Raw genomic sequence first — 72,089 nt, 5'->3', positions numbered from 1 at the left:
AAACAAGTGGGAACGTGAGTGTGGTGTCCCACACAACCATTGAGCAGAGGAAGTTTTCACAGCAGGAAAAGCTGAGATCTGTCATTCTGTGCTTCCAATTGGTTTGAATTTTATCAAAGGCCTTTTATCCCGATCTGCGCTGTGTATCAAGATTTCATAACCTTATCTGCATCTGGCCTCTCATTCTTAATTTCACCCCTATTTTTTCATCCTCTTTATATAATCCAGTCTCATCCTATATATAATTCAGCCTCATCCCACTCCCATTTGGCTTTCTCTTTACCCAATACAGCTGCATTACTCTCCACCTCTAACACTGTCACCACATAATACATCTTCACTCTGTCTCTGGTCTAATAGTCTTAAAATCATCAGCCAGAGCATTTTCTTCACTCTTTTCCTCAGGATACTTCCACAATTTCAACAAACTGTAATGAATCTGGGGCCATGTTCTCAACTAAAATAGAAAATTTGCAGAAAGCTCTGGTCTGACAGTTCTTGGTAATGACTCGTGCTAATGAGTCTGTATTTATCATTTGGTGTTTCTCTCTGCTCCAAAGATGGCACCAGGCATTCTGATTTTGTATTGTCAACCTCTTTTTTATTTTGTTTTAAATTTAACATTTCATGGCTGTATTTACTGAAGAGACTTTTTTCTGCTGTTCTGAGGAATTAATCATAAATCGTCTCTTGTGAATGTTCACTGCTGTGACTTTATTGACTTTATAGGCTGAAAGGCAGGAAATTCTCTGAATAGTTGACCTTATTTTATGATTTTAGCAGTGATTTGTGACACAGAGTTCTTGTCTCCTTCATTTCGGGCATCTTCTTACAGTAGCACTGCTAACAACATTTTCTCTTGCTAAACTGCAAGTCATGGCTTAGGTGTTTGCGCTGGCTTCATGCCAGCGGAGCTTACACTGAGGGCCAAAAAGTTGCAAAGAAGTAGATTTCCTGGAATCTTTAAAAAATTTAATTTACTGAAAGGATTATAATGCACTACCCAGTAAGGACTACATCCTCATCGGCTGATGTAAATCGTCATAGCTTCTCTCAATTGGTGCAGCTCTGGTGGTTACATCAGCAACTGCCCCAGCAGCACAAATGATAATTAACAGTCTGTATTTTATAAGGCACAGGGAGAGAAAGAAGTCAGACTCCCATCATCAGTCACTTTCCATGATAACCTATACTGACTGCTGCATCTCCATTCTCCTTTCTCTGCAGGCTGGTGTGAGTACCACCTCCTCGACTGATACTTAAGGAACTGAACTAAAAAATACAGATAAAGAAATAGGACAGTAACAAACTTTCATTTTTCTCTTGAAAATTTTGGGCAAAAAATTGTAATCCTCAGTTTTCATATAGTGTTACACTCACTGAACCAAAACAGTCATACTAGCACACCAGTTTTATGAAGACTTGATTCAGGAGAGGCCCTGGGTCAGCTTTGCTACGCTTACTGTGAGCATGCTTAACTCAGCTCTGAACAGTATTCACAACCCCAGTTTTTGTATCTAGGCTATCTGTACAGTGCAGAGAGTCTGATGTCTGAGAATGTGATTCACATAAATCCAGGCTGAAACACAGAAACTATTCAAGCTAGTCAAGAGCAAATACTGAGGAGAAAAGGGCATATTAAATTTGGTATCTCTTTGGAGCTTCAGGCTGGTGGAAGTTATTTGTCTCTGTTCAGGTTCATAAACATGAATCTTCTCCTGACTTTTGGCTTCTAAAACAGGAGGGGGATTTCTTCTTAGTTAGTTAGCTAGTGTACTTGACTAGGATGCAAAAAACCTTTATTCAAATGCCTCTTCTTCCTGGGGCAGCTTGAATTTTCATCTTCTGTATATGAGCCAGGTGTCTATAATGTTATTCTTTCAACCGAATGAATTCTACTTCCAAGTAAAAAAGATGGAATATCAGAGCAAGTGGTAAGACCTGCACCTCCTGTGTGAGTGCCATGACCACTGGCTGAAGAGTCATCTTCACTTTCCTTCTCTCTGCTGCAGTGAATATGTAGTTACCTCCTGCAGAAGTAAGAGATTCAACAACAGAGCTGAAAAGCTCCATCCCGGAAGATGCTGTAATTTAAGGTTTAGAGTCCTTTTCTATGATACATATTCGCATCCCCTCAGGCAGAGAAAGGATCTGAACCAAGGTACCTTATAAAGCAGGTGAGTTTTCAAACAATCAAGTCACAGAGCAAAAGATGTGTGCCCTCTGCTCCCTGACTTATTTTATGTAGAAAAAAACTGAGATGTGCGACATGAGACTTGAGAAGGGACATTTACAGTCCTCTATTTTAGTAAACATTTTGATCGAAATATGAAATAGGAAGGGAGCTGTTCCATGTTTCTAGAATAGAGACAATGACACAAGCATTTAAGGAATTTCACAGGAAAAGCTTAGGCACACAAGGAATTCAGACACCTGCAAAACTGCATGGGCAGAATTTGAATCTTGGATATTTAAATGTAAAAGTCTGTAAAAATCAGTTCAGCATCTAAGTGCCCTTGTGAATGTGAGTCCAGGCAGCTAGATCAAGGTAGAGAGAGAGCTCTGGGGCAGGAAGGCAACTGAAAAATGCTTCAAGGTCCCTTCCAATTTACAATTCCAGACCAGCACTGTATGGCAATGCAGGGTTCATACTGTCCTCTTGTGAGGTTCAGTGGCACTCTGTCATCCAAACCACTATTGCAGGAAGCTGTAAACTGCAGCTGAGAGGCTAGCAAGAGTCATCACAAATAATGAGATTCAACTGTCAGTAGTCTGATTTTGAAGGAGCTTCTTTTCTTCTCCCAGAAGCTTGTGTATAGATAATTTTTTGTTTGTTTTGTTCATTTTGTGCTCCTAATTATGTGGGTACTACTTGGGCTCTTGTGGAAGGTACTTTCTCTTCTTGGTATATGGCACTGTTGCTATATGACCCGGCACAGTGTCAAACTGAGGCCTCATGTTTTGGGCAGAGGAGTGGAAGGACCAGCTCTTGTTTTCTAGTTCCAGCTTTACCATTAACTCATTCTGAGAGTGAATCAATTCATGCGTATGTCTCAATTTACCCATCTTTATAGTGGGAAGGAGACCAATGTCTGTGTCATGCATAGATACTGTTGCACTGGGCTTGAATATGAGCAGGCAGATGCAGCGTGGCCTCTTCAACAGGGCAGGCAGCTGTCTCTAGGGCAGCGTTTCTGGTTCAGAGGAGCTTGCCCCCCCACAAACTTTCTTTTCAAACAGAACCAAGACAAATTTAAAAGATGTCTGTCTGTTTGACAGAAGATTTGTAAAAGGCTCTTGCACAGTCCGAGGCGTCAAGGCAGACTGGACCCCTCTTTGGGTTTGGCAAAAGCTCTTCAAAGCTAGAACTGAACTGACACCACAGCTTCCATTTTCCCTTTTATCTTTTTAGACCATAAGTTATTCTACACAATGAACTACTAAAAGATGACATATAGGAGCAATTCACCTGAAGCCTAAGTCACTCTGCAGCATGCCCTGGGAAATGCAGAATTTCTACATGCCCAGCCTGCTGGGAAATAGCCGGATGGCAAAAGTTGTCTTTTCTGTATGAGAGTATCCATGATGGGGAGGAATGACAGCTCCTGAGCGTCACCACCAGCTCTCTGCCCTCACTGTGCATGGACCACAGAAAGGCAGCTGGCACCTTCCTTATTCAGTCTTCATCAGCTCTTCTCCTGTCTGCCCCATTTCCACATTTCTTAAAAAGACTCTGTTGGAGTAGCAGTGTATATAGATACTTATTGACAGCATGGACATTGGTATGGAGGACCAAACAGAAAGTCGCTCCTGTGGAGCCTAGTCATACCGCTGAGAGTCACATAAATGTCCAATTTCACCTCAAACAACCTGCCAAAGGCAGAAGTTAGTCACCCCTTTCCTGTGCCTGACAGATTTCACATGTTTTGGAAAACTTTCAGCGCCAATGTCTGACTGGCCCACATGAATAAATCCTGTAGTTAGTTTTCAGCTCTAAATTTCCAAGAATCGGCAAAACATAAATATTCACCTTCAGATGACTGTGACAGTGTCCAGCATTATACTGCTTTAAAACTTGTATATTGCCCAGCCTGCAGACCAGCTCTCAGCCTCCTGGCTTCAGCAGCATGGTATGTTTTCTCAGCAGACACATCTTCAGGATGAATACTTCGCCATAAAACTCCTCTGCTTGATACTTTCAAAGCAATTTAGGAGTGTTTAATATTAATAAACAGTGGGAGTTCCTACACAGTTTCAACCTTCATTGTGCTTACAATGATTCAAACCTCCAGCTAAGGCAGAATTTGCCTTGAGCTAGAATTGGGCTACTGTGTAATAAAATACAGTCATTAGATGAATAGAAGCTGAATAGTGAAGTGCCCTGAGCATGTCTGAAAGTTTTATCTCCTGACTTCTTCTGGAGTCTTTTGTTTTGTTTTGTTTTTTTAATAGGGAGGATATGACTTTGTGTGTGTATGCATCCATGGAGGGGCATTTACACTTCTTGAGGAGATGCCACAGTGGAAACATTCCTTATTTTACATGGGCCTGTTATATTTATAGCTGCATTTCCTGTAAGAAAACAGATGTTAGTACATCATTCACAGTCTTAATGTCAAATTTGCTCTGCAGTTGTGGTACACACAGAGAGGCAAGCAAAGCTAGAGTGCCTGAAAGCTGCACTGGGGAGTGAAGCCTTGAACCACAGCTGGGGAGAGTTTGCATTTGAGCTCAGACAACAAAAATCTGCTAGTGAGGCTTCTGTAGGCTCAGATTAAGGAAACATAGAGAAATCCAGAAAAAAAGTGCAAATAATGTAACTTCAGAGCAGCACCTCCAGGGTCTTAAAAAATGAGAGGTCTGGCATCACTTCATGCCCTCATATCCCCTTGATCTTTATGCCCTTCCTGGGCAATGTGCTCTAGGTGACCCTGCTTGAGCAAGGGGGGGTTGGACTAGATGATCTCCGGAGGTCCCTTCCAACCTCAACAACTCTGTGATTCTGTGACAGCCCTATCCCGTCCCTGCTGTCCCCTCAGCTGTTGCCCCTCTGTTGCTCCTGCAGTGCTTACTCCTGGATGGGAGGTGGAAGCGAAGGTTAGGAAGGAAATTACTGGTATTTTTCTCCTCTTCCTTTCTAGGCAGGATGTATGGCAAAGCAATGGCAATGACTAAGCAGTGGAATTGTGCTGTTGCACACAGCCAGGAGAGGAGCCGAGCCATCCGGCAGGGATCTTTCTGCAGAACAGTTTTGACTCTGGTTTAGAGGGGACAGAGCTGTTTTGGTCTCCTTCGTCCTCTCTTATCGCCTGCTCTTTCCCGAGATGTAAACAATGAAGTGATACAGCCTCGCAAAAGGTTCCCCTTCTATCCCCCAAGCACCACTAAAAATGTGTTCCTTAGTTACCCTGCAGGTTTTTGAGTTTTTTTCATTATTTCTTTCATTTCCCAAGTCTGCAATGCACATTCTAAGCACTACTTCTCCCTGGTCTACCTGGCTTTGAAAGATCTTCTTCGCAAACCCCGCTGACATTGAAGACCTTCATGCAAGAATAGCTAGGCTGATGTAGTTAGGATAACAAAGCCATGTATATCCACTGTGTTGGCTTGCTAGAGAGCTTGCATTAAGGTGGTTTACAAAACTAAAAAGTAAACTCCTCAAACCCTACTAGTAGAAGTGTTTCCAGTAAGAGTTTTTTCTTCAGCAGTTGGCGGACCCCTACCCCCTTACTACTGTGCAGCTTACACCTCCTCAACGCATACATGTCATCTCAGAACTGACCTTGTTGATGACTTGATCAACCTCCTCCAGAGAGCAACTCATCCCATCCTAAGTGACGCATCTGAGCTAAGTAGGACTAATGGCTCTTTTCTAAGTAGGAATAAGGACTCTCTCTCTTTCTCTCTCCCCCTCTCTAGGGAACCTAAAAGCTAATTTACTCCAGCTCTGTAACTTCTGGACCGATACATTTGAGTGAGATCAGTTCCACCCTAAGTTTTAACCTTGTATTCAGACCCACCCCTATGGTAGCAAGAAAAGTGTATAGATAGAGAATTAGTTATCCACCCTCTGCTTTAATTATACTTTTTGCCTTATCCTTGGCATGTAAAGTCCTCTGTCACATTCATGTGCCATTCATGTGAGAGTAAGCTAAGGCAGACTGACTATAGAAAAATCTGTATATGTAGGAAAAGAAGCGGAGTAGCCTCAGGCAAGACTACCTTATTTGACCCTTCTCCTTCCTTTATAGATGGTGTTGCCTGAAGCTCGTACTCAGAAGAATGAAAGGGCTGTAGCGTAGGCTAGAACTTGGCACAAGGCAGACAGGAGCTGAACAGGTTTCCTCCATGCATTCCTGCCAGTCCCCATTAATCCTGAGCCATAGTGCCCTATGTCATTCCAGTTCCTGGTCTTTCCTCTCAATTTTGCTATTTATACCTTCTGAGATGGACTGTCCTCTCATATATGCCAATTTTACACTAGTATAGATTCACTGATGCCAGTGGATTTGTTTCTGCTTTACATTCACCTATAGAAGAAGAGAGATTCAGCACAAGTTTCTAGGCACCAAATGGAGTATCCCTTGTCCCTTCGTTCTGGTAAATGCTCTTTGTATCCCTATTTTTCATCCATCTGTTCCAACGCACAGCAAACTGCTGTTATTCCAGTGCATTATTCCCACAAAGCACTTCACGGTACTCTTCAGCCCTGTCCTGAAATCACTGTTGGAGCTGCACCATGGACCACACATACCTGCAGCTTCCTCTGTGCTGGGTCTCTCTGGCATAAGGACTTCCAGCATCATCTTCCTGGGGACAGTGTCAGCAAGGAGATGTTTATCAGTAGCCCTTTTGCTCAACATCACCTCTTCACATTCAGCCTGGCTATTGTAGATTATCCTTAGGATTGTTAAGTTTTCCCCATATTACCACTGAAGAGAGCCAGTTAGGGATTTGGACCTCCCAGTGCTGTGCCTGGCCAAACAGAGGAAAAGGCCGGCCCTTGTCTCTCAGAGCTGAAGTCCAAGTGCTGCATTATATGTTCCTAATAAAGGAGTGATTATATGAATCACAGTAGCAAAATGTTCTTTCAGTGCATATGCCCCACTCCCTGTCTTAGGCATCCAAGAGTAGCTGCACATCATTCCAGAAGAGGCTTTCGGCTTAGACGCAGGTTAGTCTATAGCCCCCTGTGTTACAGAGGTGTAGCCAATGACCTAGCATTCAAGTGCATTCTTTAATTGCTTGTGGCTGTTTATTGGACAAAAATAAATTCCAGCTGGCCCATGTAACAAATGAAACTCAACTACAAAAATGTAATGATATTTATTCACACAGCTGCCAGCAAACTCACATGCACCATGAGTCATTCCAGATGTGGATAAAAACAAAGTCTGTCTGTGAAAGTAAGTTTCCTGATCCCAAGGAGACTTGATTTGGGAGAGGAGCTGCACATTGACTTCAGCTGTACTCAGAAGAACAGACAGGTTCCTCTTTCAAAAGGGGAGGGGGAGAGGAAAAGTCATTTATATTACTGAAAAGAAGAGAGGTAGGAAATAACAGCTAGTATATAGCTAGACATACTTATTTTAAAGAGAAGGATGCATTGGAAGACTTTGCTGCTGCTGCTGTTCTATTACAGTGTTCATGCCACTATGACCTACAAATGGAGCAGAGGTAAGATTTAAACATGAAAACCTGCTTTAGGGAAAACTTTGAGTCTGTAGAATTGGACTGAAGCTATATTTCATTATACTTTGATTTGTCCCTCCCAACTATGGAATTCTTTTTCTCTATTAAACATGAGGTTAGTTAAATAATTATATAGACAAACAGAAAAATATATGTGCATAAATGCATAAAAATAAAATCATAATACCAATATATAGGAACAAAATCCCAAGAACCAAAATTCTGTTCTTTTCTCACTTTTTCTTTTCTCACTCCTTCTTATAATTTTCCTGTGTTAATAAAAATCCAGGCCATGAAATCTCAAAGCAAAACTCTTTGCAGTCACAGGTGGCATGATTTTCAGCTCCACCGGGCAGATTTCTGTTAATCATAAATATGACAATACCTAGAGTGTGCGGGGTGCCTAGCAAACCTAAGACCCTACCCTGATGGACTTGCACATGCAACATAGAGAAAGCTACCACGTAATTATCAGGTTTCAGCTGCCAATATGACAATACGTGGTGGTGATATATTTGTATTCAAGTCGGTGGCAGCAACCTATGAAACAGTTTGGGACAACTGGATTGCATAGGAGATGCTTGCTTAAAAGCTAGTGATGATGTCCTTTCCCTTTTCTTTTTTTTTTTTCTCTCCTCTGGTATTTGGCACAGGTTCTGTAGCTGCTGGGTAGAGCTGCTGGAAATGGAGAAATGAAATATCTCCCAAAAGATTTCTTTGGGACTAATACTGAAATTCACAAATTTTCAAAGGAACTGGAGTCTATTAAATCACCCCCCCACACACACACACACACACAGAGAATCTCCCATTTCTTACTCATTATGGCTAGTTCCTCTCTAATTTGTGCTTTAGATTTGGGTTGGATTTTGTAGGGGGAAGTAATGACTGCATGGAGTAATGCTGTGGTTGTAACGATGTTTAACTGTTCTTTACAGTTAGTGGGGGATTGCTGCTGGGATACTGACCTGGGGATCAGAACGGCAGGCTCTTTCTCCAGTTTTTCCATCAGCTGCTTGGATGATACTGGACGAGTATACATACCTGCATGTACTTTAGTTTTCTGTGACTATATAATAGGGGTAGCAGCACTAATCACCTTTGTAAAACCCTTTAATTCTGTAGATAAGAGCTTGTCTTTCCAGTGCTAACACTTAAAAAAGGGAGGAAATCATAACTAGATCTGTATATCTGATAAAAATCCTACCTTTTGGGAGAATGAGGACATCTTATCTATAAAGTAGGAAAAACAGAAAGGGTTCTATTTTCATGAAATTATCACCACGCAATTAAGGATGTTCTTTGTTTTTGCTAAGTTACTCATTTTAATTAAACAACAACACAACCCTAAAAGAAATCCATGTAACTATTAAAGTCTAATTTTAATCACTGTGAACATTTAAAGGAAAACATCAGAACACTGTTCTTCCCTTTGGGATAGCAGATTATTTTAAAAATGGAAACTCTAGAGCTTGTCTTGGGGGACTTCAGAGGGAAAAGGAGATTCATTCTCTGTTGTGATAAGGAGTTCAGTTCCCACAAATATTATGCAGAGCGATCTGCTGAGGGGGAAGCAGAACTTCCTCTACACAGCTACTTGGACTCTTCAGCTGCTGTCTTAGATGCATGACTTCTCCAACAATAGCTACTTCAGAGTACCTCCACTTCCCTGAAATACCCACGTGCCAGCCCAACCAACCCCATCCTATTCTGCAGCATTTAGAGGGCAAAAGCACCATCCTCATTTATGAATTGCTTAGAAACCCAGTAGGAAATTTGAGTTCTGAGGCACGACACACCCTTCTGCATACTCAGAGCTCTTCCCTCCACCCTCAAGCAACAAGTGACTTGTGGCTGCATTAAAACTAGGTCAATTAAGTCTTATCCAGGTCCTGATCTGAGTTTGGCACTGGAATAGCAAAGACAGGTCAGCATCTGGTCTGATGGAAATGAAATATAAATCTCCATATCATCTCCATGTTAACTAGTAGTCCAGGCTGTTTACAAAAAAGTGGGACAAAAGGGCCCATTTTAATTACCAACAGTTGTTTAAACTGAATAAAGTCAGACCTGAAGAAAGATGAACATGCATGTGCTGAATAGTGAATGGGAACTCCAATGTGCCACCTCCTCTTGCTTTTATGAACATCAGTAAATGGAGAAAAAGCATTTCTAGCGGGAAAATGAAGCACTTCCTTTTTTATCCCTTCCTAAGACACAGCAATTTGTGTTAAAAATCACACAGACTCCTCAACCTGCTTAGATCCAGCTGTGGTCATCGATCCAAATGTCACAGGCAAAGCTTGGACCTTAGGAATAGACTTATTCAAAATAATACAGGAAAGATCCTGAGTGGTGATTAAATTATTTTGTTTACCATCTCTGTTTTCCTCAAGCCTCCTGTAGCCTTAACTGCACAGATTTATCCTCCTCGATTTTGTGAAACAGAAGTCTTGGGATAAAATATAATATTAGGTCTCTAATGAGTGGCATCTCCATGCGCCAGGTACAGGTGAGGTGATATTTATTCTGAAGGGCCCAAATAAGAATTCCAGACCTTTATAGATGTTTGTCCTGTAGAAAACAAGGGACAAATCCTATTCTTTAATAAAAAAATAAAAACAAACAACCACTGCTGTGGTAACCTGAACCAATGTCACTGCTTGCCATCCAGTTGCTTTCATCAAACTACTCTGACAAGAACTGGCTTAATGAAGAGAAAAGTTAGCTTCAGATCCGCATTCTAGGAATTGCTTGTTCCCTGTGCGGAAACACTAAGACAAGACTTGTTTAGCGCATTTCATCTCTGCTGGCTGTAGTTTATTTGCTTTATGAGCTTCTGGATTCCAATAAGTGGCACACAAACAGGAGCATGCTTGTTATGTGGCTGCTTGGAGAGTGAATATGCAATATGATTCCTTGTGGCTGCAGCTTCTTGGAGAGCGGAGAAGCAGATGCAACTGTATGTTCACCTGTCAGTGGGGGCTGGAGAAGGAAAGGTTGGAAGGCACAAAAGGAGAAGGTAAAACTCTTCTCACCCAGCTGTGAGAGAAGTAAGGGGGAAAAAGGTAATGTAGCCACTGTATTAGCACCGCCAAGGATTCACACTTTTGGGGAATGGCTGTGCTGGGCCTTCCAGTCCTCCAGTTTTATTGCAGTCACATCCAGACCTATCTTGTCCACATACCTTACTTTGTACCTATTCTGCAGTGCTCAGTGAAAGTCAGGTTGTCATTCCATGATGTCAAGGGAGTGTTTTATTCTCTTTAGAGCATCTCCGCAGAAGGAATTCCTTGGGCAGACAGGATGCTTATCCTCCTAGATTTCCCCACAGAAGTGTGAATCTTCAGTATTCGCTCTAGTGTTGCGGCAACAGAGCTTGTGAATTTGGTGGAGCAGCTGCTACATGAGCCACAAACTCTGCAGGTTGTTGCTGTTCATGGGCTCAGCTATAGAAAGCTGATAGCTCTTCAGTGCCATGGGAGGGAGGACTATGGATAAGAGAAAAAAATCAGACTGGCTGATGCTGGAAAACCAGCCAATCATTTTATGAGGAAGCAGTGTTTAATATTTTCTATCTCTCATCATTTGCTACATACCAGACTGCTGGTGTGGACGAAGGATGAGTTCCTTGAAGGTTAGGGTATGCACTGCATCCCCACACTTTTTTACATTATTTGCTTCTTTTGCACCTTATCACGTATTGCACTGTTGCACCCAGGCACTCCCTTCTTTAGCAACTTCTAGGATTCACTGCTGACAGTATTGCTTACTTAACACTTTTGTTTTGGATGGTGTGAGTGAAGGGAATATGGTTTGAACCCAGCATGTAATTACTCCACAAGTGGTCAAACTCATACACACGGCTGGCCTCTAGGATACCAAGTCACAGTTTTGGCTTATCAAGGACATGCTTTTCAAAGGTCTGACTCAAGAATAAAAACAAATTACACCAGCTGGACTGGTACAAGAACTTTTTAAAATGCAACATCTACTTAACTTCCATTTCCATAAAGTCATTGTTATCCAAGTCGTAAAATATGTATTGCACATAAAACTATGAAAGATATGAAATATTATGAAACAGAGCCAGCTCTGTCTATGTCTGGCTGTGTAAAGCATGTTTCTTCTTATGGAGAAAATACAAGGTTTTCCTGCTAACTGACTCCTACACAATCACTTGGAAAATTACCTCAGCTGCCCTAACTTCCCTGTTTGTTGAATCCATTCCACTGACATCACGGGAACTGCACTAGCAAAACATTTGATCTGCTGTGGAGGTTGTTCCCATCTTCCTTGAGTCTCTTCTGCACCAGTTCTTGAGAATGCATGTTTGTAGGCTGGAGTCTCCTGGTTTGCGGGTTCATTTGTATGGTGCAAGTTATTACTGTACTATATATTGCAACTGTACTTGTAAAGAGAAAAAAGCATTGCCTGAAATTGACTGGGATTGAAACTCAGGGGTATTACCCTCAGGATGGCCTGAAGAAGACAGCTTATATGCCTATGCTTTTATTTCCTGAATTCCTTTGTAAAGAGCTGTGTAAGAGGAGAATAAATGTACTTCATAGACCTAGACAATAAAGCCCTAAAAAGCAAATTGCCCAGCAACTGTAAGAAGTAGGAAGGAGGCTTTAGAAAAAAAAAAAAGAACAAAGCAAACAAAGATTTGTTTTCAGGCAGGTCTAGAAAAGAATTGAGAATTAATGAGCTAAGGAAGTAACTAGGATATCTGCATGACACAATGGAGTGCAGTGCCAAGATGATGCAGCCAGTGCCAAGGCAAGCTATCTGTGCAGTACAGCACAGAGCAGGACCCGGGCTCTAGCTGGAGTCCCAGCATGGTGACAGTCATGTAAGCATGGCATAAGTCCAAGGGAATAAGCGCTGCCTCTCAGCAGGGCTGAGTTGGCCTGGAGCTGCATGGATGTGGTCATACTGCTTCTGCTCTGCTACCTCTGTCCTATGCTTCAGTGCGTGGTATAGACATGGCCCTCCTGCTCCATGTGGCAGACCTCTCGGGCATCAGCAGTGGTGGAAGTCTGATAAAGCAAGGAGCTATTGTAGGAAGACCAGGGAAGGGACTGAAGAAGGCCTTGAAAAGGGATTAAATATTGGTGCCTGTTAAACCTGCTCATTGTCTCATAAGGTAGCTGGAATATCAATATCCTTGAATGGAATTAACCTGCATAAGATAAATACCCAATATGGTAGGGCTGTGATTGTAATCAAAATCCTTTCTAGCATGTCCTGACTCCCCAAATACTCCTTTAGGGGCACACTTAATCAATTTAATCTGAACAGAGGATGATCCATGAATCAGAATCCACAGTAGATATGAAAGACATAAAAAGAATATTTAAAAAAATCAAAGTTTAATCTTTTAAAGGGAAATGGTGGTAAACTGTGATGAGAACAGAGGGAGGATAGACTATAGAAGTTCTCTTGTTTTAGTTTAGATCACAGGTGGATATTGCACTCTATAAAAGTAGTCATGCTGTTAGCAAGGAAGGATCTGAGTGATTCCGAAGCTCTTTTCACCACAGGAAACAGCCACAAACGGCTAAAGCTTACAGCCAACATGGTCATAAATGGGTTGACGGAATTAAAAATTAAAAAAAGAAAAGATCTAGATAATTTTCATGAGAGCTGGGTAAGCAACATTAGAACAAGGGGCAGACATAAGGTGAAACAGCTTTCTTTTCGATATGGACTAGACTAATTAAAAAGTATGAATTGAAAGTAGAATCAGTAGATCCCAATATCATGAGGACTGGTGATTCAGTAAGGCACTCTCTGCTATTCTGGTATTGTTTTAAGATCCTGCAGGACATAATATCCTTTGTATTTGCCTTAGTCCCAAGTATTGAACGATCATGGGATCCTGATCACTTCACACAACGGTACTTATATCCCAGCCAAATTTCAACTCAGAAGTACTTCCTGCTATTCAAATCTCTCCTTACAGTTTCAAATTGAAGTAGTTCTCCACCTCACCTTTAACAACTGACTCACTGCTGTTAATGCATGCTGTTAAACCAGTGTTCCCTTCACAAGAGAAGAGGTTCAGTTATGAATGAAATAACTCATGCGCACATGTAAAGACTGTAGAGCACTCTGAGTCCTCTCCTGATTATCGTTTGCTTGACTGCTGTGTCCAGAGTCCTCACTTGTACCTGGCATTGTACAAATGCACACAGTAAAAAAAAAAAAAAAAAAAAAGATCTTTCTTTCTCCAGAGAACTTTCAGTGTAATTAAGGAAAGAAAATGTTAACATCCCTTTTCATTGTGAGGCATGGAGTAATCAAGTCACTCGTCCCAGACCTCTTCAGGATGACTGCATAAAAAGATCTTTCTTTCTCCAAAGAACTTTTAGTGTAATTAAGGAAAGAAAATGTTAACATCCCTTTTCATTGTGAGGCATGGAGTAATTAAGTCACTTGTCCCAGACCTCTTCAGGATGACTGCATACACGTCATCATGTATGTTGGTAGCAGTGGTGATTTTGTTCTGTAAAGGAGGGTAATGACTTTTCAGGCAGAATGAAATCCTGTCAGAGGCACTGAACAGAACAGTGTCACTGAAAGAAAAGTCAGCAGCTCTTAATGAACATCACCAGACTGCAGAAGCTCTGATTGCTGAAATTGTGATGGGCAAGATGTAAATCGCTGAGGTACATCACAGGCCAGTGGAGCAATTAACTTTGCATGCAGTGCCAGTTCTAAGGTTCATGACAGGGCAGGACCCAAACGCTAGATTACAGTAGCGGAGGTGAATACTGGCGCTTGCCTGCATGGACAGCCTACATCCACTCTGAACCAGGGCTCCTGAAAACCATGTACTATCTCTCTGCACCAAGACAGCCCTATAGGAGGCAGCTGAGTCTACTGAGACGCAGAGAAGCTAGCTGGATACATGGACCCTGCGTACAGCAAAACCAGGGAGCCTTACATGCACCAGCTGTACAGGTGTCTTGGTCTGGGTCTGAAGTGTGCAAACCAGCTCTGTTTCTTGCTTAAACTTTAAAAGCACTGAAACATGCAAACTGGTGCCACTGAGGTTAACAGGAGTTTTGCCACTCTCTTGAGTGAGGCCAGGATATGAGTTATTCTCTATAACTTGGTTTCTTGTAGTAACCCTGAGTGTTAAATCTTCCAGCCCAGACATGTTATTTGTTGGTAAAACTGTTTTCCAACAAAGTGGCACTGGTGTGGGTGAAGTTCATGAGGGTCAGGTTTATGGACAGCTGATGGTGGGAAGGAGAAGAGAAAATGTATCAGGGCATCTGAAAATGAAAGAAAAAAGTGATATAACATTAAGTTGAGGATAAGCTGCAGATAACACTTTTCGGGGGAGATACACAGAAAAAGTCCCCAGGGTGCCAGGCACCTGTGGTGTTTTCACTCTCACCAGAGGGAAAGAAAACAGATGAAGGGAGCCTGTATGCTTCCATTCTCCCTGTGTCTCTCATTATCCTGAAATCCTGTTTTATTCTGTTATTGCTATGGTAGCTTTATGGTATGTCCCCCACAGCATACTTGCTCATTCAGAGACAGTAAACTAGCCTCAGTCTACATTACATGTCATGGTGCTTACTTGTCTACTCAATGACTTAATCCTTAGCAAGTAGCTTTTTCTGTACCCTCTGAGGTTCTCATGGCTGCTGCAATAGCCCTGCTTTTCCTGCCTCGCTATCACTGCACTTGTGGCAGGGAGAATTCAGTGCTGGACTTGAGACAAAGAAGAAGCATGTGAAGAAGAAAAGAACGGAGTTAAATAAGAGCCACTATTCCCAGTTTCCACAAGCATTCCTTTCTTCTGGTGAAAGCATATGTGGGGCCTTTCTTGGCCTGGTTTGCCGGTTACGCTTGGCAGCTCACAGTTCCCCTGCAATCGGCACACATTCCACTCGTCCTTTGGAAATTCCTTCCCAGCCACAGCGAACCAGGTCTCCTGCCAGGAGCCTCCAAACTCAATGAGTCTCTCTCAACTCAGGAGGAGCCAGGTGGGTAGCTGAAAAAAAAGTTGCTGAGAAAGAGAAAAATGAGTTCTTCAGAGCTCAGAGGTTATTTGGGAGGAAATGGGGCACTGGAAGGGAGATTCTCTGCCCCCTTGCTGCAGTCTCAGGTTGGAGACACAAATGCACAAGGTCTTCTGTAACATCTGCAGTACCTCCACTGCTTGCATTGTACTGAGGGGGCAGAATTAGGTTAGATTTGGCTAGCTGTGTCGAGAGTAAACTGAACCAAACTGGATGTGGAAATCTGCTGAGAGCTAAAACATCAGGATCTCATTGTTTCCATCCATTTGGCAGGTGTTGGCATGCCCCAAATAGAGCCAACACTTCCAGTCTCTTCTCTGTCTTGAAAAGAGTACAGTCTTTTCAATCTGGTAGTGCTTATTTGAGCCACAGAGAGGGAAACAAGAGAGACAAAAGTAAAAGGCAGAGATGCTAAGAAAGAGTAGAGGAAAAAGTGGAGGCAAAGACAGCAAATAAAAGCAAGTAGAATGAATGAGAGGAAAAGAGGAGGAAAAAGAAAAAGTTGAGAGACAGAGACAAAAAATGATTAATGTGGATCAGAAAGATTAAAGCACGCATAGGTTTAAGGTTAGGATAGCATTCATCCCCTTGTCACTGTGTTACGCAACCCCATTTGAACCTGCTGTTCAGAAGATGTCCATCTGTCAAAGCTGGTCTTCATCCTAGCCATCTGTTTCTCAGGCTCATGGGATGGCTGAATTTCTCTGGAGCTGGTAGTGTCAGTTCCCACCTATTTATCATGTAAGCAGGACTCCTATTTCCTGTCCCCATCAGCCTCTCAATACACCAGGATATTGAGATACACTAGTCTCGGCAATTCACCAATGGTCACAGTGTAAAGTTACTGCTACTGAATCAGAAAGTGTCCAGTTTTCTGCCCATCTCTTTTCTTCCTTCCCCTTGACTTCTCTAAAGTATGTAGGTACAAAAAAAAATTCTTCCCACTGCCCAGGAAACAGCCTGTTTTTTTTTTCCACTGAAGTTGCAAGAAACTAGCACTTTTACATTGCTATAGGACTACAGCATTCCCCATTAATATCAATCATCCCTTCCTATTAACATCAGTCACAGTAGCAGTGCCACAGCTGCACAGGTCTCTCTTTTTCCCCAGTTCAGTCCTAGGAGGGAATGGATCAAGTTCTGCAAGCCCTCAGTTTCCTCCCTGTTTTTTGTAATGCTCATGGCCATGACATTACATTTTTGTTTATGCCTGATTCTGAAGAGACACAAAGTAATTGTTTCTTGAATTTGTTTATTTATTAAATACAGATTTTATGTCTGAGGGAACTGTTTCTGTCTTAAGCCCCCTTCTAAAATAAACAGTATTTAATGCATGCTTCATTTTTATTTACTGGTATTTTTCATGGCTTGGCAAAGAACAGACTTCATTTCCAGTTAAAAACTACTTGTAGACATCCTAATACGGTACAACATGTTTTAAGCAAAACCATTCATTTATTATAGTCACAGCAACTTCTGAGTTTGTGGATTGCCATGCCAATTGGGCAGAAAGTTCTGGAAGGTGATAAGTCCAGTTATGATAAAAACAAATATGCAGCTTGTTTTATTTCTTTCTGTCACCAGGGTTGGGTTTTTAATAAACAAAGCTCAAAGAGACTGACTTAGTTTGCTTTCTATTTAGCTTAACAAGTCTAAAGTATATTTGAGTTCTTACAGAGATGCAAAAGGATAGATTTTTTTCCCCACTCGGTTGCCCTAAAACAGGAATTAGATACAAGCGGCACTTCGGCTCAAGCCACCACAAACAGTAGGTGGCTTTCAGGTTGAAGCTTCCAGCAGAAAAAAGGAGATTGCATGGGCCCACTTCCACACAGGCTGCCTGAGAGAAGCCAGGGTGAAATAAACAGTCAACATGGTGTCCAAGCTCAGCTCAGAGGGTCCTGGTTTTGATGAGAGAACCACAGATATCAGCTGTCTTCTGTCCACCATCAAGATCAATGAACAGCCAAAACCTGCTTACAGGCCCAGGCTGGGTGCTCTTGCCTGCCTTATCTAACCCTCCTGTCTTCTCATGCAAATTCCTTGTCTCTCCCACTGTGCCCTGTCTCTCCCTAAAACCAGCCTTGCTGCATAGGGGGAAGGCAGCAGCTGCTTCGCTGAGGTCTGGCATTGCAACACAGGGCAAATGGAGGGACTCCTCCAGGAACACAGGGAGCACAAATGGCATCTGAGAGGGGTTTTTGGTGTTTATCAATGGGTCTAGCATGATGAGACAGTCACAAGCTGGCAATCACATGGGTCAGGGCTTGTCTTGTCATGGTGTATTTCTCATCTTCACTGCAGGGAAATGCTGTGGGCTCCAAATTTTGAAGAAGTCAGTCTTTAGAGAAGCTGTCTAGTAAATAACTAACATTTAGGGATACCCTAAGAAAATATATTTCTCTAGAAATACTCTCCTTTTCTAGACAGAAATTGTTTTGAGGCAGCAGGCTGTTGGAATTTTGCTGGGAATTTCTGGATGCCCTTCAGATCCTGAATCACTAGTTGCATGTGCCACAGACCATCAATCCAGCACACACCCTTTATCCTTTTAAGCCATAATCTTCTTACATGGTTTCCACAGCCAGCATGGCCCAGCTGAGATGAAGTCCAAAGCAGAATAACACATGCATATATATCCCCCAAATGAAAATATGGGCAGCACCATCGGTGTGAACAACCCAGTCTACTAACATAAATTTGTCAGTGAGGCAAATGCAACCCACTGGTCATGTGTGTTAAATGCTGTATCCTTCCCTCCTTTCTATTTACACCATCAAAATGGATGTTTGTATCATGTCCAGCTGGCTTTTCAGTCCCATCCATGATGTCCTGTGCTTTTCACTCCTGACTGAGTTCATAGAATCACAGAATCACAGAATCGCTGAGGTTGGAAGGGACCTCTGGAGATCATCTAGTCCGACCCCCCCTGCTCAAGCAGGGTCACCTAGAGCACATTGCACAGGATTGCGTCCAGGCGCGTTTTGAATATCTCCAGAGAAGGAGACTCCACAGCCTCTCGGGGCAACCTGTTCCAGTGCTCTGTCACCTTCACAGTGAAAAAGTTTTTCCTCATGTTCAGATGGAACTGTCTGTGTTTCAGTTTGTGCCCATTGCCTCGCGTCCTGTCGCTCGGCACCACTGAAAAGAGTCTGGTCCCATCCTCTCGACACCCTCCCTTCAGATACTTGTACACGTTGATAAGATCCCCTCTCAGCCTTCTCTTCTCCAGGCTGAACAGGCCCAGCTCTCTCAGCCTTTCCTCATAAGAGAGATGTTCCAGTCCCCTAATCATCTTTGTGGCCCTTCGCTGGACTTGCTCCAGTAGTGCCACATCCCTCTTGTACTGGGGAGCCCAGAACTGGACGCAGTACTCCAGATGTGGCCTCAGCAGGGCTGAGTAGAGGGGGAGGATCACCTCCCTCGACCTGCTGGCAACACACTTCCTGATGCAGCCCAGGATACCATTGGCCTTCTCGGCCACAAGGGCACATTGCTGCCTCATGCTTAACTTGGTGTCCACCAGCACTCCCAGGTCCTTCTCGGCAGAGCTGCTTTCCAGCAGGTCAACCCCCAACCTGTACTGGTGCATGGGGTTATTCCTCCCCAGGTGCAGGACCCTGCACTTGCCTTTGTTGAACTTCATGAGGTTCCTCTCCGCCCACCTCTCCAGCCTGTCCAAGTCTCTTTGAATGGCAGCACAGCCCTCTGGCGTATCAGCCACTCCTCCCAGTTTTGTATCGTCAGCAAACTTGCTGAGGGTGCACTCTGTTCCTTCATCCAGGTCATTGATGAAGAAGTTGAACAAGACTGGACCCACTACTGACCCCTGGGGGACACCGCTAGCTACAGGCCTCCAACTAGACTCTGTGCCACTGATCACAACTCTCTGAGCTCTGCCATTCAGCCAGTTCTCAATCCACCTCACTGTCCACTCATCTAACCCACACTTTCTGAGCTTCCCCCTGAGGATGCTATGGGAGACAGTGTCAAAAGCCTTGCTGAAGTCTAGGTAGACAACATCCACTGCTCTCCCCTCATCTACCCAGGCAGTCATTCCATCATAGAAGGCTATCAGATTGGTTAGGCATGATTTCCCCTTGGAAAAGAAGTTGCCAAAGAAGTTGGAAACTGTCACAGAAACAAATGTACCTCCCCTAACACCTCTGCGTACGAATGCTGTTGAACCTGAGGTTGGAACTCAGCACCAACTGAATGCCTCCTGTGCCTGATGGACTGGCAAAGAGTTATCTTTTCTAAGCACAATTCAACTGGGAGCAGCTATTTGGATATATTCCATTTTACTTCTCTGTTTGCAAAACCCAGTGCATTTCCTTATGGGTGCTTTTGTTGACAAAATACTGCATACATTATTTAAAAGTAAGAAGAAGTTATAGATCATCTTCTGAGTGACCTTTTCACAAAAAGCTACAGTGCTCAGACCAGCATCTTTCTGCAACCCTTTGTGTCTGAGAAGCTCAGCCATGGCAAACTAGTTTGATTAATGCTTCGCACTCATTATCTGTGTAGTACTCAGAGGCCAAAACAGAACTTAAAGATTACTACCATGAGCCAGTATGGGGACAAGTAGTCTCTACCTCATTTTGTGGCCACACAATAAACGTCAGTCTACCCCTAAATACGGTCAGTTTGTTGTATAGCTAGGTGATCTCTGCCTACTTTGCTGGAAGATCATCATCACCACCAAGCTGAGAAAGAAGCCCCATGCAAATTTATCACACTATGAAGTCTAGTTTTTGGAAAGAATATTTTTTCTAGGTGCAAGAAAACAGATGCCGGACTGACCTAAAGATTTTTCATTAGCAGCCTATAATGACAACCCACTGAGTGTCTATATACCGGCAAAGCCTTTTCTAAGTAAGCATATTTCACTATGAAAGGTGAAAGGTGTTCAAATTTGTGAGAAGAAAGCCCAAATTCAGGAAAAGACAGGTTTCTTTTTACAGTGTATTACAGCAGTTTATCTAAAGTGCTTCTGCACAGTCATAATGGCTTCCTCTTTATCAGTCCTGACACATGAAGGAGTTAAATCAAAGAATAAATTGGCAGCTGCTTTCAGTCAGCTACATGCTACAGGTTTTCATTGGAAATCAAGCCTACCTCCCTTTCTCCAAATTCAGTTTTCCTAAGTTTAGGATATGATGTCATTAGCATTTTTTCCCTAAATATTTACTTAGGCTATTTTCCTAGAAGCCAAAATCCATTTTACAAGCTCAGCTCAAAGACTCCAGGAGAGGCAACTGTATAGAAAGGAAGAACAGCGCTGCACCAAACACATTAGTATAAATTGGCAGAGTCCTCCTGGGCTGCAAGCCATTGTGAGATGGCATCCGTAGGGGACAGGAACTGGAGGAATGAAAGACACTGAGTCTTGAGTTTCCATCAGTGTCAGTAGCAGTTGTCAGCATTTCACACTTTTCAGGATCTGTCCCTTAGGAGACAAAGCATTTGAGTTATATTGTTGACTGAAGATTTTGGGAAGCCTGAATCTAACCACTTTCTTTTCCCTCTGATCCTGAGCTTGCATTTCACAGCACAGGGGATCTCTGTGACCTGGCTGCCTGCAGAGCAGCATCATGGGGCTGGTGATGCCAGCTCAGGTCATTTGAGGACCTCATCTACGGAGTCCAGCTGCCTTTAGCAGTTTGCAGTATTAAAAATTCTGGCAGGGCTTTCTGTATTTAATGGGGAATCCAGTTGTACATCAGTCTCAGCTTTACTCCAGCAGATTGTGAAACCTGAAAGATCTAGTATATTCAAATTTTAAGAGAGTGTGCAATATCAAGGAATAGTGGGGAAAAGAGTCTGTAAAATGGAAATCCCATGTGTTTGTGTGGAGCAGAGGGAGGCAGCTGTAAAAATAATCCATTCTGCATTTAACCTTCAGGCTGCTTTGCAAGGTTTCTGGCAATATCACAAAGATTGATGAGATTCCTTTGGCCCATCATTACATCTGCACACATTGAAATCTGCCAGTTAGTTTAGTGGACAGTTATATTTGAGATCTGTTAATTTATTAATAACATTTTCATGCAAATGTAGAACCTAACACAATGGGGCCTAGTCATTCACTCAGTTTTGACGAAAACTTGGCAGAATAGACACCTTCTTATGGATCTCCCTCACCATTCCAGGAGAGGCGTGTGGATCCCCCGCCTCTTACTCAGGGATACAATAGGGATTTTCTCCTCACTTAACCAAACAGCTGTACAAGTCCAGTTCAGAAACATATCTGAATCTGTCCTCAGCTCTTAGTTACTCTCTCAGACTTCTTGCCTTTATCTTCACTATTTGGAAATATGCAATGCTTTGAAAAGACACTGCTTCCAGAAGTAATTCATTTCCTCACAAAAAAGGACTCAGTATCCCCTTGCTTTTTGCTTATTGGACAAGGATGATTTATACACTTTCTCCGTCCAGCACATCTTCATGTCATTAAGAAAACTAGTAGCAGGTGCACCAACATTTGGAGCTCAATGAACAGCTGGAAAGGCAGCTGGAGTTTCCTTATTTCTGAAGAACAAGTGAAATCTCAGAGCAGAGGAAGCAGGGGAGTGGGACTTGTGTATTCTCCTCTTACCAATTTGTTTGAATTTGCATGGGAATTTAGAAGGAAGATGAGGACAATTTTGGTCCTTCCTAATCTGAGGGAGAAAAAATGAACAATATAATGTTTATCCCTCCTCAGCTTTGAGCTGAAAGTATTGATAACTAATTAGTCAGAGGAACAGTTTGTCATTTCCCATGCGTGCAGCTACATGCGGATGAGTAGTTCATACACAACTGAAATAAGATATGGTTTGTTATCAGTTTAATAACAGTTCCTAGATCTACTGGCAAACCCTTTACTTTATTTGCTAGTTGAAACTATTCACAAAAGGCTTAAGTGAATAATTTCAGAGCTCCCATCATTTCTTCTGTTTTTCCTGACCTCAGCTAATAACTCCACAATCTCAGTGGGACAGTTCTCACAGGATAACTCACCACAGGACAATTCAATCAGCAGTAGTAAGAATCTTCCATTATTTCTCATAATCTGCAGGTTTTATGGCCATAGATTTAAAGTTAGAAAACCCATATATCCTTCAGTTTGGCCACCTGCATAGAATTTCACACAGTGTCCCTTTGAACAGATCCCATACATTGTGTTTCACTGATCCATATCTTCTGAAAAGGCACAATGTCAAGAGATGGAAATCCACTAACTTCCTTGTTAGCAAGTAGTAGGGGCCTGTCTCTCCCCCAGGTTAAAATGCAGGCTAATTTCAAAGAGACCTTCTGAATCTATATAATATTGGTTGTTTAGTTTAATGCACATGGCATTGTTCCTATTCTCTGAAAAGATATTTTATGGAACTTGTCAACAACAACAGTACATATTTGCACTGAAGAATGTGAAATACCATTTGGAATTTACAAAAGAAAATCCATACTGCTCCCTGCTAGGTCTGTGGTTCAGACTTGACCTTTGATTTATTTTTCAGCATTCAGTCTTGGAATAAATTTTAGATATTCTTTGTGCCAGCTGAATTTATTCTGTTAAAAGTTCAAGGGGTGCAAACATAAAATGCAAAGAAATGGTTGGCAGTTAGGGGTATCTGTAGCGTATGCTCACCTTTAGCTTCAGCAGGAACCACAGTAGTTCAGGTGGCCATCTGCAGAAGTGAGACCATGAGCTTGGTGGTTAGGTCAAAGGGCGTGTTACCATGAAGAATGGCTTCAGCTTTTTTCCTAACCAGGGCTGCAATCCATCATTATGTCATCCAAGACCTGGAATCATCACCAAATGTCCTAAGAGTAATTGGACGACACTTGCACTGGGAGTTGCTCATATAGATGAAGGCTACTGGCATAGTAACTGTGGTGGGGAATGAGGCAGCTGAAATCTACTGTGCTTTTTTGGTTTGTTTTTTTCCCTTCATTCATGACCAGCCAGATCCCTGGCTTGGCTCACCATATGGCCCCATAAAGCAGGGTCGAAGCAAAGGAAAGGAGGGAAAACATGACTGGGGGGCAGGCATGGGACTTCCTATTGCAGCTGCAGCTCTGATTAGGTCAGCTTCAGCAAAATCCTAGCTACGTAGTCACCTTTGTCTGCTAGGAGAACAAGGAAACCTGTGTGAAAAAGAAAGCACAATGAAATATAAAATGATCCTTCTCACTACTCCATGCCTCTCCTCTGCACTCACTGTCTCAGCCCTGTATAAATACATACCTGAGAACTGGTGCAGGGCTCAAGCCCACCCCTTTTTGCTCCCCAAAGGGGAGAGATTTGCTGCCTGAAACTGAGTGAGAGCTCTGTGGTGTTAATATGAAAAAGGCAGAGAACTGGAAGAAGAGAGTAATTTAGAAGGATTTTCCTTTCAGAGGAACAATAGCACGATGCATACAGCTTTTTGAGCTGCTGCAACTCTGTCCTTTTCCTATGTGGCACAGCTCTGATTTCCATTGTTCCCTCTCCATTGTTCATTAGAAGAATCACCCTCCTAGTTCTGCTTTGAGGGTCCTTCCCATCAGCTTGGTGATGAACCTGTACCGAAACACCAACACCAAGCTGCATTTCTTCCTGCCCTCCTCCCTTCTCTGCTCATTCCTGGGAAAAATGGAAGAAGATTGGATCATCATTATATCCCTTCATTTGTTTAGTTGTAAGAAACATTCTCAGATGTGTTTAACTATTTTAAGATTGCTTTGTGTCTTCCAATGTTAAGAGCTCTTGGAGAGAAGTTCTCATGAGCAATTTGACAAAGATAGGGAAGGTAGCCCTGCACTGAAGGCAGGGATCTAAAATGTTGGTTCAGTTCCCACCTCTGTCTGAAATTTTCTGTGCTACTAAAATTGCTTAGTACTTCTGTGTTAGATGTGAGGAATAGGGATGATATTTCCTTTCATTACTGCTGCACTTTACTCATACAGTGACCACCATAGACTATCCCCAGTTCCTGATAATATGGCATTAAGTTGAGGGACAGCAATATATTTCACTTCTCCTTCCCTTCAGTTTCTCTGTGTTTTTTTCTTTCCATAACTGATGTGGCAACTTTACTTCAGCATGTTAAAGCCCCCTCTTGGTAGTCTTAACTTTTTTGTAAGCATAAATATTTCCAGGTAGGGATTCCCTCTTTATGGCCAAAGAAGAATAAATAACATAGCACACTTTTCTCCAAGCTGGGACCAGGTAAAAATGTCACATGATGGAAATTTCATGTGACCAATAAATTCTGAGACCATTTCAGTTGGTTGATGCTAGTCATATCTTCCCAAACCATTTTATTTAACCATTCCTTTTATGACTAAAGAAGAAACAAGTGCCTATTCTCACTTCTAGCCATCAGGTAGGAATAAAGAGAGATCACTGACACTATTAATTTTACATTTAGGTGCTAAGATATCAAGGATATGGGGATAAAAGTACAAAGAGGCAAATTCTCTTGGTAGCAGCTTTTAAAAATGTGCTAGTTCATGTTGGTTGGTAATTAAAATGTCTTTTCCATCTCATTTCTGTGCTCTCTTAAAGAGCATTGAGATTTCATCTCCCAGTAATAAAGATTTTAATGTATTAAAGCTGGAATGCACAAGGCTTTGCATAGCACTTGTTGTCATGGGAGCTGCTTCTGTGAATAACTACAGCTCAGTATAAAGGTTACAGAAGCTAGTCTATAACACTGTGATGGGTTTTTTTTTCCTTGTCCTTCTAGATTTTTATGCAAGTTTCCCTTATTTCTATTCCTCTCGTTCTTCCTCCAGCTTCTGTCCCCTTCCATTTCTTTTGTGCTACAGTAAAGTGTTCAATGCTTTCAAATATAGCAGTTTTGTTACAGAAGGCAAAATGTCAGGAAGTAAAAAGAAGCTATGGCTGACAGCACTCCATTTCAGTGCCTCAGGCCAAGTTCACACCTAGACATGACAGCAATTGCAACACAGAGGAGTATAAACACCTTGCAGGACTGCCAGTCATGCATCTTTCTGGGGACAAGGCAAGTGCAGGACAAAAAGAAAGAAGGGTGGGATTATTATGTGTAAACTTGCTCATCACCTATTAACACTATACTCTTTGTGGATTGTGTTATGCTTTCATTGCCCAACACACAACTCTCGTAGGCCAGCACCACTCTACTCTGCAGGAAGCAGTGCTTCTGATACCAACCTCTGCCACAGGTGCAAAGCAGGTAGTTGCTCAGGGCAGCAAAACTTTTAGTGACTTTGAGTGACTGTAGGACTGGTAAGGACAGGTATTTCACAATTAGCCAGAGACAGTAAATCCAGGATAGTGAGTTGTTACTCTAGCAATGGAGCAACTCAACAAAAAGACCCACTGAAGAGTCATCTGGCAGCAATAAAGCTCTTTACATATAATATATTCCTGGTTTGATAGAAAATCCTCATAAGTAAGGCAATCAAAGAGGAATATGAAACAAAAAAGTTTCCTCAGGGGTATGCTAGCTCTGAGACTTACATCCTCCTCTCTTCTGCAGTGCATGGTCAGGGAGAAACATAGGGTCTGAAGCCAGAAAAACACCTCACATAAGCTATTAAAGAAAATTCTCTTGTGAACTTTTCTGGCATTTGCCTGAAGTTCCAATGGCAACAGTTTCCTTTGGGAACTGCCTGACAGCCTCCTCAACAAAATAGGCTCAACCAGCCTAGATTAATCATAGTTTTTACAGGGCATTATAATGGCTGCTATGTTTGCCTATACAATCACTTAATGGGCAGCATTCTGTTCATCTGCTATGGCAAATGCTTGACTTCATCTGGAATAAAAAAGGCACTGTTAATGAGAAAATGTGTTATCAGGTTATCAGTTAATGTCTTCTTTTGACAGGATCCTTGGGGTATGCTGAGATCCATTTAGTGCAAATTCTAGGCAGTTAGAGAGAGAAATTTCATGACACCAGAAAAATTTCCAGCTTACTAATGAAACCAGCATATGCTCCAAACTGATTAAAAGCAAGTATAAAAGGGGTCTGCATCTGGCCTAGGAGTTAGGTTTTTTGAGTCTTGAAGAAGCTGGCTTAAAAAAAGGTGGAGGATGACCATAGAATTTTGTTATTGGCTTTTCTAGCCATGTAATTTTTAGCTCAGGAAAAAATTCACACCACTTAGAGTAAAATTCAAATCCTCTGTTTCTCTGGGTTTGTTATAGGACAGAACAAAAAAATAGCCAATGTGTTTATAAAAAATGTTTTACATATGTTATCATGCCTTCGTGAACAATAAACTATGAAGTTTTACATTTTCATTTCCTCTCACGTAGAAGGCAGCATGCATATTCCTTTCCATCCATACAAATACACTCACAGCAGTGAGCATCTACTTTGTAGTAATCATTTTTATTCTCTACTTTAGTACTAAAATAAAGCCAATAGGGAAAAATTGTTCTCATTATAATTTGGGATGCATAAACGTCCTTCTATTGAGGTTTAGGAGTGTTAACTTAAAAAGTCTTGGGAAAGAAAGAGAAACTTTTACTATGAAAGACTGAGCTAGACATACTACTGAGCCCATAGCTGTTTCTTACCACTATGGACGGGGTGATTGTGAGCTTGCTGTAAAAAGATGGTTATGGTGATTTGAGAGGATATGGTTTTGCAGAGCCCTATGAATTCCAGCTAGACCTACAGCAAGTACGTAAAGGAGTTTACTGAATGGGAACTGTTGCTGCCTGTGCAACAATTCCCTGCTTCATAGTCTCAGAAGTAAGAGGCTTGTCTCAAAAAGCCAGTGAGGTCCAAAGAAATGATTTTCATTAGCTTCTTCAGAGTCAGGCCCTAATAATCTAAGACAGAGTGACACAACTGGCAGCCTGCAGACTGAATCTGGCTCATAGGACAACTCCAGCTGGCTCACTGCCTTTTCCCTGCCCCAACAGGCGAATGTCCTTTGCTCTGCTTTCAGGGAGTCAGGAGTTCATATCCACAAGCCACTTGGGCTCCTCTGCCCCTCCTGTCCTTCATGAAAGGGGTCCACTGAAGCCATGAGATAGCCCTTTTCCACGGCCCTGAAGTGAAACAAAACAATTTTTACTGAGTCATGGTCCCAGTTAAATCGAGTTTCTGTCCTGAAGCCTCAGGAAGTTGTTGCCACATTCCGACAGCAGAAGTACATGCTTTGGAGTGATGGTCAGCACAGGACCTGATTCATGCTCTTGGCTTGATACCTAGGCATAGGAGAAGGAAAGAGCATTGATGATACACAGATAATTCAGTACTTCTGCAACTATGCTCTGTGCTTATTGAGCAAGCAAATCGCAGTCATCAGTTGGGAATTATACGTCAGGAGCAGGAGTGTGGACTGGAAAGCAAAACCAAACATCCATCTCCTCACCAGTGAAACTACATGGAAAATCTGGAAGAGGATGATGAACATTTATCATGTGGCTAATGAGGTCCAGAAAATTCTGGCTCAGTTCTTCAGAAAGATGAAAACAGCTTTCAAATAAAGCTATTGTCAGCTTCAGAATTGACATTACATTTAAACAATAAAGCAATTTCTAAGCTGTTATGACCTAAATAGTTAGAAGACCTAAACAGTTAGAAGCAAGCCAATAAGTTGGCAAAGGCTGCTGCAGCTTTCATTTAAAAACCTGGATAGTCCTGAAAGAGAAACAGAATTGAGTCAGCAGAGACTTGTGAGAGTGGCCAGGCTCTAGAAGGAAGCAATCCAGCAGTGAAGGAGAGAGCTACATCTTTTACTGCATTTTGAGGGGCACTTTTTAGCCACTCTCAGGACGGGACGCCTTGGCTGATCAGCAGCTTCAGGCAGATGTAGTGTGCTCAAGAGTACCCAAGCCGTGGCCGTCCTGGGTCAGGCAGGTGGCCAGGATGCAGGCCAGCGTGCTCAGGCACACTATGCCCATCTGCCTCCCATCCTGATACCTCGGTGGGCAGCAAGGGCAGTCAGATCAGGGAGTGCTCCTAGGGTTTCTCTAAAGAAGGGATTTGGAGGATGATGAACCCAGTAATGCACAGACATATAATAGAAATTGTTTTCAATTAGAGTAAAGAAAGCCTTACTTTTTCTACCTCATCTCTGTAAATCATAAGCTTTTTATTATGTAGCTGCTCAGCTCTTAGCAAGAAAGCACCAGATCTCAGTTAGGGGTCTCTTGAAACTTCTGTAACAGAAGTAAAAACAATAAGTCAATAGGAGTACCTCCATTGACTTCAGTGAGCACTGGATTGGACCTTCTCTGTCAGTATGGATTAGGGATCTGCTCTCCTCAGACATTAACAATTACTTCCATTGAAATGTATCGACTGCATCATCACTAAAAATACGGAACTTGCTTCACATCTTCCTATGAAATAATTAATCAATAGTGTTACAGGAAATTCCTTTGGGGAAGAAAACGGTAAAGAGATGGTAAGCCACAGTAATACTCCTGTGCTATTTTTTGATATTGCACAGTTAGCTCACGTCAGAGCTAGAAGTAAATGTAGGAGGAGGTCAGTTCAGCAGAAAAGTTTCAAGCAGAATTTATGATTTCCAAATGCAGAGACTGGCTGAAAACCCTTCTCTGTCTCAGCTTTTGTGCTAAATTTACATGTCTGGTAAGTTATTGCAACAAAAATCAGAGTGTGCTTTTTCTGAATGCTCACAAAGTCTCTGAGGAACATGGGATTTCATGGAGACCATTGCAGCGGAGGCGATGGTGGAAGGATTTGAATACTGTGCAAGAAGAGAGAGAAAGGGAAGGATTGAGATAAAATGTGGAGCAGGAAAATCCGATCACCATGACAAATAAGAATTGAGCTCAGAAAGAGTTTCTGAGTAGAGTTTGTAAGAGCCATAACAAAGTTTCATATGTTTCAGGAACAAGATAATGAGTTCAGGGAGTCAGTGCTGGCCTGGTCCCTACAGAGGATGATAAGCTTCTGACATGCACACAAAGCTCTTTCTCACAATATAGCAAATTGTCTCTTTAAATTCCCTAACCTAATCCCTGCCAACCTGGTAAAAGCTGGATAGGAAAATCCAGCTGCCCTCCAAAACTGTTACCTGTAATTCAGCAAGTGGATCAGTACTAAGTCAATACTATAACTTCCCTTCAGGGAAGGAGAAATCCTTTGGTGAGGCTTTTCTGGATGAGTGGTGATCAGCTGAATCTGATAACTCCTAGTTCAGCTCCATGGTAATAATTTGCACCTGGCCAAAAACCTAAGAGTGATCAGTATGTTGGCAATAAGCATGACAGAAGTGACGCAAGACACCACAGACACCTTTTCCATGGCTCAGGGAAGTTTTGAGATGTAAACCATCTGCATATGTATAGGTACTCTGCACCCTGGGGCTGTTTCTATCGAAAGGGCATCTAAAAGAGATAAAAATGAATTGTCATCATTATGGACTGGATTTCTGCCAGCTGCTTAGTAATTAGAGCTTTAATTGCCCAGTAATAAAAATTTAAATTACTCAGCAATTAGTGCTTGAAGTTTCAAGTGCTACACATGCACTCAACTGTATTTCCAACTACCAAGAGCAAAAGATGGAATAGCTCCAGGGTGCGTTGGCAAAGCTCTGAGCAAGAGGGATGAATGCTGGTGAAGGAGCGGCAGCACAAAACAGGGATGGCCTCTGCTTGCTGGTGACCAGCCATGTTTGTCTGGGTCAAAACCAGGCTGTAGCAGAGCTGAGTTCCCCTTCTCCAAGAGCAGGAAGGTGATAGGAAGGGCACTAGAAAGACCAGGGCGGGTGTTACTGAGACAGGGCATGCTGAGAAATGGAGATGACTGTCCCTTTGATCAGCTCATCCCTCTGGTGGTCCTATGAACATTTATTACCTAGGTGCAAATGGACAAGATCTGACTTAACATCTTCACTGATGGCGCGAAGCTGAGCACTCTCACAGAGCAGAGCCTGCAGGCAGCTTGTGACCTTTCCAAACTCACCACCTCCTCAGCTTGGCCAGACAAGATGATCAGATGGTAAAGACATCAAGCTGGAGAAAAGCTACAGCAGAAAGCAAGTCCTTTTCAGCACCTCAGGTCCTTTATTTGATGCATTCAGTCCTTCAGGCTCTTAGTCACATACCCTGCAAATATTATTCCATTGTTTAAACAAATATTAATCTAAAATCATATGGATCCAACATGAAAAACCTAGCTCTGTAGGTGTCATACCAAAATGCCTGGCACCCATTACTGAAGTACCCACTTGCAGTTAGCAGTATCCAATTCCAATATGTATATTGCAATTTAACAAGCTATTCTACCTATATTATGTTCCCTAATTAATTAAGGCCAAAATACCCTTTGCTGGGTCAAGCCTGAATTACTTTATACCTGGTATTATCACAATTAATTTTTCTTATGCCAAATAGTAAAGATCCTAATTAACTAAATCTCTTGGGGCCTGGTTTCCTTCTCCTTGCATCATTAGAAGTTAAATATCATTAACAAGTCAAACTTTAATAAAGTCAACAGTTGGCAATGGCCCAGGAAACAGGACTACATTGAGGCAACAGAGTCTAAAGGGAACTACATATTTGTGATCTGCTTGGATAATCAAAGATAAAAATTGTCTGAGGAACTGTGTGGTCATGGAGCAGGGACAACTTTTCTATAAAATAATTACAGGTGCTCCAGAAAATTTTTGCCTACCTGATAGAGAGACTTTTAAATGACCTTCATGTTTTCTACAGGCAATATGCAAAATTCATCACAAGAACTTCAGAAAAACAAAGCAAAATTGAGCTGGTCAGAAATATTTAATGGAAAACAAATCTGGTAGAAAAAGAGTGGCATGAAATTTTTCAGAAATTCAGAAATAACCTACATGTTCAGTTAAATGTTACTCATAATTGTAGAATTCTGAATTTTTTTCCTCTTTTTAGACTGGTTTCCAAATTTCTGCAATGTTGAACAATGATAGGGGTGGAGAAGTGAAGTTTAAGAGAAAATGTACCAAAAATCACATAAGCACAGCTTTTAAAAAGTTCCTGTTCCCAGACATTAGAGGGGGAAAAAAACAACTCTAGACTATCAACATCCAGTTCATATAAACATAACATGAAACAAAACATTTTTTTTTCTCTACTCCAAAAGGAATTTACACCTCCTAAGGAGTAATTATAGTAACTCAAAACATTTAGATGATCTGCTATGCATCATCAGATGCTTTCTACACTCTTGACTGTGCAGGCCCATGGTACCACAAATACTCCACTTCACTGAGGTAACAGTGAATAAATACCTGATTGTGGTAGACTGAGTAATATTTAGCTATGAGACTGTGCAGCATTTAAGTCATAATAGGCTGGGATTCACCTCACCTACTTTAGCTGTCTGTCCTAAGCTGGTCACAGGCTCACTCGACAGTCAGTGAAGAGACATAGGCATCCCCTAAGAGTGAGTCACTCTTTCCAGATATATACGACCAGGATAAGTGAGGTGATCTACTCCCTGGAGGAGAGGTCTCTCTATCAGCTAATGAGAGATCAACTTTTAGACAGCTGTAATTAGGAGAAATGTAGGGTCTTAGAAGTGTAGCAATAGCGGACTGGCCTGAAAAACACAGGCTGCATGTAGGGTCGGTACTGGTTTCCCTTGCAGATTCTCTCCCCTGGTCCTGAGTCAGGAGTAAAACGTGCATGTCAGGCTCTGTTGTTATTGCAGTTACAATTATTATTCATTACACTGTGGCTGCATCTCAGAGTCCCAGGCCTGGATTATAACCTTGCTGTGTTAGACACGATATAGGTAGAGGGCAAACAGCTGATCTCTCTCCCTAGCAGATTACTGTCAAAGCAGTCCATGTGGTCCATTTTATTTACAATGAGAAGTCATGTTTTACAGTAAGTTTTTACATCAGGCAGTTATTTGGTTAAAGCTACTACTGAAAAGTCCTTCCCATTTTCAGTGTTGGCCACACTATGAAACTTCTCTTTTCCCATTATTGTTTTCCAGCTATGCTTTTCCCAGCTGCTCAGCGACTGAAGAGGTCCTCAGCCACCTTTCTTAACCCAGTGCTACAAAACTCACTGGAAGACGTAGTCCTGCTTTATGAGGTTCAGTATATGGGAGCAAATGGTACCTCAATCCCTAGCCAAGACTGGGGTTATTGTCTGTACTGGGGTTATCCATTATCTCTTTCCATGTCATCTTTACTTATTCCAGCCATAAACCCATTGCTGACTGTTTAGTAGTTCATCAGAAGGGAAAGACTGGTCATATATGTGCCAAACTCACCTCTTTTGTCTTGTAAAGCAGGCAGCAGCCTGGCATACTTCAAATGTGAGCTCTAGCTGATCAACAGGCAAAGTGAAAACCAGAGCCAATGGCTCTCCATTGGAAGTAACTTCCTTCCAGAACAATTATGTATTAACAACATAATGCATTTAAATTCTTTGATCTGAGTTTCAGTCCAAAATAAATTGACCAAACTATCAAAGCCACCAATATCAGTCACTGCAAAGTAATTTCTAGGGCATGACAGTTTCACTTCAAAATTATTCAGGTCCCTGCTTCCATGCCAGTAGAGACTGCAGGTGTATTGCACAATCTGGAATAGTTGCACAATATTAGCTAAGGGAAGGTGGCCCACCTGAAGAAGGTACCTGGGCCAAATCTATCTATTCCCCACACTGAGGAGACTGGAATTGGATGTCCAAGCAGGGAATGTCTGCTGAGAAGCCAAATGCCACCTACTGTGTGCTCTCACACAGAGGCAGGCCACTGCTGCTGTTCCTGAGCGGGGGCAGGGGTGGAGGATGGGGTGGGGAATGGCCTTTCCCAGCTATGCTGCTATCCTGGATCTCTCTAATCCCCACGTGGCACCAACAGCAATCCCTGCCTGTTCTGGACAACAGAAGAATGCCTGCTCTTCCCTCTTCCTCCCCTGCCCATGGCCTGTCTCTGATTTTCCCAGGTAGGTAACACAGAACTGAGTGCAACATTTACATAGAGACTTTCTGGTCTGCCCCACATCCAGCTAGTGCTATGAGAGGTTTGTCTACTTTTGACCTAAAGCAAAGACCTAAGGACATGTTGTGAATTCACATTTAATCTGCCCAGACTCTCTTGGAGAAGATAAATAGCTTTCTGTGTTCTGATTTTGTACCAGTTTCTTTTAGCTGAGCTTGACATTGACAAAAGTCAGAGAATCTCCATCAAAGATGAGGAGCTGGCTTCGCTGAGGAAGGCTGCTGAGTTTGACGCCATCTGCAATGAGGTTATCCCCAAGAGCATCACAGAGATCCGCAGGCTGAGTAGCAGGCTGTCCGCCTACCCAAGGGTCCTCAAGAAAGAAGACTTTGAAAGGACAGTGCTGACCATGGTCTATACAGCCTACAGGGCTGCTCAATCCAAGGGGCACCAGAAGGACACTTGGGCTGAATCTTTTGTCAATCTTTACAAGGCCCTGGAGCACGACTTGATGTTCCCATACAACAAAGAGTCATCATAGTGGAAGACTTAATATACCGGCAACTCATCCATCTCTTCTGGTTGATAAGGGACACATGTAACATGTCCACCACTTTATTCTGTAAACAGTTTAATAGCCTGCTTAGTGAAAGATTATTTGTTTTCTAGCTCCCCCTCGTGGAATCCACTTTATAGATACATGTTAAATGGTGAAAAATGTTATCTTCAGTCCCTGGAATTCATTTTTGCGCTGGCTGGGAGGTATGTTCTGTGACAGGGGGAAGAAGGGTTTACGCACCATATAGATATGCCTTTATTTCATCCTGTGGAATTCCTATAAACACATACATAAGTGTATGACGCTGATATTCACATACCAATATGTATGTGCTGGAGAATGCTGCTTTCCTATCAGGGAAAAAAAGTGTCCAGTGGTGTCCAGTCAGAGATTGTTATAAAGAGATGAAAAGGCTCTCTGTAAAAGAAAGCGGAGTCATAACTGTGAGCGTTCAGAAATCATGGCAAATATATTCATTCCAAATATTCTTGAAAATAAGCACTGTCTGACTCACTTCATAGTCATTTGGCTGAGCCAGTTTTTAATCACAATAACATTTGCAGAAGACAAAGGCATTGTGAACACCAGCAGCAAACAATTCCCTGCTCCCCGGAAGAGTTCTTCCAAACAGTGTGTAACGATCCTTTCATTATTTGCACATGACTTTGCTTCTGCTCCTATTTCTTAAAAGGAAAATGGATTTGTCCTCAGTGAAGTCAAAGGCAAGACAAAGGCCCTGTTTTATTTAACAATAATACATTTTTTCTGGTTCTATCACTTGAACATAGATCATCTCAGACTGTGCTTCAGAATCCCCCTGAGGCAAGGGAAGAAAGTAAACTAAATCATACCTGGTGCTGAAGTTTGCAATGTGGTTCATCCTTAATTGTAAATTATACTGCATGTGTGCATGTGCATGTGCATGTGCGTGTGTGTGTGTGCATGAACGAATCCTAAATCATTTAGTCAGGGAACAATCATATCACACCACTTGCTAGAAAAGGCCATTCACCAGTCTAATGGCAGAAACTGTGAATATGGGGGCAGAAGGGAAGCTGCTGGTTTATAGCAAAAATTTCTTGCAGAAATAGTGCAACAGATTATTATGAATTGTGAAAAAATCATGGAAGATGTGGCCTTAGTGAACAGAAAAAGGAGATATATCTTGTCAGACAGGTGACCAGCAATGGAAAAAGAAACACTCTTCTAAAGCCAGTCCCCTAATTTTTGTGAATGAGTTATATAAATGCTTTTTCTCATTGATATTAGAAGTGTTTCTACTTCCAGAGTGTGAGAAAACAGCTGAATATCTATTTCTTCTTTGCATACCAGCACTCTCTGTCTCTCTATTTACATAATATGTTAAAGAGACAGGCCTAAATCCAAAATCCCTGAGGCTCTAAAGGACAACTGAAGACCCCAGCCCCAGTTCTGAGCCACATTAGCCTCCTTCTGTATCACTTGGGCAAAAGAAACAGTAAAATCCCCCATGTCCTTGAAAAGGGATACTCCAAAGCCTGGAGCTGAAATGGGTGATCCGGCACCCCCTGACTGCAGCAAAACGCAAGCAGTCAGGTCAGAGCACTGGGCTTTGGCAGTCGCTGGTGGGCATGCGGGCCTGTGGCAGCCTCCAGGGCAGGCTGGCAATGGCATAAGCAACTGGACAAAGCCTTTGTAAAAGAAAGTGAACCGTGTGTCTCCCTAGCAGCTTCTGCATGAGTATGCACGGGTGTGATGTGTTTGCATGTATAAGTACATATGTGCAGGTGCACATTCTTACCCAGAGCACTTTGCTGGCCATCTTCAAAGTCTGGCGGACATATGGCACAGCAAACTGAAAACCTCACCCATGAAGCTATGAGCAACAAATACCTCCATCTCCTCTGCTTGCACGCACAGCTCGGCACCTGCAAAGCAGCGTTGCCCTACTGCCTGTGTGTGCTTTGAGCCTTCAGCATAACCACCAATGATCTGTTCATGTTTTCCTCCCACACACCATGCTTTATTAACACAGGAACTCAGTAGGAGGGGAAATGCCATTGAGCAGGTATCCCCTTTCAGGCTTTGCTTCTTCTGCTCCCTAAAATACCTCTTGCTGGAAGAGTCTGCAACTGGGGCAATTCATAAATCCCTTTACAGCCAGTGACTCCAAATCTGCAAGGATAAAAGGAGAGAGCAAGTATTACTAGCACTCACTGCCCAGAGAAATCCCTCCCCAGCCATCCTCCTCACCCAACAACAGAATTGTCTAGCAGTCAGAGTTTATTCATCAGTAGGTACCACAGGCTCTGCAGAAAAGAATTAGAGATAATTTTGAACATCCTGTCATTCCCTATGGCACATTGTACCTCACAGATTGGTAATTGAAACATTTATTTCCTCAGCAGCAAATAAAGTCTTCTTGCATTTGTTTTCTTCCTCCCATTACTGAGTGTAAAGTAAGAAAAGAGATTTATTTCTTGGGACTGTGTTTGGGCTGCCCAGGTTAATTTAACAGAGAGCTGTTAATGTAATAATAAAAACATTCTACATAAAACTACTTGTTTTTTCCAGTGTATTGATTTCAGCAGCAGATTTGCTATAAAATGACTTGCAACATGGATAATAGGATATCTCAGTCTGTGAAACTGTTTGTGGGAGCAAGGGTACAGGAGAGAAGGGGGCACAATCCTTCCCTCTGACAGAGAGGAGGAGGCTATACATAAGAATGAGAAAGCCTCCTTTCCCCAGAAAGCTCGGGTGTGAGGGAGTGCTCTGCCTCAGGGCATTTCTCCGTGCTTAGTACAGCTTCCCTCCCCCAGAATCGCTCAAAATACAGAGGTAAGTCATCTGCTCCTAAAGAAAAGAAAAACAGATTGCTGGCTTTCCCTAGCTCCATTTGCCTTTCATTACCTCAAACAGAGGTAATGTTTATAGACAGTGCTTCTCTCATGGGATAAACAGCCATTGCCTCTAAATGTTTTTTACCTTGCAGATCATGTAAAAAGGTATAACTAAACATTATTTTGTTCATGTACAATAAATGTTTTATAACTTGTTGAGGTTTTGTAAACATTCTTTGCCATTTCTCCAGTACTCAGTGTCATAGCAGCATCTCAGCTCAGCCTGGGACGCTCATCTTCTGTCTGACGAGCTGAATGTGGCGAGATGATAGGCGAGCTGAGCAGGTTTGGGAGCATGGGAAATCTTAGATGTGTGGCTTCCTATGAGATACAGGGCAAACTGATATCCACAAGCTGTGCATGTAACAGGCTAAGGGATTCAGTACTAAATCTCCTGTATTTTCTGCCCCACAAAGAGCACTAGTAACAGAAGAGTTGCAGAGAAGTTTTCACCTCCACTAGAAGACCAGAGTAGAAGGCCTAAAAATTCTGAATTTGAGTCTGAATCCTGCTGTTACTGATGGCACATGTATCAGCGCAGAGAATAGCCTTATGAATAAATAGCTTTCATGGATCAGGATGGAATGATCATGAGAGAATAATAGGTACTGTCTGGAAGGCAATGGTTATCTATTTATCATCAGTACTGGGACCCTGAAATAATAACAAATTGTTCAGTAACTAAAAAAAGGTCTTTCTGTATATTTGTGTGTGTGTGTGTGTGTGTGTGTGTGTATGTAAGAAAGAGGAGGTTGCTAATTTTCTCAAATATTCTGACTGGGTTTTGGATAATGGGTGGAGCAACTACTACTTTCTACATTCCTCATTGGTGATTTAGATTTGCATGAAGCTTTTTAACAAGTTTTTATTTTGAGAACAAGTCTAATCTGTGTTGGAATTACTGCCCTGTGAATTCCAAGCTCAGGACAAAAGTAGGGTAAAGGTAGATTCAAAGTAGAAGTCAAACCTATAGCAGAGAGACAAAATCTGAATAGAGCAAAATATAAAGAGCAGGGGATGTTTTAACTTGTTTTAAAGAAGAACGCCTGCAGGTTTGTTTGTGTGCTTTGAACTATAAGTTGTTGGTATTAATCATTTTCTAGCAGAAAAGAAATCTGGATTTGAGACTTTCAGACTAGCAAACAGGAGAAAAAGCAACATCAAAAAATACTAGAAGCATCCATAGAAATATTCGACCTGGTTTATGAAAACAGGAACTAAATTACTGCAGATCAGACGATGGAAGAGAAGAATCTCCTAAAACATGGGGATGCGAAGGCAACACAGCTACACTTGTGATTCTGAATTAAAAATAAAAATTGTCAAAAGATCACTATGCTCCAGCCTGCAAACTTCTGCATGTTATGTTGTGACAATCATTTGGATGACCTGGTGAGCCCTACCTAAACTGAATGTATTTTTAATAGAAAAATCATTCAAGTTCATTTTCAAAACAACAAATTGAAGAATAAAGAAATTAAGAAAGCCATTTTCTGTGACTGGTTGGGGAAAGGAAATAAGACAGAGAGAGCCCTTTCAGGGAAATCCAGGAAAAAGTGAAGGAGAACGTGGCGTGGAAGCTGGAGTATATGACAAACTAGAGAAGAAATCCAAGAAGAAAGCAACTAAAGTAAAGGAGTATGGCAATGGTGAAGGAAATTCTCAGATGCAGAAATCTCTTGATGGTTGTTCTCATTCCACTTCTACTGCTTCCTTTGCCACTCTTATACCCCAGCAGTGTAAGTACCTTTTCATTTTCTTTCTTAACAAAGCCTCTGAGTGCAGCAGGTAGTCATGCTGCATAAGTCTGGAGTGGGTAAAAAGAAAGGTGAGGACCTAAGTAAACATTGCTCTTAGAAGTAACAAGAACTCAAATCTGAAGAACTATGAAATACAAGTCATAGAGAATTCATAACTGTTATCACCAGAGCTATCTTGAGTCATGGCAGAAGCAAAGTTGAAGAACCATGGGTAAAGCTAGTAAAGCACTATTTTAAGGCAAAGATATTGTTTCTATTCTTTCTTTGCAGTAGTGTGTTTGTGTGAGGGGGGGAACAGAACAAACATGCCAAATAAAATTTTCTTTCAGAAAAAGTATTTAAAAGGAATACTTTAAGTGTTCTTGGGGTCTTTTTTGTAAGCCTGTGTGGAGGTATTTTCAATTTAGGATGGGTTTAAAGGACAGCAATTCAAGAAAGCGCAGCAGGGAGCTAGGTCTCTGTAAGAGGAACGTAGGACCATACACAGACTCCACTAGCCTAAATCAGATGTAGACACCTCTGCAACATTGCAGCTCTGGCAGTGGCTAGCAGACAATGGCTCAGAGACATACATAACAATACAAAGTGGGAAATAGTCTGTGCTTAACATGCAGACCAGGAAATAGGAGTGAACATGGTTGTATTCCTGACACTGTTTAGGAGCTTCTGAGTGTTCTTAACCCTTCTTTATGCCTGTTTTTGCAGTTGCAAAGCATAAGATAACAGTGTTTTTCTACCTCATAGAGATGGTGAGGTTTAATTTGTCAGCATTTGCAAGGTATTAAAAATTCAGCAGCTGTGGATTCTATAGAGCTAGCCATAAATCTGACCAAATGGTGCAGTGATTTCCATTCCTTTCTGTACCCTGCTAAAGATTAATTCTTCCTTCCGGTACCAGAGGATTTATGAATACTACTGCTTTATCAAATAGAAGTGCAAAGGATTAGAAATTGTATAGCACTTTTCAAAAACAAAACTGTAGGGTTTTGTTTGGAAAGAGAAACAAGATTCACCGAAAGGAACTGTTCCAACACTAATGAATTGTATGTTCCACTTCAGAGTGAGTTTTCCTACTCTGAACCTCAATGCATATCTCTTGGCTATGCTGTTACAGTGGTTTTCCATTTTTTCTGCATTGAGAGGGTTTGAATGACTGTAACAACATGACCTGAGGCTCCTTTAGCAGTCTTGCCTGAATCTCTGACTTCCATTCTGCCAGTTCTTGCAGAGGGTCACACTTCTCTCCAGAGAACAGCAAGGCCCACCTATTTATAGAAGCTTGTTTTAAAAAAATCTTTCATCCCCCCATCTCACTGGAACGGTGACATAAGAATAGATTCTCTCTGATGTGTCCATAGAGCACTGTAACTATAGCATGCTCTATATTCCTTGAGATTCTCCATTAGACAGCATGAGACTTACTGTACTAAAATATGTTACTCATGTTGGCTCCCTACTGGATTCAGAGGAACACGATGCAATAAGGAAACCCTTTAATAACCAGGGGAACTGTAATATCATCATACATATTTCGAAACAGAAGTTCAGTGACAGTATTGCTGCAAGAACTGCTGTTATACAGTATAGTTTCCTCTGCATTATCACTCTGTACTTCATGTTGCTCTTCTGCAAAGTGATATAAAAAGTTATCAGATGATATTTTATATCCACTTTGCATATGTGTGAATCATCACAGATGGTAAAAAATAACCATGAACCTGACCCAGAGTCTTACAAAGAAGGACAAGTACTAATAATGCCATTAAGAAAATATCTAAACCTAATAAACTCAGTTGACAGGACACTATTCAAGTGTTCTGGTGTAGTATTTACTTTGTTACAACCCATTGACTATGATTACTACTTAAACCTGAAGATTAAATTCCTCAGCTGCTGACTTACTTAAATTTTCATTTATCAGACAATTATATTAGTTTCCTGTCTTTTAGAGATCAGAATTACCAGGTGGTTAATATGTGCATTTCTGCAGGAAACAAGCTTGCAGCTTCTTTGATGATGTCAGCACAACTCTGGAAATGACAAAGGACCATGACATATGTAGTGGCAAGAGCCATCAAAGGGAGCATGAGGACTCAGTACTGCTTGTGGATAAGCCTTATAGGGATAAAGTCCACAGCTTCCTTTCTAATATTTTATGACAAGAAATGGTCAGGTAAAAAATAAACCTGAGAGCTTCGCTTGCTTTCTTCTTCCCTTTCTAAAGTTTGTACCTGAACTGAGGCTTGTACAGAAGGTTTGGGACACCCATAAGCACCTTTCAATCTTTGGCACATAGAGGAAAAAAGAAGGCATGCTTTCCAAATTCTGGGTCTTTTTTATTCTGTCCTTATTTCCTCATTGTTAGCAGTGATGAGGGAGCATTTCTACCTCATTTTTCATCTTTATCCTCCCTCTTCATAAAGCCACCTGTGATATCATAAAGCGTGACATGAAAATTGAGTGAGCTATGGGCAATCTCTTGAGACAGCTGATCCTGTGGCCAACCTGAGCCCATCTGAAGGCACATGGATGGCTCCTCAAGAGCCAGCAGGAGATATTGAAAGGTGGCAGACATGCAGCATCAGGTGATGCTGACACCTCGAAATGCAATGTCAGCGGGATGAACTCTAAGGCACAAAACATGCTCTAAACAGCCATGGATGGCATGCTTTAATTCACCCTAGTTTTAATTCACACAAGCTGAAGGGAGGGAATCACAGTGTGATCCCATCCGTTCAGAGATGGTAGTCTGAAGTCTGCTTGATTCTTTGCACTGATTAACCACATACCTGCATGCAAGATATGCAAAGCACATCTATAACTGGGCAAATCTTCAACCCAGAGTTTATTCTTCTTTTTAACCACCCTGAGATCCTCAGGTGTTTTAGTGACAAAAGTTATATGCATGATCTTTACTATGGAATATTTTAGCCATGGCTTACTTTCAGCTCCTCTTTTCTTTTCCCCTAAGTGACTGACTGAAGATAGGTTGTAGGTCCTCCAGCCATCCCATCCCAGCTCACTGCACTGTGTTTTCCTATTCCCTGCTTCAGGCCTTAGGTTGGGTTAACAGTCATTTTCAACTGCACAACAAGAAGGGAGAAGGGTGAAAACAGTTAATATTATACAGTCAATACTACTGTCCAGTACTTAGTAGATCTGGTAACCATTAATTAAATATATAAATTCAGTTCAATGGAATAGAAGAGATTAGTATGGTTTCTCCTGGAAGCAAACTGGTTTAAAGAACTCGGAGAATAAATAGTGAAAATTGCTAGAGAAGCTGATTTAGCTTTTAGCAGAGATTATCAAACTTTGCTTCCCTAATATTTGCTATCCAGTTTTATGCCATTTAAAAATGTATTTTCTTTTAGTTTTGGTTGTAAATTGATCACAGACCAGTGTATAGGATACACAAAGACTCAGTGCCCATTCCAGCCAGGTTTTGATAGAGATACAACTTTTTCTTTGTCCTATCCCATTACCACTGTTACTCTACTTTATCACTACACATAGAGGGCAACAGAGAGTTCAAAGACATTACAGAGAATTACTGAATGGAAGAAAAAATAGTTTGGGATTAGGCTAGGATGAAATTAATTTTATGCGTTTTGGAAAATTGTTTCTCTTGGGTACATCTGTACTCCTTTAAAACGAAAATCATTGTTTTCATTAAAAGCATTTTTTCTCTTTAGACACATCCTGGATGTCATACAGAGTCCATACAAACACTGAAGTTTGTTAGCAGGAGCTGATGAGTTAACCAATAAAAAATGTGTTATATAATCACAAAAATGACCCTAATTCTGCTCTCTATGGAATATTAAACATGAAATCTAATGCAGTTAAAGGTTACTAAGCAGTGAGTTGGCTAATGTTTTTGAGCCAGTAAGGCTTGTGATCCTCACCTAAAATAATTGTGTTTTCCTATTGCAGATTATAAAACAATCTCTAATCTTTTTAAATGATTTCCATTTTTAAGTCAAAATCATTTGTCTGTTTTTATTGAGTGGTCACCTGAAGCTGCTATCAACTTAACACCAGTTCTTGGAGTTTCAAACAGTACAGAAATTCCATTTCGTAAAATGCTTGCTCCATAATCCACTAATCCAAAAAAGAAAACCCAAAACTTTGGTCTTATCCATTCTAACCTAGTCTTTTCTAGCTTGTCCTGCTGTTTTTTCTTGGTAACAATGAAGCTCCAACTGCAATACACTCTTTTAGTGTATTTTGCTAAAGGACCCAATCACAGAGGACTAGTGAAACACGTACCAGGGAGCTTAAAACATAAACAGCTCTTCCCTAAATGTTAAGGAGGAGAAACAAATATGCACGTGTTTCTGTGTGGTCTGGAATTTCAAATGTGCTTTTCCAGTTATGAGGGAACAATCCACAGCTTAGTTTGTCTACTTGTCCAATAGCACTTCAGAGACTCTTTACAGTCTCTAAAGTCATTAGAGTTTATCTGATGCAAGAAAGTTATTTTTCCTGATATCCCTGTTTCACTTATTTTTGTGGGCCTAGTTACTTGAATCAGAAGTGTTTAATGTTACATGTTTCCAAAACAGGGGTCAGACGAGGACCTGGCAGCTAATCTAAACCCAGGTTTCTGAATAAGCCTGGCTATAATTTTCAAGCAAATAGAGGAAATGACACATAGAAATCTGTCTTAACCTTTTCTCTGGGCTGTGCTCTGGCTGTTATTACTATGAACTGTACTAAGAAACAGGAACAGAACACAGCCCTTCATTACATAACATAACATAACATTTATAAACATTGGTTTAGATAAAAGCTACTGATTCATTCCAATGAATTCAGACCACTGTATAGTCTTAGTTTAGACTTTGCCACCTTGTTTACAAAGCTGATTCCAAACAAATGGAGAGTCACACAGGCTCACTGATTTGCACAAGGATCTGTTGTAATTGCTCATGTGATGTCTTGAAAGCTGCTTGATTTGGAAGTCATCCAATCAAGAAACAAACATAATGAAATTATATTTGACCACAATTCAAATAGTCATCTATGAATAGTAAATTTTCTAAACAATAGCCATTGTGAGTTGAGAATCCATAGGCTTGCTATGTTCATATGAAACATCCACTGATTAATGAAGAATGGATAGATTTTTAGCTGGTGTAAATCAGTGTAGATCTATTAGCTTCCATAGACCTGCCAATTTACTCCACTGGATAGAGGAAATGTTCCTAGAATTCTAAGCATAACAGACTGAGCCTAAGGAGAGCTCTAGCGAATGCCATAAATAAAGACATATCTATCTGAAAAATGAGCCAGAAGACTTTAGTGGGCTAGCTGTTTTTTCCTATAACATATGAAGCAGATACCACCTCTTTCACAAACTGGTCCACTATGAATGCTCAGAATGGTGTTGTCAAGGCTTTCTGTCCCAGGACCTTGGACAGCAGCAAATTTGTTTGATTAGCTTGGTGGTTTTTAGCCCGTGGCCTCTAAGCCCTTTGGGTCCCTGAACTTCTCCTAATGTCTTCAGAAATTAATTGAGCAAATAAAACCTACTAACAAACAATTTAGATTTGTACACTATCTAAAAAGAGCAGCCTTTCAGATTATTTCTCAAAGCAGCCACCATACAACTTTAGACATGCTATGGTGACTGACAATGTTCCTATCTGATCCTGAAAATTCCATGTTCTTGGGCTTGTCCAGTATTGGAGAGAAAGCTGTGTAGAAATAACAGCTCCATAGGCTCAATCCAAGGAATCACAGTTGAATGTTTGGTAAATATTAGATTATGGAAATCAAACAAATTGGACAATGCACTTGGAACCATTATTTTCCTTATAAATAAGTTTATCCAATGTTTTTCCCTAGCTCATGTGCAAAACCTTTCATTAACATCATCTTCTGTAACTGGCCTTCAGGATGGTAGCCTAGATTTCAGGTCCAGATAAATGCACTTCAGGAGGTCCTTACCTGGTCCTTGTCAAGCACTTTTGGTTCTTAGCTGGATCAGTTCTGTGAATGGATTTACAAAATCTTCCACAACAGGTTTATGGTAATAATATGTAACCACAATGATTTCTCCCTACAGGAAGCCTCATGTGCCTACGTGCTGATTGTGACGGCTGTGTACTGGGTATCTGAAGCAGTACCTCTTGGTGCAGCAGCCTTAGTTCCTGCTTTCCTATACCCACTTTTTGGAGTCATGAAGTCCAGTGAGGTTAGATGAATGTCTAATAATTTTATTACCCAGGTGAAAGTCTAATCCTTTTTCCACACCTTAACCTTGGCACTGCCTTGTAGCTGTAAGTTCTAAGGTGAAAGGAGTAATTGTACAGATAAGTTCTGGATTTGCTAGCTTCAGTTTTTGTTGAATGTCTTTTTCTTTCATAATATGTGGAGAAGTTCCTTTGATTCTGTCCACAGATTTTTTTCCTGTTTTTTTCCTCTTTTTTGGGAGGGGAGTGTCACACTTATTTTATAGGGACTGGAAATGCAGATAAGAACACAGTATAATATATAGAAACCATAAAGTTGTTGTATTTCTAACACAATCTAGCTCAGGGCATGTCCATAAATGAATGGAGTCAAGCATGAACCAAGAGTTTTATGGCCTGTCTTATTCCTCCCAATGGTGTAACTACTATGTAATATAACTAGGTACATTTCCATAACAACACAGTTAAAATATTTTCAGGATTTTTTTTCCCTTAACATAAAGGTAAAGTACTTAGACATTTTCATTACAAAACTCTGCAGTATGTTGAAGATGCAAAATTTAGGGGCATCCTGACAGAAATTCAATGTAATATCAAATTAAATGACAGTGGAACTGCTGCAGACAATGTATTATTTGCTTTAGGAACAGAAATAAAAATTTATATTTTAAAACAAGCAAGTCTGATGATGCTGTAGTATTTCCAGTCTGCTGCTCTGGAGTGCCATAGAAATCCAGGGTTCTTGCCTTGCAGTTTAAGCCAGACATAACTTAGAGGGGCTTGAGTACATGAGTCTGCATGCTCTGTGTGTGTGTACGTGAGTGTTTATAAGAACATTTGTATTCACCTGTTTCTCCAAAATGACTGTGAAGGGGATAAAGGGAAACAACAGATTCTTTGTGCTGCTGGCTCAAAAGATTCCTTTCATTCAGTTCAAGATTTTTTTTATAATAAGGCAGCAGGAAAATAAAGAAAGTTAATAAAACAGACACTAGTGGAAGAAAGCCAGAAAACTGATATTTAAAAGTTCTGGCACACAGCCATGACAGCCAAGTCTATTTAGGTCACCATGGGATTTTCTTAAATATAAATAAATGCTTAACACTTACTGCAGCATTCACAAAACACCATTAGCGTCATTCTTGCACTTTTATGGAGGCATTGCAGAATGACTAAGGACAATGGAAGAAATTCTACTCCTACTGATTTTAATTGTGTTTATTTGATGGAGCCCACATTTAGTCAGAAGAATAGTTTTAATCTGAAGAACCAATGTTCTTGGAAAAATATGCCAGAAGCAGCTTGTGAAGGATTTCATTAGAACCAAATACAAAATTCAGCTAGACTCTGAATGTTCATTTATTACTTTTATTTTCTCCCATTTAGTTTGCTTTCACATGAAAGTGTGCACATGTGTGTGTGTGTGTATGTATGTTTTCATGTTTCATTTGTTACTTTTGTAGTCCCTTCACAGAACATCTGCTGATGTCTTAGCAAGTTTCATGTTCAAGAACGCTGCCTTGGAGGACCATGCACGGTCTCTGAATTTTTTCCCCAAGTCAGTTGCTGATTTCTTCTCATCCCTTTTCTTCTCTGAAACTTTGCCCTATTTGCCTAGCATAATGCAAATAGATTTCCACTGTGAAAAGTTCTGGCACATGGTTTGTGGGTCATCACAGCAATATCCCAACCTTTCATTATTGGGTTTAGTGAACATGTCCCAAAGGTGTTTTTTTTTTTGAAACTGTAAGTTCTAGAGTAGCCACAATTTGCCCCACAGTTAAGCAAGACATAAGACATATAAACAAGATAGGCAATGACATTTCCAGAATGAAAAAGCACATCATTAGCTGCCCTCAGTGCAGTTTCTCTGTGACTGTTAGAGTTTGGGCCTAGCTGGATATGATTAACTCCATGCAATGAACATCCTGCTCAAAGAAATAAGAGCTCTCTCAATCTCTTCAAAGCTGAGAAACCCACTAACAAGTGGGTAAAAAGCACTGTTATTTGTAAACACAAAATTAAATAGATTAAAGAGAGCATTTTGACTAATGAATTCTTCAGTTTCTCCAGCTCCCTGTTATTCTTTCTGTAGGGAGAAAAAAGTCCACAACACCAGATTTCTACTCATACAGCAAAATTCTGTTCAATACCCTCTGTGTAGGGTAATTACTGCTGTTTAATTGATTGTTTCCCACTTGCCCTTAATGCAGGTGGCTGCCGAATATTTCAAGAACACAACTTTGCTCCTCATGGGTGTGATTTGTGTGGCAGCTTCTGTAGAAAAATGGAATCTCCACAAGCGAATAGCCCTACGCATGGTTATGATGGCTGGAGCAAAGCCAGGCATGTGAGTGTCTTTGACTTCAGGGTAGTTTGCGATTGACAGCAGCAGCTTAAAAGAGCAAACAATAACTCAAACTCCCCCCTCCACAAGGAGAAGCTGGCTGTGTTTTGGGGCAATTGTTTTGACTCATCACTGCTTTCAGAGTTTGAAAGCTTACATATTTTCTCATCCTCTTTCTGCCACCTCTAACTCATATTCTTTTTGTCCCATTATTTTCAGTTTTCTGCTGATTCTCTTATTCCTAGTCTCTGCTCCCTCATTCCCTGTTGTTTAACAAACCCAAAAGTATTCTTATAGTAACCCTGAATGTCCTGAAAATCACTACTTCTCACCTCACACAGTGATTTCCAAGGGGGGGAGCAATGGGTTTCCAATGATGAATTGTCTTGTACTGGTTCTCAGCACAGGCAGCATTTTATCTGTACACAGCACAGTATTTTGGCAAAAAAGCTCCAATGTAATTATTAGTTGACTAATGGAAATGTTGTGCAAGGGGGCATCATAAAATTTATGAAAGTGCCTCAAGAAAGTTTCATTCTGTTGTACTGCAGGTTGCTTCTTTGCTTTATGTGTTGCACCACGGTGCTATCCATGTGGCTTTCCAACACATCCACCACAGCCATGGTGATGCCAATCGTGGAGGCAGTGCTCCAGGAGCTAGTGAATGCTGAGGAGGAGCATGAGGTCATCAGTACTGCAGGCAGCAACATTATTGAAGAAAACAAGCCAATAGGTATTTCCCAATATTACCCATTCTTTTCTCCTTCATTAATCAATGACCAGAATTGTTGACGTATATTACTGAAATTCTACTGAGGTCAGAGCTGCCTGGTTTGTACAGCAAAAGATGCTGGCTTGTGCTGTTTCTTTTTGCATGGTGATTTCTTTCATAGTTTTAAGATATGATTAGAGAAGTGGAGTTGGGAGACTATTTAGATTGAATTAGGACATGTATACTGGAGTTCACGTGTCATAATTTCTTATGTTGTAGAATTTCTATGGGTCAGAAGGAGGGGGTTTGGTCTGGAGACTGAAGAAGCACTGGGAAATCTCTGGGAAGAAAGAGAAAGAAATGTAACAGAGACCAGGCTGCTCTGGATCCTAGAGCTGCCAGGGTCATCATGTGTTCTGTTACAATCCAACACGTTCCTGCCCTTCTGGGCTGCCCAGTTCAGAGAAGGTGCCAAAAAATTCTCTCTGGGACAGATAAGGTGTCTAGGGTTTATTTTGTTCATTCAAAACAGAGAGTTTTACAGACCGCACCCTCAGCAAGTTTGCTGATGATACAAAACTGGGAGGAGTGCCTGATACACCAGAAGGCTGTGCTGCCATTCAGAGAGACCTGGACAAGCTGGAGAGGTGGGCGGAGGGGAACCTCATGAAGTTCAACACAGGCAAGTGCAGGGTCCTGCACCTAGGAAGGAATAACCCCATGCACCAGTACAGGTTGGGGGTTGACCTGCTGGAAAGCAGCTCTGCGGAGAAGGACCTGGGAGTCCTGGTGGGCAGCAAGTTAAGCATGAGGCAGCAACGTGCCCTTGTGGCCAAGAAGGCCAATGGTATCCTGGGGTGCATCAGGAAGAGTGTTGCCAGTAGGTCGAGGGAGGTGATCCTCCCCCTCTACTCAGCCCTGCTGAGGCCACATCTGGAGTACTGCGTCCAGTTCTGGGCTCCCCAGTACAAGAGGGATGTGGCACTACTGGAGCAAGTCCAGCGAAGGGCCACAAAGATGATTAGGGGACTGGAACATCTCTCTTATGAGGAAAGGCTGAGAGAGCTGGGCCTGTTTAGCTTGGAGAAGAGAAGGCTGAGAGGAGATCTTATCAACGTGTTCAAGTATCTGAAGGGAGGGTGTCAAGAGGGTGGGGCCAGATTCTTTTCAATGGTGCCCAGCAACAGGACGCAAGGCAACGGGCACAAACTGAAACACAGACGCTTCCATCTGAACATGAGGAAAAACTTCTTCACTGTGAGGGTGACAGAGCACTGGGACAGGTTGCCCCGAGAGGTAGTGGAGTCTCCTTCTCTGGAGATGTTCAAAACCCACCTGGACGCAATCCTGTGCAATGTGCTCTAGGTGACCCTGCTTGAGCAGGGGGGGTTGGACTAGATGATCTCCAGAGGTCCCTTCCAACCTCAACCATTCTGTGATTCTGTGATTCCTTCCCAGAAAGGATAGATTTTAGAGGGAAAAATCTCTTTCTTTTTCTGTTTTTTTTTCTTTTTTTTTCCAGGATGAGCAATGATGTTATTTGACCTTGCTTAACTTCTGGCATCTAAGCTTCAGATCACATAGGCATGATAGTCTTTTAATTGCCAGAAGAATGTGAACAGGACAATACAGCACAATAAAATGCTGCATGAAGTCACAAGAGTATCTGAGAAGGTTTTTCCTAGATTTGTTTGCAGCAACTTCTCTATGTTCAATGCTGTGCCTCTGGACTGAAGCCCAGGGACTCAGCTCAGCTGTGACCTCAAGAGCTGCTTCTCTTCTCTCATTGCAGGTCTCAGCGAAAAGCATGGCCAAGCTTCACTGGAGCTTATCTTCATCAATGAGGAGTAAGAATGAATCCTGTACATCACGACTGGAGTTTTGAGCCCTACACAGGTTGCAATGAGATGGACACAAGACTAGAGCCAGGAAGGGCAAACAGAAGTGTACAAATTAATGTTTTAGATGTGATTGACAACAAAGGCTTGTATGACAAATGGGATTAATGTAATGGTTTGGATCTCACTCAAGCTCACTGATATTCATTTATTTTTTAACAATATCGTCATTTTGGAGGGAAGGGAAATGTTTCTCAGGTTTTGAGTGACATTTTTTTAAAGTCTGTGTTTGTGCTGTATGAGAGAGTCCTGTCAGAAGATTTTTATTTCTGTTCCCTGAAGAAACAGTGAGGAAGAGGATTCAAACACAGTGTGGAGTGCCCATGGGACACATCTCGGGGAAGACACTTATAGAGGATTCCATAGGAAAGTTTCAACTGCCAAGAACATTCAAGAGACAGATGTCAAAGCAGAGGGAAAAACTATAAAATATTTCTTTTAATAAATCCAAAGTTCTCTAGAAGTTTGAAACACTAACAGTTTTAACTGGGTCTCTATTTTGGGTAAAATCCAGTGGGGGAGAAAAGGGGTGATCAAAGAAATGAGTAATTAATTTAGAAAATTAACTAGCATTTCAGGATACATGGGAGAATGTACAAAGCTATTGTCCCCAGACTATGCTGTAGGACAATTTCTAGGGAGTACATTGCTACAAGGAGTGAGAATAAATTGCAGTCCTTCCTTGAGTGCCTTCTATTTTATTCACAAATGCTCAAAATAAGAGAAGCAAGTTCAGATTACATATTTCAAAATTTGCTTAAAAATAAGCCTTTTCATCCTAACAGCATGTCTTGATGGTTTTAGGTTAACTTGGAAGCCCTGAATAGTTTTCTTATTATCTGGAGACTAACGGGTTCTCCTGTAGTCCCTCTGTTGTTACCTCTTTTTATACCAGACATATTTTCTGTGCATTATAGAATCAAACTCTCAGTCAGGCATTTTGCCATTAATCCATTTAAGCCCTACTGAAAAGTATGTAAGGGATATTTCATAACAGAACTATTATTAAAATAGTATTGTTTGAAAGAGGGCTTGAAATTTGGTGAAAAAAAATAGCTAATTCTGTTTTCTGTAATTAAATATGATTTCAATGTCAAAGTAAAAGTTCAACGAATTGTTTGCATGGTCCACAAGCCTCATAGGACAGATTTTAGTGGAAGCTTTGATGCGGTACAGGAAGGTACTCAAAAACAACATTGAAGAGGCTGTTGGAGGAAGAATGAGAGTAGAACAAGACAGCAGTAGTGCTGCATTGCCTGGTGGTTCAGTACATTGTGAATGAAGTCCATTCTTAGAATGGAGTATACTATCAGGAATGAGTATTTTTGCTTTCAAGGAGGTAGAACCCCCATTGCTACACAGCTAGAGCTAGAACTATGGAATATAATGACTCTTCCTATGTATCTAGCCAAGATACAACATAAGAGGTACTAAAAAATGGTAGTCTTTGCTATTTCAACAGATACTAGTTCTTCCACAGATGTTACACTTCCTACCTGTCGTGTGTGTCTTTTGAGGGAGGAAAAGGGAGGGAGTCTTACTTTAATAAAGTATATTTCCTTTCTTTGTTTTTAGTGCTACTACCACTGACTTCAGCTCCTTGATGCACACTAAGGTATTGTCATAGGTAATATCTGTATCTTCTGAGCTACACTGTCTTGTAAAGCAAGAACCATCAAAAGAGCCCACACAGTTCTGCAGCGCATACTGTGGTTCCTTTATTTCAAACAAGAAGTAGTGATTGTTGGCAAAGAGTATATATCACAGAATGTCCTACTTTGTGTTTATCCTATCAGCCTACTTTCATAGATCAAGATGGGGAACACTGGCTCTGTAAAGTTTGCTTTATATATTAATGGAAAGCCTGAGATCCAGTCAGCAGACTAACAACTGCATACAGACTCTGGGTTTCTAGCAAGTTCAGATATGATCTTTTACTGCTCAAGTATTGCCAGCTTCTGCAGCTGCGGCTCATCAGTCAGAACAACCTACACATCTTAAAAATCACAGCTTCTAGCAAGGGGTCTGTTAGATTCTACTATACGGTAGAGGGAGAAGACCTAAATTTACCATAGTCTAAATTTTAATATAATTTAAAAATAAAAAAGGCCTATTCTTTTAAATCTTAGGTTTTTCCAGAATAAAGTTTACAACTAAAATTGTAATGGATCTTTAGAAAACCTACTACCCATGAGATTTACAAAGCACAATCAGTTCTAACCTAAGTGTCTCTTGGAACAGAAGAAAGGCTAATCTAAAGGCATTTGCTTCCTTATAGAATATGAATGGCATGCACATGATAGCCAACCCTATTGGAATGGTGAAGTCCAAAAGCAATGGGCAGCACCTACCCCAGGTAAGAAGATGTTAAACAGGATGGGTGAGGGAAAGGACAGAGGTGAACATCATCTGCTCATCACAGCTTCATGTTTTCCTTGTAAGCTGCTGTACATGGAATCATTGTCCATCACCTTAAAACAGTCAAGGCTTGGTCCTGTGCCAATTCCTGTTCCCATTTAGACTCCCCCATCAAGGGTATTTTCAGAGGATCCTCTCTCAGTAAGATATTTCCCAATGACTAGTATAATATTCATTTAGCTTCACATTCAACTATGTATTCATAAGTTTACCCTCCTATTTGACTATTCTACCCACTTGTTTCTGCAAAGCTTCTCCAGGAAATAGGTCAACACAAAATGAACAATCATCTCTGGTGCTCAACACCCTACTCAGAACTAAACCAACAGTGGACATAGACCCCTCAACTGTCTAAAGAATGGGTTTGGCAGTGTTAGTATCCAGCTCCTTCCTGTCTTGTCCAATACCCCTCAAAATCCTCCAGTACATCAGTCCATTGCAATATTTCTTCTTCTGTGTTTGAGTGTGTTCAAGGAGAGATTGCTGTTTGGACTACAGTTACACAGTATCTTAATGGCATAAGCTGATGATCAGGAAAGACTAGGCTAAAATCAACACACATGTTTGCATTCATAGTTGAAAAGAACCTAAGTTCATAAATCCAAAAAAGGCTAATGCTCTGCTCCTGATATCTAATTTCCTCTTATGCCCAACCCATTTCCCATAAACATTCAGTGGTTATTTTGCAGCTAATAAGCTCACTTCACTTTTAACCTGTGGAGATTTGAGCAGGGATACCATCATGAGGATGATGGACCTACAGCATCACTGATTTTACCACATAAACCCAAGTCCAAATTAACAAATTGAAAAAAATCTGTCTTACTTGCTGCCTTTTTCCTGATCCTAAATTACAGCCTTGGGTTGTATGTGATTTTGGCCTGAGATGTTGTACCTTTATTTCCAATATAACAGGTTGATTTACCAACATGGATCCTTTCCTGTCACTGTTAGGGATGCTTCTTTTAGAGCAGCATTTTCTTGCAGCTTTTTCTCCCATCTTCCCATTTCCCAGTCTGTTATCATGCACTTTCCCCATTCCTAGCACTCCATTCCTAACTAAAGGCTCTTAGCCAGTATGAGTGTAAAAAGCTCACCAAGCATTTTTTTGGTGGCTGCTCATAAGCCTCAAGGATTATAGATTCCTACTGCTGAAATACTGGAATCCTACCCTGCAGCTCTCAAAGGCCGTCATACCCAGCTGAGATTCCAGTGAGAACTGGAGCAGGGCCAAACTGTGATCAGAAGTCTGATTACTGTTTGTCCTACATTTCTGCCACAGACCAAGCAATTTCAGGCTCCTGAGCAGGTTTCTAGTTCTGATCCCAGCTAATCCCCATGAAGAAAAAAACCCTGCTCCCTCTTATGCAAACCTCTTTTTTTCTCTGGAACCACTAGTGCCTTGGCATTAGAGTGGGCTGGGCTGTTGTTATAATCTACTGCTTTCTTTGGTGAATGTATCTCTTTACAGGCTCAGATACTGGTTCTGCCTCCTAAGGCCACAGAACTGGACTTGAGCACTAAATACCAGTATCAATCCAGACATGACCATATGGTCTGCAAATGCCTCTCACTGAGCATCTCCTATGCTGCAACCATTGGAGGACTGACAACCATCATAGGGACATCTACTAGCCTCATATTCTTAGAGCACTTCAACAAGTAAGTGATATTGTGCATGTGTGAGGATGGCAACTGGGTCATTACCACTTCTGTGGCTTTGTCAGTGGGTTATTACCCTAGGGAACCTTTGTAAGATAGTCTGTTTGACGGCAATCTTTCTTCCTTCTCTAACCTAATGTTATTACTAAGGGCTAATGACTGAAATTGGGAGCTTCAGTTCATACATGCTCATGTCCTGCTCCCATTCCTCGGCATGTGATAACACTATAGTTTCTTCAGCAACTACTTTTGATATTGCAAATTGACTACCATGGAGGCAACAGGCACCCTAGAAAATTAAATACTAACTAAAATCATGCAAACATAACAAAGAAGACAAAGGGAAATGCATGTGAAAGAAAAAATGTCACAAAATCAACTTCAGGATGCTCTAGGCATTCTTAGAAAGCCAGTTCTGATGATGAACCTGGGGCACAATTAGTGGTACTTGGGCTGCTTCAACAAGTAATGCAAAAATAAATAAATTTAGAAACATGGCCTTTCACCTTTGCTTCAGAAAAGATGGGAAGCAACTCTGTGACCAGCTAAATATTTTCTTTATCATATGTGCCCAGCACTCTCAAAGACAGGAATTCTGCCTCCTTCAGAAGAGACAAAGAGGTGGGACTGGTGGTATATCTCCTCATGCACAGATGTGAAGCCAAGCTCAGACCTAATTCTCATCTTCTATTGCAGCCACTGCTGCCACGGTGTCCAGCCTTTCTCTCTCTGAAATGGTGATAGCAAAGGAAACTAAATTTCGAACCTATTCTTAGCCCAAAGGTTTGGATTTCACAGCATTTCCAAAGAAGACCTTGCTGTTATGACACTTTGATGAAATGTACATCAGACATCTTTGTTAGAGCCAAGTAGACTATAGTCATTATTTGTGAGGTGCATGGTAAGATATACAGAGATTCTGGGCGAAATCATTCTTACCTCTACTGACAATAAAATGAGTTTTAATGATAATCTCAGGTGGGCCAGGATTTAATTTCTGGTAACTCTAAGGGCTTTTTAAGCTGGTTAGACAACCCCAGCCATCTGATCTTAAAGGTGTGAAGTGCTATATGGCTCATCTCTTGGTCACACATGGTCAGATGACTGACATTCTTTGGAAAGGGGCTTCACTATGCACATGCAATGCAGTGGTCACAAATACATCCTGATACAACCTTTCCACTGTACCATGACAAATTTATATATGTATATAAGTAAGTGTGTGTGTGTATATGTGTGTGTGTCCATGCATGTTGGACATGTCTGTCCTTTTACCCTTCCAATTTCTCATGCAACTTTTGTTTCCTTTACAGTCACTATCCAAATGCTGAAGTGGTGAATTTTGGGACCTGGTTTTTATTCAGTTTCCCCATCTCCCTCGTCATGTTGGTCCTGACTTGGTTCTGGATGCATTGGCTGTTCTTGGGTTGCAAGTGAGTGCAGGTTACTAGAAATGTATGGATTACAAAAGCAGAACATTGTGTGGCTCCATTAGAACATGTCTCATAAAGGTGCTCCCAGTCGCAAATTACAAAAACGAAAGTGTAACTTTCTTCTCCGTGCCAGAACCATTACAGGAGACCATCTTGTTCCTTATCAGAACTGTATAGGCAACAGAATACAGTATTGCTGCTTGTGAATGGAGTACCTAGATATTGCTGATAGAAATCCTCACTACACATCACTGATTTTTTGACTCATATAACAGTGGCCCTGTGTGGACCAAAAATCTTGTTAAAAGTCTTTTTGGAAAAGTGCAACTGAAAAGATCAATCAAAAAATAACTGCAAGAGAGCAAGTTACTTCTCAGATCTCTCCCCACCTCTACAAAGTTAATGTAAAACCAGTTAAAAATAAAGGTAAACAGACTTCATATATATTTTTCTTTAAAGTGGAAAGGACTCACAGCCTAAGAAACAAATACCATTTGGTATCACCAAGTGAAGAAAATAAGAACAAGGCTCTGCCTCCTCGTTCATTTATACCACGTCTTCTCTTTGCAGAGGCACTCAGCAAAGTTAATGAAAATTGACTAAATGTGTGCATTTAGAGTGGATTAGTTAATCTTCATTAAACGGTGGTGCAGACACTTATTCAGAATTAAAGTGGCCTTAATTTGATTTAGTTTACTCTAAAAAGTAAGTTGACCTGACGTCACTAATTTATATCACCTAAGACAATGTATAAGATGAAAATGATTTCTGCTTGCTGCTGACCTTGACTAGATTTGAAGAGGTAATTCAGAGGTGAATATCTGTGTCCTTCTCTCAGTCTGTCCCCTGAGCCTTGTAGTTCCAAACTAAAGGAGAAGTCAGAAGTAAGCTTTCTTTTTTTTAATCTTGAGAAAAAACAGGTTCTAACATGATCCTCATTTTTTTTTTTAAATTATAATCCTTGAAATTCCACATTGCATCTGAGACCTCATGCTGATTAATGTTTTTTTAAAGAATACCAGAGACTGAAGCATTATCGACTTCTTGAGAAGTGCTGGTTGATTCCAAGACTCTCTAATCTCTGACTGCTGTTCACTGCAGTTCATTAAAGAATATATTATGTTAGGAGCTTGACTACAATGCTCTGCCTTCACATCTTCCTAAGCCTAGCAAGACTGATAAAATGTCGAAACAGCAACCTAATTAATGTGTATAAATGTTTATTGAATTCTGGTAATGTTCATGGTGCATGTTCTTTTCCTAGAAAGTATGGTGTCATCACTCTGCTGTTACTTGGCCCACTGGAACAATATCTCAGACTTGCTTTTTAGCCTAGAAAGCCTTGGGGCAGGCTCTAGACTAGAACAAAGGAGAAGGAGAACAGGCCTACCAAATAATTTATTCCAGAAAAGCAGAACGAAGGCTAGAGTCACCCCTTTAGAACTGACCATTAAAAACACGCATAGCTCTTCACTTCCAGCAGTGCTACTGCTGGTGGATTTTACTGGAGTCTAATAAGAAGGTTTGCAAGGATATTAAATACTTGGACATGCAGGGCAATGCTAAGTGTGATAAAAACAACATTGTTACAGAGATGCCCAATTACAAGGGAAATGAAAAGCCTGCTTAAGACATTTGGTAGATCAGACAGGGTCTATCTGCATCTTTAACTACTTGAATCCCTTTGAAAATTTGGCCTGAACCAGACAGAGGGAAGGAGATATTAGTCCACCAGTTAGTCAGTGACATAGCATGGAACTCTAGTGGATTAACAAATGAGATATTAAAATAGCAGGAACTTTAAAAACAGGCCGTTCTGCTCCAAATGTACTTTTGTCACTGAAGTCCAGCTGCTGCATCCTATTTCAGAATGGCTTAGCTGCAGAGGTTTCCCAACCTACATCATACTCTTCTGCGTGACAGATGGTATAGCAGAAGCAGAAAAGCGGAGAGCTGTGGCTCAAAGCACAGCTAAATGACACTACTGGAAAGAGTAAAAGGAACAAGTTAAAGTGAGCTCACAAGTTTCTTCATTTCAATTAGGAATGTCCAGGCTTTGTTATATTTTGAAGGCAATCTGCATAAACTGAGGTCTTCATGTAATTTGCATATAAATGTAAAGAAAGTTTAAATGTATTCAATGCTAAAAGGGGCTTGTGCTTCTATTTCCCTGATAGAAGTACAGATGTTTTTCACCAGGACAAAACACTATGCTGATCGCCTTGGCATCTGTGGCAGAGACAGTGCAGTCCTGCACTGACTGTGTATGATTTAGTAACTGCTAGAAATAATAAAAGAGGCCTTGTCAGTCCCACGGCCAACTCATGAAAGTTACTGGGATTTCCAGGACAGCTTTCACCCACTGCTTAGCGTGAATCCCAAATATTCAAGACAAACTTGGGCTCAAAAGACAGACTGGGCCTCATCTGTGTTGAATACCCCTGCTCCGCATGGAAAGCGTACAGCTCCACCACAAGAAAATCTATTCATAGATGACCTGTGTCACAGTCTTTCCATGGGATGGTGCAAACTAGTTATAGCCTTTGAAGATTTCTGGCACCAGAAAGATTTGGCCTCCACAGGCAGTGTGAGGAGGCCTAAGGAAAGGGCATCTAGCCACAACTCTGGCCGGCTCCGCGATACCAGTCAGTATTAGTCAGAGCACCCCAGGGACACACAGCCTTCACACTGCCTCTGGCAGGGTTTCGCACAAGTCCTGGAAACCAGATTGCACAAAGATCACATGCAATAACTTCCCTTCCCATTACCATCAGTTCTTGCCCCAATCACATCTTCTCCCAACAGCCCTTGATGACTGAAATTTTCATTTTGCTGTGTTGATGTTATTTTTTACAACATCTTCTTTCCATTTGACTGCCTTCTCTAATCTCACTGCGCTATCTACTTCAGTTTTAAAGAGACGTGTTCTGTGAGCAAGAAGAAGAAGACCAAACGGGAAGAAATGTCAGAGAGAAGAATTCAGGAAGAATATGAGAAACTGGGAAATGTTAGGTAAAACAGATCTTCCTTCTTCAGGAATTTGCCTCTCCGGGTAGAACCATGGTTTCATTTTGTCCTCTGCATTGCTTTTGGCTCATTTAGATTAAACTGTCAGCACTGTGTCAATTCAGTCACATATTTATTTTGACGGACTTAAGTTCACTATTAGCAAAGGCTAATCTCCCATCATGAGAAGTCCTGTCCTCCCAGTTAGTGATAATCCTTACTGGTGGTAGCAAGCAATCTCTGTTGAAAAACTTATTTTGCAAGAATTTCATTTTACAAAAGGATGATATCTCATAACATCAGCCCTTCTCAAAAGATTTTTGTGCTGTTTAGCTGAAATTTTAACAGATGAACTCACTGAATTTTAGCATGATCAACTCTGAATCTAGACCTCTGCTCACACTGTCTCTAAGTATGAAACTATGAAACCAAACTTAATTTAAATCTATCACATATTAAAACCCGGTGCCCTCAAGCCATCTTTAATCTTGTACTTATTCCACTAGTTCAAAATATTTGTGCTGATTTAATCATCACCTGCTGTTATGCTTTCTACCGGCTTCTAAAAAATGCAATAGAAAATATTTACAATGCAACAGTAACATGAACTTTACCTTGTTACAGTATTCCATCTGATAGTGATGCAAATACATAAAAAGCATATATAAATATCTTTCTTTAGGAATTGGCCATGAACAATTGAAGTGCGAATACAGATAATGATATATTTATCTTTATTCTTTACTGGGTCTAGCTGGTTATCAGCTGGGACCTAAATGTAGAATTCTTTAGTTAAAACTAATCTTCCTTTCTATTTTACTTACAGATTTTTTTCCCCTTTTGTTGGAACCAGTTTCTAATTCCTTACTTCTGTAATTTGCTCTTGGGTTTTCAAATTGACCTTGGATTTGATTCCTAGCTTTTTTTCATTTTGTTTCTAGCTATCCTGAGATCGTGACTGGGTTTTTCTTCATTCTGATGACCTTGCTTTGGTTCACTCGTGAGCCTGGCTTTGTACCAGGATGGTCATCTTTTTTTGAGAAGTAAGTGAAGTTCCCTAAGCAGTAGCAAAGGAATATGATCTTGGGTGTGCTGACTTTTTGCAATAACTTTTGGCTACCAAATATCATTAGCCACTTTTAACGATGTGGTAAAAAACAAAATCTTCATTCAAAATTAAGGAATTTTGCTTTTAAAACTACATCTGTGCACATAGCAGTAAACTGTATTCTTCTTTCTTAGCAAGACAGAGTGAATTAATTACAGAAGGTAAAATAACCATATGTCTAAGGTAATAAATGAAAGGATCATATTCTGAAGTTAAAAGCAAATAACATTTTAATGCATTCATAGAGAAGCTGCCACTAAGATGCTTTTCAGAACAGATTACTATTATAATTCAAATTAAAACCTTGCGAGTTTTTTTTAAATGTTATCTTGAAGGAACAATTTTTGACAGAAAATGTATTTTTGTGAAGATAAGCTTTATCAGAAACATTTTCATTTCAATTAAATATTAGACAGAAAAGTGACATACAATTTTATCTTTTTTGTTTCAAATAAGGTTCAAACAACTTATATTAAAAGTAACTGTAATAAACAATACCTATCAAAGGTTAAATGAATTGAAGTGAAATTTTCTTTCAGTTTCTACTGTAAAAAATTATATTAATTTTTCATTCTAATTGAGATAGAAAAATAATTTCTAATATTGGGATTTTCTGATGCTCTTTGGAGTTCAGCACACCTCAAAGTACTTTTTCAGACTGAATTTTGAATATAACTATTTAAAATTAATATTCAGAATCAATTTCTAATTTATTTATAGAGGATTACTTGGTTTTTTCCCCAGAACGTGTTTACTGTTTCTTTCTTCTAGTAAACATAATATTTTTCTATATCTCTGAGTTAATAGTTTCATAAACCAAAAGGGATCTTTTTTTCTACTGCAATACTAATAATTGCTGAACAGAGACAGTTTAATAAATGGAAAAAAAAAATAACTTTGAATCCTTGATATGGAGGCATAGCTTTCTCAAGGACTGTTACTAAGACTTCAGATGTGGAAATACAACTTCACCTGTAACTATTTGTTTGGAGCCATGTCCTTTGTTGGGGAATGTCTCTGTTAGTGTGTTTTTATGACAACCCACTGTTCCTTTCCTAGGAAAGGCTACCGGACTGATGCCACTGTCTCTGTATTTCTTGGTTTTCTCCTTTTCCTGATTCCAGCAAAGAAGCCATGTTTTGGAAAAAGGGCAAAAGGTGAGGAGGATGTGGCAAGAATGAGATATGACACATTTTCCAGTGCCTTTAAGGATATTTTTCTGCTCTCTGTTAAATGGCCCAAGAACAGATTTTTTTATTGTGGAAGGTCAAGGTCCACTTTATCCTCTGATGCCATCCCTTCCTACATCAAACCTCCTTTTTGGTGCCTTAACTCATGTATTCTCATTCAGCAGATTACAAACAGACCTTGCATTTATGGCCACCATGTCTTCTGTGTTATCTGTTCACTGTTCTGTGTTCACTGAGTTATCAAAACCTAGGACAGAGGTTTACGAAAGGCTGAAAAGCAGTTCCATATTGAGAACTGTAACAGAGAGGTTTGAAAGATTGACTGAAGATAAACTCTAGTAAATATTTCAGTCATTACTTGTATAGAAGAACTCATTGGTAATCTCATCAAGTAGATGTAAAAGAGGTCAGTAGATGTCAGTAGACTGAAAAGTTCAAATTTTTGCCAATGTAGCTCTCACAGTCTTCTTGATAATACCAATTACTGCTATTTCACATTCACATTTTGGTAGCACTCTGAGGTATCAATCAGTTTGCTGTGTTAGGCTTTCAACAATTATGCATGAAAATACAGCTTCCTGCCTTAAGTCTTATGTAGAGATTACAAATATATAGAGATACGTTTATTTCTTCTACTGAAATGCATGCAGCAGTTAGGGGGAAAAAAAAAACTCTAAATTTTACTTCAACAAAAAACTCAGGTATCTAAAAATAATACTCTCAGATAAAACCTGGCAACATAAATTAGCTTTATCAAGTATTATGGGTTACTGGAGAGAGAAAACACCTTTATCTGAGAAAATAATCCTATTGTAACTCCATCTTTCTAGTCTACAGATAGTTAGGACACAAGTATATGTAACAGAAGACAGTCCTTCAAATGCCTATACTATAAAACTTAGGGCTTTATTTGCATCAACAGAGCAGCCAAGGGAAAGTCAGAGCATTTGGAATCAATATGCTGTACTTCCTGAGGCTGCACTAACCAGATAAATAGGCTACTATCATCTTCCTCATCTATCTCACAGATATTTCTCAAGATAAGTCCTACGGAATTTTGCATTATTATTATTGGTGTGAAGCATGCAAAGATCTCTGCAAAAATGCCAGCGTGATATTGGTTACACACTTGTTTTATTTTGATATAGGAGAAGGTGAAAGGTCAACAGACATTAACACGGTTGATCCGATCATTACCTGGAAGGACTTCCAGAAGACCATGCCCTGGGAGATTGTAGTGTTGGTTGGAGGTGGTTATGCCTTAGCAGCTGGATGCAAGGTACTGAGTTAGATTTTTATCCCACCTTATAAAAAAAAAAAGATAAACCTGGACTTTTTAGTACTCTAGTTTACATGCTGAAGTAAAAGGAAGGATCAGGCTTCATGCCTATTCAGCTCTGATCTTCTGCCTATTGACTGTGCCTATCAACTCCTTGTGCCATTTATTACCAAATGTGTGTCTTTTATATTATGGACAATGGTTTATTAGGCACTGGACTAAAATCTAGTTTACTCATCAAAAGGGAATGCAAAGAGTATTGACCTAAATGATGTTTATTTGCTGGTAGGATTCTCTGCTGCAAGAGAATCATCTTCCAGAGAGAAGAATCTGGTTTAAAAATATCCAATGTATTTAATAATTCTTGCACTTCTGTCCTTTCCCCAGACCTCTGGCCTCTCCACATGGATTGGACGCCAAATGCTGTCCTTGAGCAGCCTTCCCTACTGGGCTATAACGCTGCTGGCCTGCATTTTGGTGTCCCTGGTAACAGAGTTTGTTAGTAATCCAGCAACCATAACTATCTTTCTGCCTATTTTATGCAGCATGGTGAGTAAAAACAATGGCATTTTTAGTCTGTTGTTTCCTGACAGGCTTGCGGGAATGCTTTAGGAGGTTAGGTACTGGCTCTCTGAGAACATGGAGCCCAGCATCAGTTCCCAAGCTATTGTTCTGCTGTCTTGGGTTTAGCAGAATTAATGAATTCTGCCAGCCAAAAGGCCTGAAAGCATATGTTAGCACCAAGAAATGTATTCAGCACCTCTCAGGAAAAGTAAAAATATAGTTCCTGCCCTAAGGGGTGCATAATCTAAACATGAGGGAAGGTGAAAATGAGAAAAGCAGCAAGATACTTGGTGAAACCCATACAAAGCTTGAGGGTTGGGATGCTCTTTGCAATGTTATTTTAAATGTGTTCTTCATTAGTTAGTAGTCACGTACTCACTACTTGTAAGAAAAGGCTGTAGGAGTGAATTTTATATCAGACTGAAATGTGTTCAAAGAGGCGGCCTGGTAAGCATGCTGGCATCCAACATGGAAAGCAAACAGAGATGCTTGTAAGGGACAGAAAAAATCAGGAGACTGATGACAAAGGCAGAGGAAAGAGATACAAGTTACATTCTATACTGGAATAGCAGTTACAGAAACCTGTCTTAATTTCTTTTCTTTTATGTAATGAGAAACTTTACCTACCAAGAATGCAGGTCATGAATCATGTTTCCCTATTAAAGTAATTGTATTGAGTTGTCCCAAAGTATGCTACAGTGAACAGCTGTGGCGTAATATGAAGATACGGTCAGATAAAAATAAGTAATTACATTAGAATGGCTTATGGGCTCAAATTCACCCCTGCTCATCTCAGAAAGAGACTCTCCTAAAGAGAAATTTAAAGCAGTAATCTACTTTTAGTGGCTGAACTGCTGTCTTAAGGCAGTCTCTCTTTTTTGACTGTAAAAGGAGCCTACAGATGTTCCCTCTCTGAAATGAAGTTAGTATTCCCTTTCATTCTAGCATAAACCTAGTTCATAGCAATGCAAACTAAAATGCAAAGTTTAACCACCGCTGAAGGCTGTAGTGGAAGAACAATTCTTTGGACTATTCTAAAGAATATTCTGACATTATTGTCTCCTCACAATCTGAGTTTGGACCACAAACAATTTTCCTAATCACAGTTCAGAAGGACTTTAGAGAAAGGTTTCAGTATCTTCAGCAGCTGAAAGAAGTTCTTCATGTCAATCTGTTGTGATCTCTCTTGGATGAAGACTGAAGCAGCACTCAGTGATTAGAACCAGAAGAAACAACACAATGACATGGAGAACAAGCAGGAGAAAGAACAAGGAAGGTCTAACAGTAGTAACCTTCACCCTCCTCCAGTGTGAAATGGCTCAACAAAAATCCATGGAGTGTTACCAGCTTCAAATCCTGCCACTACCCAACTCTAAAATACAAGAAAAAAATTGATTCTACCCTTAGGTTTAGAAGCTAGGGAACTGAGATTTGCAGAATCTTGTTATTGTCACTTAAAGCAGAGAGGGTCCTTTCATCCTAATTACAAGCACTGGCCTTTAATGGTTAAGTGAAACTTCTCTCCCCCCTCTCTCCTTCCAGTCAGAAACCCTGCTTATCAACCCTTTATATACCCTGATTCCTGTCACCATGTGTATCTCCTTTGCGGTGATGTTGCCAGTGGGTAATCCTCCAAATGCCATTGTCTTCAGTTATGGGCACTGCCAGATTAAAGATATGGTGAGTCTTGAAATCAGGTATATCCTCCCATGCTTCATGCAACCTCAACACCTTGTCCCCACATCCAGCAGCCAATAATAATAATGATATTCGTGTTAGTATAAAGTCATATTGATCTTCACTGCTGTTATTTTATAGGAGCTGTCAGATTAAGAACATCTATGTTAGGATATGCATGTTTTTCATTCTTTTTTTTTTAAATGAATATAATGGTCTAAAGAGTAGAGTGCTTGAGGAAGCTGGGAGTTTACAAGAAATGAGATTTGCCACAGAGCTCCATACTTAATCATGTAGTCACCCTGCTATGTGTGGCTTAAATCCCCATCCTGACTGTGTGATTGAGATGTCCAAGTGACAAACTGAGAAGTCTTCTGATGAGCTGCATATACCTCTGATTAGCACTCCTGAAGTCTCCCACAATATACATTCTGATACATAATATTCATTGGGCTTTTTATGGCTCTAGAAATCAGTATACATACTTTATCACTGTACATAGAAATCAATAGACAAACATACTTTATATAAATATATTCTACAAAAGCCAAAAGGGGCTTGTGCATGCCCTTTCTTCACCATGCACCCTTCTGCCTTCTTTCTTCCATATTGACTATCTTGATCAAGTCATCATCCGTCATGGTCTGTTGTGTTTTGTTTTTGCAGGTGAAAGCTGGCCTGGGTGTAAATCTGATTGGTCTAGCTGTTGTCATGGTGGCAATCAACACATGGGGAATTAGACTCTTCCAGCTGAATACATTTCCAAAATGGGCAGTGGTCAGTAACATCACTAGACAAATGTAATTTTTAATGAAAAAAAAACAAAAAACATGCAAGACCAAAGTGAGTTGGGACAAAATATTTAATCTAAATTGCACATCTGAAAGAAAGGAGAAAAGTTGTGTATATAAGGAGACTGAATCCAGAGCAAAATCATGAAGAAAATTCACAGGGGGATCTTCTGCATAACCTTTTCAGTTCTGAAAATCTACATGAGATTAAAACAGAGATTAGCCTTGATGTATTGCTGCTTTTCCTGTCATTCCATAATTCTGAAAAAAACCTTTCCTCCAGATTCTTAGCCTATAGTTTTTTCAAGCTCTAGAACAATTATGTAGGACTTATAAAATGGGAGATATAAAACTCCAATGACAGAAGACAAGTATACACACACCAGTGTGTATACTCAGTAAAAGGATATGCATTCCTACCATTCTGACTCCTGCAGTAAATAAAGGGTGACTTATTGCCAAACCCACAGTTTTCTAAGCCTACTTAGAAAAGCAGATTCTTCTTTTTCTGAGGTGAGTCATCACTATATTGGAAAGCCAACTTTCTCAACTAATCCACATGGCCTGTAAAGAAATAGAGTTACCAACTACCAGCTATAGCAGTTGAAAGGGACAGTAGACACCACCAAACAGATAGGAAGGACAACTTTTCTGGGAAGGAGAATTGGGGTTTTTCCACAGCACTAGTACCAAGTTTCTCATATAGCAGTATTTGCATTCTCTGCTTTGGAAAGAAGAGATTCAGAATCAGATAGAAAGTTTTGGTCAGTATCTTCTTTCTGTATTATTGTACTGATGTGGGAGGTTTTTTCAGCAGATGAAACTGTGACCAGCGAAACCTTATATGGCCAACAGACCCATTGCTTTCCTCTCCCTTTGGCTCATGATTAGATATAGACCTCTAACCCCTGACAGAGAACATGCAATTCCTTCCAAGGTAGTACTCAGTGCTGCTCCATGAGTAAGAAGGGAGAGGGCTGAAATGGAGTGTCACTGGCATATCTCCTCACCATGCATACTCAGTTTAACGTTATACTCACCTGCTCTCTAGTAGCCCAGAGAACAGGAACTTCAAATACAGCAAACTGTGAAATACAGCAGATAAGTAAAAACCAAAAGGCCAATCTCTTTATCATCTGCAAAGTGAATGCCCTGCTTTTCTGACTAGATTCCTGTGATAACGCAGATAACCTTCTCTTATAATATCTATTGGTTTTAATCATTTCTTTAATATCAATGTCTTTAAGCTGTATATTAAGATAATTGGATCCCATGTTATCACACTCTTGATATATGTACTTTAATGAATTCTTATGCTTCCTACATACAATCTAGGATCTCTAAATGTTAGTGTGAATGCCTATGCTGCATAAATAAGACGTTAATAAAATAAATTATTCACCACTGCATATTTTTGTGCTCTGTAAGAATATAAACATGATACTTTTCACCTCATAACCACCAAGCCCTTAGGGAGGCAGTGCTGAGACAGCAGGAGGTGTTGGTTTTCTGCTTCTGTCAAAAGAGAGGGATCTCACAGACTTGCTTTGTAAATAAACAGATACAGTAAGAGGTCATAGGTTGGTAGAGGGGTAGCAGAACAGGGGAAAATCACACAAGCACTTCTTCGCCCTTGTACAAAAGCAGGAGGCAGCATCTTTTGGCAAAGCAATTTCTATTCATAGTACGTACTGTAAATGCGGTTCTGAAAAAACAGTGTTTCTGTAAATCAATGGTTCAGTGTATCGGCATGCCCCCCTGTTTCACAAAACAAGACCCCAGCCCATCTTTTCCAACCCTTCTCAACTCCTAGATTCCTGTATTTCTTCATCGTGAGCCTATTCCTCTTCGGCACCACAATATACAAAAACTGTGTTGGCATCCAGATCCTTCACACAACTCCGGCTCATGAATATCTGAGTGGCTTCCTGCTTCCCTGCAGGCAGCTGCAGCAAGGCACAGAGTCCCACGTGGTGCTAAAAGCAGACACACCTTGGCCTCCCTCCCAGCATGAGCTGCACCCAGCACTGAAGCCACTGAAGCAGGAGAGAGGGCTGCAACACTTATCTACCAACAGTGGGCAACTTCCTTCTGCGGCCAGCACTTCAATGGGTGGGGGATGTCTACAGTATGAAGAGTCCTGTCCCCATGGGCAACAAACAGGACACTTTCTTTGTTCACAATCCCCCAGAGGCACTTTTGACCATTCCCCCCTGCCAAGAAACTTTCTTGTTTGCTTTCTTCCCTAGACTTTAGTCACACTGAGTCTTTTACTGTGCACTCATATTCCAATCCTTTTCACTTCATGCTTCATCCACCACTATCATCAAACTGCCTAGTTTTTTGGCTACAAATCACTCTTCATGCTCCTAATACCTATTTCTCGGCTCAGCTTCAGCTTCCATCCAGTCTTGCTATCCTGGTCCTACATAGTAGCCAGGGGACATGAACATGGGATATTCTTATTTGTGAGACAGGTAGCTGACATGCCAACAGCTTTAGGGAGACCAAGGATTATTCACAAATCAAACCCAATAGCCACCAACACTCTTTGGTACAGCAATAGGTAAATGGAAATCGCTCGGTGCTGTGTTGCACATCCAAAGCAAAATTCCATTTCTGCAGTAATATTTCCATGAGTTTCCAGCAGAATTTGGATCTCACAAGATTGGTGTAGAGACATCTGGAGTGAACTCCAGCAAGGAGTTTCCCCAGCTACCTTCCCTACTATATCAGTGCTCTCATTACATTTTGATGTCCACAGATGTTGGCACTTGTCACTGCCATGTTCCACCAGATGTTCACAGAAGGGTGATGTGCTGTACCAGCCCTTTTTCCTTATTAGGTCAGTGCATGCACAACAGCCAAATTCTGCCCTTAGATATACATATATGATTTCTTTCATTTCATCGAAGACATAAGAAAGCACATGAGGAAGTATTTAACAGAAGAATTTGGGTTTCAAAAAGAAAAATAGCAACATATTAATTGCAAGCTTAGAGTCAGGCAAACTGCACAGCCCACAGTGCACCAGCAATGGGTGCTGATTGCATCATGAGTTTTTTTGAAATAAGAATAAATGACCAGAGGACAAAAAAGCAGGAAACTTTCACTGGTTATTTATAACATACTATCATTGAACTTCAGATTTGTCTCTACTACTGACCAAAACTGAAGTCTTTTCTTCAGAGGGGAAATAAGCCTGATATCAAATTAAGGGATTTTGTAGATGCTTTGAACATTCACATAGCTCAAGCCCTTAAAACAAAAATTCTGTTTTCAGCCTCAGGCTTAATATTTAAGATTCCTATCCAAGAAGTACCATCACATTAACTAGCAGCAGTATACTATTTTATCTTACAGTTTTATATTACCTTTTACTAGAATCCTATTAGGGTTACATATATTTTTTTCACAATGATATAAAACCAGAATAATTTCACTGAAGTAAACTGAGGTGATTTATACTGAGCAATTTTTCATTCTGTAGTTGACGGGAGTAATATTTTATTTCTCAGGAAAAAAAAGCAGAGCATGGTAGCTGTTTTTAATACTTGTATAGGGGTTGTTTGATTCCGTCTGACTTGTAGAAAATGTGAATAATAGAATTTAAAAGTCCCTCATATTTTTTGACACATTGATTAGTATCTTACTTCCTGTGTTGCACCTTTGAATCCAGAATACAGTTGAATACAGTTTGAATACAGTTTCCAGAGAAAGCCTCTAATCAGTGTGAGGCAAGGTGAAAAACAGAAAAACAGCAGTATGTCCCACTTTAGCATTTGGACTCAGAGGGGGACCATCTCAGGGAGCCCGGGGAAGGGATAAGCTAGAATAACAAACTTCCTTCAGCTTGAGGCAATCTGCATAAGTGAGAAGGAATCTATGCAGTATCTCATTCTTAGAAATTGCCCTCAGGCTGAATGATCTTGTTTATTTTTCACAAGGATCATATCCATATTAAAAGTTTGCCAAAACTCTCAGAACACAGAAAAAAAATAGCATTATGACAGATATGTCATCTAAGTCAGGGAAAGGGTAGGAAGGTTACTGGTGTAGTTATGGTTTCAGTCAGTGATCTACAGGAGGGGGTATTTAGTATTTAGGTATTTTCCAGATGTATTAACAACTAACGCTAGAGTTGAGTTTGTTGGGGACATCTATTTTGAAGGCGATTTATGAGATTTGCTTTATTTTTCAAGAAAGTAAATTCGACTGTCTGTGATTAATGCATATTTCAGGTGAGAGAGGAAATAACATCCATAGCTATTTCATCTCAGTATAAATTCAATAAAAAGGGCCTTGTGTTGGAACTTCATAAAGTAAAGGTTAGCAGATACCACTCAGAAGTTAACAAATAGAACTAAGTATCAATTTTCTGTCCCTGTGAGGCAAAAATAAAAAGAGTTGTATTGGAAATTTGTCTCTGTAGCATAATAGTACTGTCTACACTGCAATATATGCCATCACTTCCTAATATTCAAAAGTAATTGTGCCTCACATACAGCAGATATTAAATTTTACATATAAATACTAATTCCCAGCCATCTTTTTATGAATACAAATATAATCTAGGCTCATAAAATCAACTCTCTTAATTTTGAAAATACTGATTTCTTTCTCTCATATGAGGAGAGGCAGAGAGAGCTGGTACTGTTTAGCCTGGTGAAGCAAAGACTTGGGGGGGGTTCTTATCCCTATATGTAAATACCTGATGGGGGGAAGAGTAAAGAGGACGGACCCAGATGCTTTTCAGTGGCACCCAGTGAAAGGATCAGAGGCAACTGGCACAAACCGAAATACAGGAAATTCCATTTAAACATATTAAAACTTTTTACTGTGAGGGTGATTGGACACTGTCACAGGTTGCTCAGAGAGGTTGTGGAGACTCCACCCTTGGAGATGCTCAAAACCTGACTGGACATGGTCCTGAGCAACCTGCTATAGATGACTCTGCCTTGAGCAGGGGGGTTGGACTAGAGACATCTAGAGGTTCCTTCCAACCTCAGTGTTTCTGAGACATAAAATAGCACCACTGAGCATTCATTTTAGCAAAATTCTCTGAGTGCCAAAATTTCTCTCTAAAAATCCATCTTCCTTATTTGAGCTCTGCAGCCTGGTAAGCTAGTAACTAGCTTTGCTATCTATCATTTTGTGTATTTTCAGTATTAACCCTTGACTACATTTAATGAGAGATTGTCCACAAGAGCCTAAGGGTAGGGTGAATCAGCGTTTTCCATTACAAGGTAATAGGCTCAATTCAGTTTAAATATTTTAGCATTCTGTTAGCAGTTCAGATACTTCTTTCCTCCCCTTCTTTCTCAAACCTTCAGCTCTTAGGACATGCCATGAAAGAATCAACACTAGAAAATGTATATAAGTGCATTTATCTTAAGAGCTTTTAGCAAAGAAAGGTAGATCACATCTAGCTGGTGATTCCAGCTATCTACGTAGGCATTTTTATATGGGCACAAATCAACAGTACTCACAGTAAGTGGTAAACTTGCTCCTGGATGTCTTAAAGATGTATTCATCCCATCTGTGTACCTTGCTACAACACCACTGCATCCAAAGTCCCTCTAAGCCCTCAGATATAAGATCTGCATCAAGCAGTCATTAATCCATGTGTACTTCCTGCCATTTGAAATAACATAAGGCTAACGATTCATATGATCTGGGATGGCCTCAGGCTGAATCAATTAGGTTAAATGCATTATACGGCAGTTGCAAAGTTGACAAGAACTGTGTTGTAATATGTTATCAAACTCTCCAGCCTCCTATATGGGACAAAAAAGACTGAGCTAAAATTGGAAGTGTTGCAAAACTTGTGGAGTGCTTAAGTCTAAGTCTTATCTTGAATATTAAAGTACATATATTGTTTTTACAGTACAACAGCGGTGGCTGGTTCACTTCATAATCTGATAGAAAAAAAAATTCTGACATCTGCTTGGTGTGCTCAGCTGAAAGTTTCAGTGCCAAATTGCACTTTTAGAGCCACACAGGTCTGTTTGGCAATAGACACACAGAAATCTTGAATATTATTTCCCTTCTCATCTCTGTGTAAAGGGTAGGAAGAGCATGAAGCATGTCTGAGGGAAGAATTAATTTCAACATTAAATACTGATTAATTTTATATGAGAACTAAAGGGGGTTACAGTCAAAATTTTGGAATATTTGGTTCAAGAATAGAAAAGAAAGAATAGCAAAATATAGAAGCTGGGGGAAATTAATTTCATTGTATTCACTAAAGTATTAAAACAACAGTAGGTTGGCTAACATAGTGCAGTCTCACTCTGGAAAAAAATTTGAGTCTGGAACATATAATTCTTTCAGCCTAACTTAAAGCCAGTGAAAGTTAATAGAAACCACTTTCAAAGACTGGGCTATGCTAGTATTTCAGTAACAGTTCATAGGTGTACTTTATTTGTGAACTCCCTTCACCAATCACACTCTTGAAATCTTCAAGATTTGCTGCTACCATAAGATTTACGATAACTAATGTCTAGGTGGTCAAAAGTATTTCTCCATCTTTGATTTGCTAAGTGTTTACTATAGGTAGAGCTGGTAGTACAGCTACTATCTGACAAATTCCTACTTGAAGTGGCTTTTAATCTTACCAAATATTCATTTGTAAAGACTGAAAGTTGAGAGCTTTTATCTCAGTTACACATTTCATGGCAGATGGTAAAAGAAAGGAGGGGAAAGATGGGAAATTGCAAGTAAAATATATCTTGACCATCTATTCTTTAAGCAGGAGAATCTTAAGAGTAGAAATTATGTTTTCCTTAATGGTAGGACTGCATTGTGGAGGATCACCAAACCTTGGAAAAGGAAGTTTGCTGTAATGCAGCTCTGTAAATGTGTCTTTTACTGACTCTGTGAGAACTCCTGAACTTGGAATCACCCAGACACATCCAAGTTAAAGGCCTTGGGTGGGGAGTCCTGTACTTAAGGTAAACACAGCCTTAATGCTTTTAGGTAAGT

General features: G+C 40.6%; 2 protein-coding genes across 2 annotated transcripts; both read left to right on the top strand.

The window, feature by feature from the left end:
* Positions 1–7,601: 7,601 nt before the first annotated feature.
* Positions 7,602–34,363, top strand: FAM180A (family with sequence similarity 180 member A). The gene is made up of 3 exons (XM_013947388.2): positions 7,602–7,677; positions 32,663–32,763; positions 33,819–34,363. The coding sequence occupies exons 1-3, from the start codon at positions 7,602–7,604 to the stop codon at positions 34,158–34,160; spliced, it is 519 nt and encodes a 172-aa protein (XP_013802842.1). The 3' UTR covers positions 34,161–34,363.
* A 4,337-nt stretch (positions 34,364–38,700) lies between these two features.
* On the top strand, positions 38,701–65,891 carry SLC13A4 (solute carrier family 13 member 4). The gene is made up of 16 exons (XM_067289861.1): positions 38,701–38,799; positions 44,894–45,022; positions 47,234–47,370; positions 47,919–48,100; positions 49,872–49,926; positions 51,553–51,592; positions 52,256–52,333; positions 53,867–54,057; positions 55,371–55,490; positions 58,401–58,502; positions 59,438–59,539; positions 60,664–60,761; positions 61,943–62,073; positions 62,461–62,622; positions 64,180–64,317; positions 64,981–65,891. Exons 1-16 carry the CDS (start codon positions 38,701–38,703, stop codon positions 65,116–65,118), a joined length of 1,902 nt encoding a protein of 633 aa, XP_067145962.1. The 3' UTR covers positions 65,119–65,891.
* The last annotated feature ends 6,198 nt before the right edge of the window (positions 65,892–72,089 follow it).

This window comes from Apteryx mantelli, chromosome 1 (assembly GCF_036417845.1).
Source record: "Apteryx mantelli isolate bAptMan1 chromosome 1, bAptMan1.hap1, whole genome shotgun sequence".
Classification (NCBI taxonomy): Eukaryota; Metazoa; Chordata; class Aves; order Apterygiformes; family Apterygidae; genus Apteryx; species Apteryx mantelli.
Note: the sequence above shows the minus strand (reverse complement) of the source record. Positions and strands in the feature narration are given on the sequence as shown.

Bases quoted from the DNA above. Each gene is read 5' to 3' on its own strand.
- FAM180A (XM_013947388.2), top strand. From the start codon at position 7,602: ATGCATTGGAAGACTTTGCTGCTGCTGCTGTTCTATTACAGTGTTCAT. The intron at 7,678-32,662 runs GTAAGATTTAAA...ATTGTTTTCCAG, and splicing joins GACCTACAAATGGAGCAGAG to CTATGCTTTTCCCAGCTGCT. The intron at 32,764-33,818 runs GTTCAGTATATG...ATTTTGTACCAG, and splicing joins ACGTAGTCCTGCTTTATGAG to TTTCTTTTAGCTGAGCTTGA.
- SLC13A4 (XM_067289861.1), top strand. From the start codon at position 38,701: ATGGCAATGGTGAAGGAAATTCTCAGATGCAGAAATCTCTTGATGGTT. The intron at 47,371-47,918 runs GTGAGTGTCTTT...GTTGTACTGCAG, and splicing joins GCTGGAGCAAAGCCAGGCAT to GTTGCTTCTTTGCTTTATGT. The intron at 55,491-58,400 runs GTGAGTGCAGGT...TATCTACTTCAG, and splicing joins TGGCTGTTCTTGGGTTGCAA to TTTTAAAGAGACGTGTTCTG.